A 72,089-nucleotide genomic window follows, 5' to 3' on the forward strand; every position below is an offset into this window, starting at 1 on the left:
TTCAAAATTGGAGTATTTCATTTCTTTTCTTCAGTTCTTAACAATGTCTGGTTTATAATGGATGGTCCATGAAAAAACCTGCTAACTGAATAAATAAATAGATGTTTTCTAGTCTCAGTTCATGTATAAACTGACAAGAATTTTGATTCTCATTATTAATAAGCTGATCATTTTGTAGTGAATAAAATTTTATCATAAACTATGAGAGCATACCATAAGTAACCAGGTTAATTAAAGCATAAAGTGATTGGCTAAATTATCTAAGGATTAACTTATTAATCCTTGATTTTAAATTCTTTTTTCCTGTACCAAAACACAAAATGTTCTCTTAAAACTGCTTGCTGTTTTAGTTTGGAAATTTGTTTTCGAAAATATAAAACAGGTGCAGATCATATGTAGTCATTTATAGCAACTTAAAAATGAATTTTTAAGCATACATTTTAGAAAACATATGCAAAGTTAGCTTAATTTCCAATGCAAATAAAATAAATATTGATATTTATAAGTACCACATGAAAAGTTTCCAAATTAATATCAGGACATGAAAAAGTGAACTCCCATCCTTAGCTTACTAAGAGAAGAACAAATAAATGCAACTTGTTAATTCCCAGATATTTATGGCCACACAGAACTCATTAAGCAATGATGCTATAAATGATTATGCAGAAATATAATCATAATATTCCTTTTGAAATAAGATTTATAAGTGAGTAGCTTTAGCCCGCAAATTAGAAAGCAAATGGTGGGATATTTCAGCCTGTCATTGTTATTCTTTACTGCAGAGGAAACCTCACAAGGAACCACTGCTAACAATTCAAGTTGTATTAATTAATAAAACTTCCATAAGTTGTAACTCTTACAATACTGTCCCCTCTTATTCACAACCTAGTTGTATGCTATTATTAAAGAAGACTTTGTCGCATTTCCAAAGTCATTTGAGAGAAATATAGAAGAAACTACCCAAAGAAAAACATTTTTATTCTTTTTTTTGGTAAACTAATAATTTTTAATTGAAAACATTTTTTCATACAATATAGCCTCATCATGGTCCCCCTTTCCTCATCTCCTCCCAGATCTCCCTACCTCTCCACCTGTCTGATTTCATGCCTATTTTCTCTCTCTTTAGAAAAATAAAAATAAATTAAAATAAAAGGAAACAAAAACAGGAGAAACCAAACAGACAAAAACAAAGAAAAAGCACAATGATATGTACACAGGCTGAGACACACACATAAAAGCCATAAAAACCCAACATCGGAAACCGTAATATGTCAGCAAAAGACCAATAAGGTAAAGAATGCCCAAAGCATATGTGTTGGCCATCTACCTCTTGGGTGTGGGTCTGCTCTGAAGAGTGGTTTGTTTACCCCATGAGATGCCATTGGACAAAACTATTTTTTCCTTTCTGAGCAGTTGATACTTGGAGGGTAGCTTCTGGGTTAGGGTTGGGGAAGCTCTCCCCCTCCCCTTCTCAATGTTGGGGTCCTACCTGGCTTCGACCTGTGCAGGCCCTGTTCATGCTTCCACAGTTTCCATGAGTTCATGTGTACATCAGTCCTGCTGTGTCTGTAAGGCCTTATTTTCCTGATGTCATCTTGGAAGTGGGTTAGTCCTGTTTCCTGATAAATGTTCTGTAATAATTTCCACCATGGTTTAATTAATTAACTCAATTATGTTCACTTCACTGAGATATAATTTAATTTACAACTCAATTTAAAGAACAGAAAAATAGTTCAATAATTCTTTGTTAAATTTAAATTAAAATTACGAACTTAATTAATTTAATAAATATTAATAGGATTAACAATTATGTTCTTTAAAAGATTAAATTAAGGGTTGATATTAATGAATGATCAGAAATTTCAAAACACAATCTATACATATGTATAGAACCATATTCTAAAAGAAAAATAGAAAAAAAAACTCCAAAAATGTAGGGTAAAAATATGAATCGTAGGATCTATCCTTATAATATTTTGAAGTTACTATCAGACAACATATACAATGATAAATATTGTTTTTTGCAAGAGATATATAGGAAACCTTTAATACATTATTTGGGGACATTTTATGCCCTTATAAAAATGAAACATTTTACTGCTTGTAAAACTCTCATAAAATTGTCACAAAACAATACTTAAATCTTGAGAGTTAGAAGTATTTTTTCTTAGATCAAACACATCATTTTCCCAAAATTCTCCACTGTCAAGGGTATGGATGTTTAAAATCTGTTGTCACACTTGTAGGAGACATTCTAGAGTCCTGCAGTGGCAACTCACAGTTTAACAAATTTGTCTAGCCTTTGACACTGCAACATGATATTGTCATTTACAAAGGACTTGAGAATGGTGCAATTAAGTTACAAAAAAAAAAAAGTGACAAACATCTCAGAAGCTCTGGGCTTCTTCTTCTGGCTTTCTGAACCATTGTGGTTAGACTATAAAATGTTTCCAAATATTCCCTTTAAATAATGCTGCTGTTGAGGCTAGAAAGATGACTCAGCACTTAAGAGTACTTGTTGTTCTTGTGGAAGATGACAGTTCAGTTTCCTATACACATATGGTGGCTCACTACTCTCTGTAATTACAACTCCAGGGGATCCAGTGTCTTCTGCTGGTCACCAGTGACACCAGGGTCACATATGTTACACATACACACCTGCAAGCAAATACTCATACACACAAAATAAAACTAAATAAGTCAAAAAAGAAAAAGAAAAAAATCAAGGCAATTATTTCATGATATTTTCCCTGCATTGCATGATGATCTCTTTATTTTGTTCCTTTGGACCTGGTAGTAAGGATGACACTCCGCTGCTGTCAGTCCTAGTGTGTTGTTTTAACAAAGACTCCGATTAATATGAAACAATGGAGAAGTGATAAAGCTGCTCACCGTAATCTGTAGCTAGAAGCTTTTCTGTGTCCCGCCCAGTCTGCAGCTGCTCAGATCCAAGTAAACACATTGAGACTTATATTAATTTATGAACTGTATGGCTATTAGCTCAAGCTTATTACTGACTAGCTCTTACACTTAAATTAACCCATAATTCTTATCTATGTTTAGTCATGTGGCTTGGTATCTTTTCTCAGTTCTGCCTTCACATATTGATTCCTCTGTGTCTGGCTGGCAACTCCTGACTCAGCCTTCCTCTTCCCAGAATTCTCCTTGTCTGCTTATTCCGCTGTACTTCCTGCTTGGCTACTAACCAATTGGCATTTTATTTATCAACAAATCACAGCAACACATTCACAGCATAAAGAATGACACACTAGGAGGTGTTAAATGTATAAGTTTGAAAGACATGGTAAGATGGTTTTCTGTTGGTAATATAAGTTAGGATAGAAAGTGAATGAGGTACATTTTGGACTCACCAAAATAGGATAAATAATGAAATATTTTCTCTGAATTTGTGAAGTGCAAATGGACTAGACATTGTTGAGGTATTTATTGCTTGTATACATTGTATATAGTTATTGTACTTATTGTATATAGTTTTTCTTATATTAATTATAACTTTTTTATTTTTATTAGACAAGAGAGGAGAAATGTGGTGATAAAGCTTGCCTGGAGATCAGGGGGAAAAGGCCAGCCATTTTAAATAAACAAAGAAGTCAGGCAGCACATGCCGTTAATCCCTTAGCCGGCAGGATCTCTGTGTGTTCAAGGCCACACTAGAGAACAGGGCCAAGCATGATGACACATGCCTTTAATCCCAATACCAACCATAGAGACCTGAAGGTCTGTACAGACAGACAGTGGCAGATCTGTGTAGGAAGAGGAAGTGAGGTAGCTGGGCTAAGAGCCAATGAGAGGGCAGAAAAGCAAAGCATATAAGCCTGGGTAGACAAGAAGTTGCTCTCTTTGGAAGCTGTGGAGTTGATGAGGTAAGGTTAGCTGGTGGCTTTCCATATTTCCCTGACCTCTCTAAGGCTTTAACCCAAATTTCTGGCTCTGTGTTTTTTATTTAATAAGACCTTTTAAGACTCATGCTACAATAATCTTACTGGATAGTCTTAAATATAGAAAATTCCAAAAATTCATTAACTTATAATTAAACTAATAAATGAATTCAGCAAAGCTACAGAATGTACAATGAGCAACAGCTATACACCAATAACAACATACCTAAAATAGAAATTGAAGAAGCAATTAAATGTACATTAGCTACCAAAAATACCTAGGAATAAATGAGTGAAAAAAGTGAAAGATTCTGACAATGAAAAGTTTAAATTATTGATGAAAAAGTTGAAGAGGACTCTCTCTCTCTCTCTCTCTCTCTCTCTCTCTCTCACACACACACACACACACACACACACACACACACACATACACACAAATGGAATGAATACTGATGTTCATGAATTTGAAGATTTCATGCCTTTTTATTATGAAGAAATTTTTTATTCATTTTACATATCAACCACAGATCCCCCCTCTTCCCTCCTCCCATTCCCCAGTCTTTGCCCCCATTCTACTCCCCATTCACTCCTACAAGAAGGAAAGGCCTCCCATGGGGAGTCAGCAGAGCCTGGTACATTCATTTGAAGCAGGTCCAAGACCCTCCCCCTGCATCAAGACTGTGCAAGGTGTCCCACCAAAGCCAGTGGTGTCCAAAATCCAGCTCATGTGCCAGGAGTGGATCTTGATCCTAGTGCCATGCAACCACTTAAACAGACCAAGCTACACAACAATCTTGCTTATGCAGAGGGCCTAGTCCAGTCCCATAGAGGCTCCACAGCTGTTGGTTTAAAGTTCATGAGTTCCCACTAGTTTTAGTTGATTATCTCCATAGGTTTTCTCATCATGATCTTGATGTCCCTTGCTCATAGAATCCCTCTTCTCTCTCTTCCGCTGGACTCCTGGAGCTCAGCCGGGTACTTGGCTGTGGATCTCTGCATCTGCTTCCATCTGTTACTGGAGAAAAGCTCTATGATGACAATTAGGGTATTTACCAATATGATTACTGGGGTAAGCCAGTTAAGGCACCCTTGCCACTATTTCTAGAAGTCTAAGTTGGGGGTCGTCCTTGTGGATTCTTGGGAACCTCCCTAGCACCCAGTTTCCATTCACAAAGATTTGTAGATATAATCCAATCTCTATGAAAATGACAATGATATTCCTTTTCAAAAAGATTTATTTTTATTTTATGTGTGAGTGCTTACATGTACATATGTGTACTAGGTACATGCCTGAGGCTTGTAGAAGCCAGAAGAGGACACAGGATCCTCTCCAATTGGAGTTACAGATGATTGTGTGCTGCCATGTGAGACCTGAGCCCTGGCCCTCTGCAAAAGCAGCAAATTCTCTTAACCACTGAGCCATCTCTCCAGGCCCAGCGATGACACTCTTTACCGAAAAAAGAAATATTTTTTGTTAAAACCACAGTGACCACCTTGAATACCCAAAACTGTCTTGAGCAAAATGGACAGAGTAGGAAACACAATGCTACTTGAGTTCAGAATATGTACAAAACCATAAACTATAAACAACAGTTTTGTCAGAAAAACAGACAATTGGCCAATGGGACAGAATAGAAAGTTTCAGAGGAAACTAACGTATCTATAGCTAACTAATTTTTGACAGAGATGCTAAGAACATGTTTGTACATTGAAGAAAAAGACGTTTTTTTCAATAAATGATGATGCGAAAATTAGATTGCCTTGTTAGATATTTATATGAAACCAGATCTCCCTCTCACAAATTACAAGAATCAATTCAAAATGAAGTAAAGACTTAAACAGAAGACCTAAATCTAGAGAAAAAGAAAAAGAAAACTGAAGGAAGTATTTCAGATAACTGCAATAAATAAGATTTGGTTTTCTTTTGTCAAAGAGCCCCAAAGCTCAAAAAATGAAAGTAACAATTGACAAATGATATTACATAAAATTTTAAAGCCTCTGCAAAGCAAAGGAAATAATCATCAAGCTTTAGAGACAAACTACAGAGTGGGAAAAATATTTGCACATTATACATCTGGCAAAGGGTTAATACTCTGCATACATGAGACACTCTAATAAGTAACATGTAAATAAGAGCCAAATCAGTAATTGGCATTAGTCTCTTAACAGAAATTTCTCAGAAGAAGAGCTACACATGGCCAACCATCATATGAAAGACTGTTAAACATCATTAATCATTAGAGAAGCGTGTTTTAAAGCCACAATGAAATATCACCCCACTCCAATAAGAATGTCTCTTATCAAATAGAGAAAAAAAAGTGTTGGCAACATGGTAGAGAGAGTCCCTGGGCACTTGCTGGGTATGTAAATTAATATAGTCATTGTGGAAAAGAGTATAGCTTGTCTTCAAAAAATTAAAAATAGAGTAACCATATGATCTGCTGGTCTCACTGCTGGTATATATCCAAGGGAAATGAAATCATTATGTTAGAAAGACATCTTCACTTTTGTGGTCATTGCAACACTACGCACACTAGCCAAGAAATGAAGGCAGCCTACATGTCCTTCGGCTCAAGTGGATAAAGGAAATACAGAGTACACATGCAAACTTAAAAAGGGGGGACTGGATTTTGAAGGTTTTCACCTCAAAGAAATGATAACTGTTTAAGAGATAGATATATTTATGCTGATTTATATGTTTTATAATGAACACACATGTTAAAACATTGCATGGTATTCCGATGATGTGGACAATTTTTTTTTTTTTTTTTTTTTTTTTTTGGTTTTTTGAGACAGGGTTTCTCTATGTAGCTTTGCGCCTTTCCTGGATCTTACTTTGTAGACCAGGCTGACCTCGAACTCACAGAGATCCACCTGCCTCTGCCTCTCAAGTGCTGGGATTAAAGGCATGTGCCACCACCGCCCAGCAACAATTCTTGTATTTAAATAAAATCACATTATTTCAAAAAATTAAAATTTATTGGACAGAAAGTATAAAAAAATACAAAAGAGATACTGACAATGAACAGTGCTCAGAAAGATTTTCTGGGAAAAAAATAAAGGAATGAAATGTGCAGCCTAAAGATAAAGAAGTGCCTGTCCAAGACAAGGAGCAGAGCGCCATAACTATTTCATACAATGGCAACCTTTGAAGAGGCTTGGGACTCAAAAGAAATTAAATTTAAAAAGTAAATGGTGTGAAAATCATACTGTACCAAACCTTTTATGAGGGAATTACTATTTAATGGCAACTATTGCAGCCGGAGTAGGGGGGCACTTGGACTTGCCTCTACTGAATGTACCAGGCTCTGCTGACTCCCCATTGGAGACCTTACCTTCTTGTAAGAGGGAATGGGGGGTAGGTTGTGGGGGGAAGGCTGGAGGGGCAGGAGGAGGAAAGAGGGGGTACTATGATTGGTATGTAAAATGAATAAAAAAAAAATTCTTAATAAAAAAAGGAACTCTTTTGCTCTGATCTATGCCAATCTTTTGTATACAAACTTTAGAAAGAAATGCTAAGTATAAAAGACAGGAATCCTATATTTAATGCACTTATTAGATATTTGGAACTGCACAAAGTACTGTTCTCACATCAGGTTTATCCAGTTTTTATTTCAGTACAGTACTGGTCATTATTTTATGAGCACATTTTTTAGTTTTGAATAATTTCTATAACAATGTTATAGAAATCTTAAAGTATAAGATATTTCTATCATAAGAAAAATTTCCTCTGTGGCCATTTGTAATTCATTCTCTCCAGGAAACTATAGTAAAAGTGGTTGGAGAGATTTCTCAGTGGTTAAGAACACTGGCTGCTCTTCCAGAAGACCTGTGTTCAATTCTCAACACCCACATGGCAGTTTACTTCTGTCTATAACTCCAGTTCCAGGGCTTCTGACACTCTCACACAGACAAATGTGCAGGCAAAACACCAATGAACATAAAATAAAAATAAATTTTAGAAAACAAAGAAACTCTATTACAAGATCCAGCAACTTTGACCTCAATTCTATCCACACACTTTTGAGTTTTTGTTGAATTTAACATAAATGAAAACCTCTATTGTTCAACTATTTGCATATAATTAGCTTCTTTAAGCATAATAGTCTTGAGAGTCATTCATATTTTTGCATTTATCAATTAGTTGTTGCTGGCCCTTGAGAGCTGACAGTCATGTGGTCCTCTGTCATTCTCCACAGTATATTTATTTTTTATCCTTATCATAGTTTTGCTTTGAACAAAGTTTCCTTGCTACTTTGCAAAACAAGAAAGACCTTGTTGCTAATTTGTGGGAATCACTATATAGATGTGCCACAATTGGTTTATTTTTTTCCCGAGGTTGCAGATAAGTTGTTTCAGGTTTGACTGAGTATAAGTAGAGCATTTATAAATATTAAGGTCTTTGTCATTGCAAACTTTGCTTTCTTTGTGAGAATGATTAAGAACAAAATTGATGAGTCATTAGAATGAGTGTATGTTTGGAAATCAGCACGTAGTTTTTCTCATACTGAATGTTTATGTGTGTTATCTTGTTTAACCTCAGAATAATTTTAGGAAGCAAAGTTTTAATCTTTGCTGCACTTTGAAGACAAGAAAAGTGAGATCTAGAGAGATGAAATGTCCCACTCAGGATGGCATGTCCTGCAAATTGTAAAGTCATGATTTGATCCATCTTTAGCCTTTGCTTAAAAATGGGCATCATTTAAGCATGTTATGCCCTAGTCTCCAGTTTCAGCAAAAATGACATAAAAATTCTCTGTCCCCAGTGATATTGGAGTTTTTAGACCCAGGAGAGACTCATGAGAAAGAGCTTGAATAAAACTGTCATCTTAGGAGTGCAGAGAAATCTCTTAAGCTGTAGTTTCTAACCATTTATGAAATGGAGATAGCAATGTTTGTGCGTTTCATGATGCGGCATTTAGAACAATGTCTGGCATCTAAGCAAGAACTCAATAAAGGCTAGCCATTAACATTATCAGGGACATATTGTCAATTCCTGTCCAAATCCCAAATTGGCCTCTTGTCTAAAATTCTTTTAAGTTCAATGGGATTTGTGTCTGTGGATGCGTTTATTTATTTTACTCTCTGTTCCAGCAGAATGTGAGGAGGCGTCTGTCAATGTTTAGGAGATGATGCTTACCTGAAGACAATGAATGATGACATTTGTGAATTTATCATTTGCTGACATTTATGATTGAGCTTCATATTAACAGAAAAATTAGCAGACCCTAGTACCTTTAATGCAACCTTTTAAATACTGTGTATACCTCTACAACTGAGTGAAAGTCCCTGTGTTCCTAATAACAACTCACTTCATCTTTAGGCTTTTTTCATAAACTCTAAAATGCATGAGCAACCAGAACATGTCTATAGGAAATTCACAGTTTTGGTGGATTCTGAATTAAATATTGCTAAAATGTTTGTCACATTTCTATACACCAAACCATACTGGAATTCTGTGTGCATATGCACATGTATTTTAAAAGCATGTGGATTAACAAAAAGCCCTTATTTTTTTGAATAATCTTATCTTTGAGCCTTAGAATTCTAGACTTCTTATGTCACAAAAAAGTCTTATGTCTAGACTTAAATATGTCACAAAAACATTTAAATTATTCCTTGCTACTCTTTCTCATTTAATATTTGGGTTATATAGTCCATTTTTTAAAAGGAGGAAACAGAAATTCTCTAAATTTAATGAACAAAGATTCAAAACTAACTACTTCTTACAAGTTATAAATTTGATGTTCTTCATAATACTTTGCACTGTATTTTTTAGAAGATAGTTTTTCCTCATTTGAAACAATTTTGAATGATTTCTCCAGAGTTTATATAGTGTAAGATAAGACATACACTAGTACATATATATGTGCAAACCTTAATGCATTTTGAGGCTTTTTTTATTTTTAGTGAAGAAATAATTACATCAATTTCTCCTCCCTTTGTTTCCTCTAATCCTTTTTATACCCAACTACAGGTCCATCTTGAATTGACAATCTCTTTTACTTTAACTATTACTGTGATATATATATATATACAATCTACTGATTCTGTTTAGTATGGCTTGTGTATGTTTTTAAAAGAATTCAATAGCTACTTGAATGAAAGTATTTTAAAGACAAGAAAAATAAGGGTCTCAGGAGACAAAATGTCCCACTCATGGTGGCATGTCCTGTAAATTGTGAAGTCAGGATTCAAACCAACTTCAACTCATGCTAAATGTAATCCACATCACAAATGCAGATTATGCCTGAAAAACAGTCTTACATTCCTCTCAGTGAATATTCCATCATTTGGATTCACCTGATATTTGAGCCTATAGGGTCTTGAAGAAAATCTCTCTCAACAGGAAATGGAAGAGAGCATAACACATCAGGCAAGACCTGCAATGAAGTCTCTGCCAGGTGTACTCAACTTTGGTCACAATTGGGTACTCATTTGGATGTTTGTCTACAACTGTCACAGCATTTTTGTTTTGTTTTTTTTTTATCACGTCATGGAAAGCTAGTTCAACTCAATATGACACATGTATTTCTAATTTTCAGACAAGAAGGACCCCTGAAACCCAGGACTAAAAGAAACATGACGATTGGTCTTTGGGGGGCCAGTGATACAAAGTCAATCAGTTGTGCTACAAAAGCAATGTTTGGTGAATTGCCTTCCCCCAGGCAGGCAGTGTGAAAACCATAATATATGATGGCCCCTGAAGATAATCTCAATGGTTGTTTAAGCTTAAATTTGGAAGAACCAGGTGAGTTATATAAATCATAGTATTAGTTCACTGCATTTTAAATTGTTCTATAACATATCCAGTGTAACTTCCCTCTACAAATTCATTAACACTGAGTTATATTTAAAATCCTTTCTTCATTCTTCAGAGATAAATTAAAGGCAGCTGATGTTCAGGAAAAAACAATTGAACATTACTTTGGGTATATATACAATCTTATTTAGAATGGAGAAAACTGAAATTATTCATCCATGAACACCATAAATGCTAGCTTTTCTCTGTTCTTGTTAAGTCTCTTCCATTACCTGTGTTTTCCCATTATAAATCTGGAAATTTACAACCCAGAAGTCTAGAGAGATGGAAATAATAGTATCTTAAGCAATGAATTGACTATATTAACCTTTATACTAGGAAATGGATTAATATTTATTGCTAGATATCATATACTCTTGTCTTGGAAGGCCTGCGAGTGTTCGTAGCTCGAGTTTTCCTGCTTTGTCCACAGTCAGGACAAATCTTTGTCACCCACCAGTCCCACAGCCACTCAGACCCAACCAAGTAAACACAGAGACTTATATCACTGCTTACAAACTGTATGGTCTGTGGCAGGCTTCTTTGCTAAACTTGTTCTTATAATATCTTAAAATTAATTCCATTTTCCATAAATCGTCTATACCTTGCCACGTGGCTTGTGGCTTACCAGAGTCTTCATATGTTGCTTGTCATGGTGGCGGCTGGCAATAGTTGTCTCTCTGCCTCAGCCTTCCACTTCCCAGAATTCTCATCTCTCTCTGTTGTTCTCCACCATACTATCCTGCACTGGCTCCACTGGCCAATTGCAGTGTTTTTATTTATATTGACCAATCAGAGCAATTTGACATACAGACCATCCCACAGCACTGGAGAGCTACCATAAATTACTAATCTTTCCTTGGGCCTGGAATCCACCTGGGAAATCTCTGCAATGACTCCATCTCCCAGATTCTCCAGAATTCCTTAGAACTTCATGTTCAAATCTTCCAGAGAGCAAATGGGGAGATGTGAGAGGCAGTCTTTCTTTATCTACTCCTGGATTTCCTCACATTTCATGACCTTGGGATTCTCTGAATGAACGTCTGACTTCATTTTATATTTTAACACACAAAATTTGTATTCATTTTCAACTATTGCAAATAATTCCCAGTTTTATCTCCACCTACTTGGCATTTTTCTGTCTATAAAAGAATCTGTCTATTGCTGATTCTTTGTTAAAATATAGACCTGCTTAATGACTATGTGACTAAGAGCACTCTATCCTTTTGTGGGGTTAGTTCCCAGAACCCACATGGGGGCTCACAACTTCTGGTAACTCTATTTCTAGAAGATCTGATGCTCTTTTCTGGCCTCTGCTGGCACCAGGCACAAACAAGGTACATATACATACCAGTGGGCACTTGCACATACATATAAAATAAGAATAAGTATTTAATAGCTATAGTTACTTTCCCTGATTGGAGATAACTGTCAAGATGTTTCCTGAAACCTCCCAACAAAAACTGAACTTCTTCTGCTTCTTCCTTTTAAGGGTATACTTTTCTTATTTGTGTGTGGGGGGGTAGGGGTGTAGATATATGCACCTGAGTACAGGTGTCTATGGAGGCCAGAGGTGTCAGATTCTGCTGGAACTGAAGTTAGAGGTAGTTGTGAACTGTCCAAATACAGGTAGTGTGGATACAGACCACAACCCCAGGCCCCCTGTAAGAGGGGTGCTCACTCTTAAGCCCTGAACCATGCTGACTTCTGCTCTTTAATAAGCATATTAGAAATCCTTTTGTCCCAGAAGGTTTTCTACCAGTGCAAAGTATTGGAGAAAAGCCTGAGCAGAGGCATACACGAGACCTGCCCAGGGGACCTCAAGAAATAGTATCCAACTGCGAATATACTTGCAGCTTTGTTTTCTCTGTTGTCAGTAGCAGGCAGCCAGGAAAATCTCCAGGAAACAGCAGAAGGCATGCTTCTCCTCAAGAAGGCGAAGTGCAGGTCGGCAATGTCAAGCACTTTGTGACAGAGGAAAAGCCATGTGGATAATTAGAAGAAGAGAGCACAGGGTCGGGGCTGTGTGGGACTGAGAACTCATGAGCACACGCTTCTGGGTATGCTACAAGTATTCTTGAGCGACAACAGGACAACGATAGAAATTCAATCTTTTTAATCAAATACTTCTGTAACCTAGTTTTGATCAGTCCTTAAAAACACTAGATTTTCTCTTTTTTAGTCATTGGTTGAAATATTTATCTAAAATACATTCAATCAAATTTAGTATTACCAATTTCACGTGAAAAAAAAAAAGCTGCTCTACCAGATTTCACTGCTTTATATTACCTTTATCCTTTCCAGTAACCTTTTTGCAAACCTCAGAATTATTTTCTCTCATTTTTCAAAATGTCCACAATTAATTTAAATGTATTGGATTTCTTTTCTATTTACCTCCCTTTTATTGAAAATAGATCCCTTTCTCATATAATACATCCTGATTGCAGTCTCCCTTCCATTCACTCCTCCCAGTTCCTCCCCACCTCCCCTCCCAGCCAGATCTACTCCATTTCCACATCTCCTTAGAAAAGAACAGGCTTCCAAGAGACAGCAACAAAGCGGACCAAAAAAAAATATAATAAGATAAAACAAAAACCAACATATTGATGTTGGACAAGGAAAGCAACAGGAGAAAGGAACCCAAAAGAAAGCACAAGAATCAGTCCTGCAAAAACAGCAAAATGAAAGCCATATGTATGCGGAGGATCTAGCGCAGACCTGCATATGCCCAAGGCTTGCTGATTTAGTTTCTATTATTTATTATTTAGTTTTGCTCAGTTGATCCCTTCTTTCCTGGTGTAAAAAGCATATCTTTCCTACAATTTTGGTCATGAAGTTTGACCAATCAAAGATACATCAAATTAGTAGCATTTAAATACAGTTGAAGAGGGTGTAGAGAAGTATTACTTTGCTTTTTTATCTTTCAGGTCAAATTCCTACAAAATGAAGGGGCATACCTAAGATGACAGTCATATTCCAGTAAACAAAAAACAGAAAAAAATATTCTGGAATATAGAGATATGATAGGAGGATAACAAGAGATATGAAACAAATGTCTTCCTTAGCAAACACCATACAGCGAGTTGAATGTATTTTTTTTTTCTGCTAAGAAAAATGTTCCCATTAGTAGAGCTTTGTATAGAGTAACATATGATGTGCACTCCAAAGTAGACCTTTATAGTAAGTATAAGATTCATTATAAGGTTATAACATAATGTGCTAATGATGTGATGAATCATGAAGAGAACATCCAAATGATGTGAAACAAATGTCTTTCATAGAAAATGTCAGACAATGAGCTGAATCTATTACACTGTATACTTTGTCCCCACCCCACTCCATGGAATTTTGATAACAAGCAACAGAACTCAAAGAACACCACTTGCAGTATTTCAAATATTCATACTTATTGCTACATGCACACATATTTGAACATAGAATTATACTGTGGACAAATCTGGTGACTATTTTTAATGTCAAGCATACTAAAGAATAGTCACTGCTTATTAGCTGTAGTTTTGTATAGAACTACTTCATTTAAACACAAATGAGATCTTGTAAAACAACATAATTGTATACCAATGATAAGTTCTTTGATGACTTTAGCAGACAGTTAAGTCAAGTCCTGTCTATAATTATAAACATCAAACAACTGTGGGTTTGGTTGTGAATTCTAAGCCTTGCTTCACAAAGTTTTAAAATACTGTTGTTGCATAGACACATAGCTCAGACTTTACTCTGGTTGAAAAGTGCTCCCCACTCTCCTTTTCTACTGGATCTGTGTATGAGCCTGCAGAGGACTGAGACTGTATTTATTGTGCACCCAGTCACAACACTAATAGGACCTTGTAGTTCTGTAGTTGCTGTTTCTTGCTTTTGAGCTCCCACCATGCTTTTGGTCTCTCTGATTGTAGGTGCTTTTCCTTACACTGTGTGTGCTCCTCCAGTCTTAGTACTTTTGCACTACTCAGTGGCTTACTGCCCCCATCAACCTGTATCCAGAGGTCCATCTCCATGGAGGGAGCTAAATACTTTCCCATAGCATCATGCTTCTCAGCGCAGACCTGCCTTATGCTTTCATCTTGCAGGAGGTTCTAATCCCAAGAAACTCAGTGGAGTTCCACAGAGAAAAGCTTCTGAATTCTTGGTGAGAGCTTTCAATTGCTTTCTACCAGGAAATCAAACAGCTTCCTACACATAACACCTCCCTTTTTCATTCATTTGAAGTACTCATTCACAGCTATAAGATAAAATTAAAGTAGCCCTCTGTCTCCAGGGTTGCACAGACATCAGAAAGGCTTTGATATTTGACATCAACTAGAAGTATGTTGCATAAGCACCTTTTCAGTTTCAATAGACAAATGCTCAAAAACTCACCAGGGAAGAAACACACTGGATGGAAACTTCTTAAGGCATCAGACGCTTGCTGCCATCTGCAATGGAACAGTCAGGAAAAGAAATCACACTTCTGAGATCATATTTTAGTTCCCCAGATGGATGTGATAACAGATTTCACCACCTCAGAAAAATCTATCCCTCCCAGTTTCGGTATACAGTTCTGTTTTCAGGAGACAGTCCTTGAAGGTATTCAATCCATCAAATATGAATAAGGATGAATGAGAATGATCATCTCTCACATACACAGAGAAACATTGTTCAATTTTTACTAATCATATTAATCATTTTAATGGCCACATCACTAATGTTATATGCCACCAGAATCAAGAAAGAAATGAATTGCTCCCTTTGTAGTACATCACTCTGAGAAAAGTTCCCATAATGAATGCTACTCTTTGAGAGCCGGACATATTTGGGCAGTACCTTCCCGTCTTCAGGTCACATAGTTATTCATTAGATTACTAAAAGCAGACTAACTCTGTGGATAGGGCTCTCTTTACTCAGATAATTAACCAAAGTTCCCCTAAGTGTCTAACACCCCATTGAGTATCTCATATCCCCACTGAAAGCACTACCAAGGATAATAAGTGTCTATAACAATTCGAAGAGATGCACTAACATGGTCACATCAAAAAAGCAGCTGGGCGGTGGTGTTGGTGCACGCCTTTAATCCCAGCACTCAGGAGGCAGAGGCAGGTGGATCTCTGTGAGTTCGAGGCCAGCCTGGACTACCAAGTGAGTCCCAGGAAAGGCGCAAAGCTACACAGAGAAACCCTGTCTCCAAAAACCAAAAAAAAAAAAAAAAAAAAAAAAAAGCAGAATTATTGTTTCCTTTTACAAACATTAGGAGATAGGATACAAATTAGGAGATAGGATACAAAGCAGAGGCAAAGGATAGACTGTGATTAAATGGGGAATTCAGATCAGCATCTATCATAGGCAGTGCTTTTTCTTGTAATTGCTTTTCAAACTCTAATTTGATCCTTGAGAATTTCCCATGGGGGTGTTGCAGGGGAAGAATTCCCCTTAGACCAAGCAATCATTATCCCCCATTTTACAAATGAGGAAAATGAGGCAGAGGAAGTTAAGCAAATTGTTTACTAAATCATTCAAGGGTTTATCACTAGTGAATGGCAAAGTGAGTCAATGGGAAAGTAGCTTCGGGGTAGAACTTTTTTTCTGGTGCTCAGATGCCCAGTCCCAGAATGTCTTTCTTTCTTTCTTTCTTTCTTTCTTCCTTTCTTTCTTTCTTTCTTTCTTTCTTTCTTTCTTTCTTTCTTTCTTTCTTTCTTTCTTTCTTCCTTCCTTCCTTCCTTCCTTCCTTCCTTCCTTCCTTTCTTTCTTTCCCTCTTTCTTTCTTTCCTCTTTCTTTCTTCTTTCTCTCTCTCTCTCTTTCTTTCTTTCTTTCTTTCCTTCTGTTAGGTTTGGGGTGAGACATTGTGCCCATTTCCCCATTTCAATGCTGGGATTTTGTCTGGTTTGAACTTGAGCTGGTCTTGTGTGTGTTTTCACAGTCTCTGTGAGTTCATATGTGTATCAGTCCTGCTGTGTCTAGAAGATGTTGTTTCCTTGTCATTCACCGTCTCTGGCTCTTTCAATCTTTCTGTCTCCTCTTTCTCACGTATCTAACAAAGAAGCTGTCTAAAATTGATACCTGCTGGGAATGGGAAAATTGTTTTGCCCCAGGGGAGTGTGACTAGCTATATCAATCTTACTCCAGCGCATGCCCAGTTCACAGAAGTAGTTGGCCAATACAAAACAGACCCCACCCCACAATTTGATTATTTTACTTTTGGTGGGCTTTCTGTTTCATTTTGAGTGGTTTTGTTGGTTTTTTTTTGTTTTGTTTTGTTTTGTTTTTTACTTTTTTCTTCTAGAAAGAGAAAAAGAACCTGAAGATGTTTTGATAGAAAGTGGGGAGGAACTGGAAGGAGTTGGGGAAAGGAAAGATCTGATCAAATATATTGTAGGAAAAGAAATTTTTCATTTAAGAAGTAATTTAAGTAATTTTAAAAAGTTACGTTTGAATGTAGCTGCATCCAGAGTCTGTCTTCTTGACTGCTGTATTAAAATTCTGTGTTAAAAAAAGAAAATCAGCATTAATGTAGATATGAGTGGCAGAGAATGTTTCTCATTAGCTTCAATTTCACAGTTAAGGAGTAAATGAGGTACTGTGGTGAGAGTTAAATTTATTGAGCACTAACTATAAGTTGAATATTTTTTAATTAATCGTATATAATACTAATAATAGCTCTCACAGTAGTTATAAGATCCACATACATACAAATACACAACTTCAGGGACAGTGTGTCATTTGTTGAGGATTTTGCTGTCAGCAAGCAACAATGTTTATATTTAAAATTCAGGTCTCTTTAAGTTCAGATTCCATACTACGATCCCTCTAATGTAAGACTATTCTATTAACATAATTGAGGCCCACAGTCCACATCTTAGTAGACAGCCTCTAATGCATGTTTATCAAAGGTGCCAAAATAAACAAGCTGTCACAAGATGGGCGGGGATTAAAAACAAGGGGAGTCTACCTTACATTGCATTAGCCTTCAGTCAGCCTGGACCAATGATGGGTAAACAGAAATTGACCCACTACTCTAATTTTAGCAAATGCCATATTTCTATAAGAATAACTTCCAGATGCCGGCCTGGGTGTCCATTTTGTTATTTCTGGCAAAGAAAACTCTTTTACATTTTGCCAGCCAGAGAGAGCAGAATCTACTAATCAGTGCCAGCCATGATTTGTTCCCCCAACATAAAAGCACAGGCCTTTCCCTTGGAATGCTTTGTTATAAGCATCTTTTTCCCCCCGCTGTTCTGTCTGCAACAGCACATATTCATATTTATATCACGATCTGAAAGTGAGTTTAGAGCCAGTCTCTTAACTTAGTAAATCTATTATTATTATCAGCAAATGGCATATTCCTTGGGCTACACCACCCTTCTTAAGAGGGTATTTCTCAAAATTTGTTTGGTATTTGAGTACCTGAAACAATATGAGGAACACAGAAACAAGGTTATCGACATAAAATAAGTCCCGAGGCTTTCTATTTTTAGTGATTCTGAAAACAAGCAGTTTTTAAGATAATTGTTGTGGTTCACTTCAGTTTCTTCTTTCCTGTTGGCTCTGGTTTAGAAGTGTCCCCCAACAAGGCAATGCTAAGAAGTTCTAGGAACCTTTGAAAGATGCATCTATGGAGGGATAATTAGCCTATTGTAAACATTACCCTTAAGCGGGATTAATGTAGCTTTTGAGGTCCCATAATTAGCTCTTAAAACTAGCGGTGCTATAAAAAGAGCTAACCTGGCCTCTGGATGCTCTGACTTCCTACCTTTATTTTTTTTTTTCCTGCATCAGGCAGGGAAGGTATTTTATGCTTTTTAGGGCATAGTTTGCTGGGTGAAATTGCTAATTATGTCTCACTTGGCTTTTTCCAATTCAGTTAGCTTGATTATGGCTGAGCTGTCAACTTCCCCACTCTGGGTTCCACAACTACAGACTGTTCTGAGGCTGTTCTTTTTAAATGTAAATGACTTATTTTTATTTTTATTTAAGAGATGACAACAAAGCATAGCAAAATAAAACATGAGAAGATATGACAAAAATCACCGTATTGAAGTTAGACATGAAAAGCCAATGAAAAAATAAAAGAGCCCCAAGAGAGAAGGCACAAGAATCAGAGACCCACTCGTTTATACATTCAGGGGTCCCATAAAAGCACTAAACTGAAAACTACAGTCTGTATGCGGGGGACTTGGTGCAGACCCGTGTAGGTCCTGTGCTTACTGCTTTGGTTTCTGTGAGCTCGAGGGAGCTTTGCTCAGTTATTTTAGAGTGCCTTGCTCTCCTTGTGTCCTCCAGCCCATTTCTCCTCTTCGTTCTGCCTCCTCTTCCACAGGGTTCGCCGAGTTCCGAGGGAAGGGATTTGATGGGGACATCCGGTTCCACACACGACCTTTCTGTGCTTTCATTTCTGCTTCTCTCTCATGTAGTGATATATTTAAGGTAGGGTGTCTCACAGGAGACAATCCTTGTTGCTTAGATTCTCCAGCCACCAGAATGAAGCCAAATGAGCCGTTCTATTTTTATAAAATATCCAGACCAAAGCGTTTTACAGTAACAGAAAACAGACTAAAACATGAGGTTTGGGTCTATTGTACTCCTAAACCAGAACAGAGAACTTTAGGAGCTCTCACAGATCTGATTACCCTCTGTGGTAGCTCCTGGGTTACTACATCTCCTCTTGTCTTTAGTCCAGGACCTGAACTGACATTCTTATTTCCTTGGGGCTCCTGAAAGTCAGCTGCATGTGTAGGTTGTTTGTGACCATGCCAGTGCTGTGACTCCATTTGTACTTTTTGATTGTCTAGATCCCCATTCAAACCCCAAATACCCTCCTACATTTTTCCCACATGCGTACCTCCTAAGCCATCAATGCCACTCCCTTGATATTTGAATGTCATTTATCTACTACTGTTTTCTCATGTTTGGGTCAACAGTGTGTCTGGATCTCCGATGCACTCAGCAATGCTTCTAGAGTTCACAATCATGCATGATCCCTTCATAATTAGCTTGAGATGCACTGGCTGGTTTGGTTCTAGCGAGTAGAAAATGGCAGAAGTTATAGAATGTCATTTGGAGACTAAGCTGTGAACCAGCCATAGGCTTCCATCTTAGTAACCATTCTTTTCCACATTCTCGTGGATTGTTCACCTTTGAGACATGCAGTGGCCATGTCATGACTCAGGCTTATGTAAACATCCTCTTGGTGAGGAACCAACTCCTGAAAAGCATGTTGTTAGGAAAAAAATACATTTTACCTGAGCATAAAATTTGGTCAAGCATTGTGATTAAGAGGCACGGTGATAAGCTCTCTCCTCACCTTCTCCTTTTATGAAAAGAGATGCCCGGTGGAACCAGCCATCCAAACTTTATGGCAGCTACCCACAGAACAAATTCTTGGAAGAAACAAAACCTCTGTGTGCATAAAATCTGTTGCATGCAGTTACTTTCACCTTTTCTTTTTCTTTTCTTTCTTTCTTTTTTTTTTTTTTTGGCTTTCTCTAAAGTATATATAGTGCTGTCTTCCTTATTTAAATGAAAGTATTCTTATTTAAAGGAAGGGGCAGAGGATAATAATGGAGAAACACTGTCTTCTAAGACAATATTGTGGTATCTTTGTAACTCGTGTGTCTTGAAACAAGGTAACAGTGTTCAAACCATGACTATATAAAAAGGGCTATGGAATAAAATTAAGTAGATCACGTTGGTCATAGTAATGTGGAAAACACATTTATCAGAGCAGGAAAAGCAGTCCCAGCATGGTGATGCTAGTACACAGGAACAATATAATTAGAAAAGCAATCCTAGCATTTTTCTCTCTATAACACATATATGCGCCGGGCGGTGGTGGCGCACGCCTTTAATCCCAGCACTCGGGAGGCAGAGTCAGGTGGATCTCTGTGAGTTCGAGGCCAGCCTGGTCTACCAAGTGAGTCCCAGGAAAGGTGCAAAGCTACACAGAGAAACCCTGTCTCGAAAAACAAAAAAAAAAAAAAAAAGACATATATGTTGCATCTTTCTGTGTTGTGTCCTAGATTTGTTTATTTAGCCTGTTTACTAATGACAAACATTAGCTATTTGCAACTTTTTCCACGTGACACATTCTGATAAACATTCTCAGGGATACATTTTCATGTATATCCAATATTATTCCTTTAACATAAGATCCTAGAAGTCGAATTGGTAAGTAAACACGAAGAAAATGACAAAAACAGTGACTTTTGATGACAAGTGACCTTCCAAGACATTTGTGAACACTTTTGTTCCCTACCAGCAGTATAAAAGAATGTCCATTTACATGCACGCCGCACGCGCGCGCGCGCGCACACACACACACACACACACACACGTCATGGTGCTGCTAGTGAGGCTGTTTGTTTTCTCCTATGTTTGCTAGTGAAGTAGTATAAGATGTGACATAATTGCTACTTGTTAGCGACTATTGAATTATCTGTGATGCGAATCCTCCACTCATTTCTCCTACCTTCATGACATTCCATTCCGTGTAAATACCAATATACCAACATTATAACAGTCATTCCCGTTTCTTACTTCAAACTCCTCCCAAATAATGCCCTCAATAATTAAGAATGTTCGCATTTAAATAAACTTTTCCTTTTATATATCCCCAGAGTAAATTTCTTTACAATAAATTTGTGGGGAGAAAGAGTATAGTCGAGTTGTTTTCAGAACAGATTTATTGACTTGCCAACAATAGATACTATCCATTGTGTATGAATTTGTGTCCTTTAAAAAGATATATGGAAGTGCTATCCCCTGGGATCTGTGGATGCAACCTCATTTGGAAAAGGAATATTTATGATACCATGAAATTAAAGTCCTATCCCATGTAACCTGTGTTCCTGTGAGAAGACAAACACAAATGGAAGATAGTATCAAAGATGGAAGTTATGAAGGGCAATTTAGGACAAAAGAAGTTTCTCCTTATCATAGACATCTAATCTTCCATTTTGTCTATACATATACAGGACATGCATTACTTTCAGTTGAGAAATATGGAAACAAGCTTCCATTCCAGCAAAATAAGAAGTTCTTTAAATGAAAATAAGGTCACAGGGGTAGAGAAGGTAAGAGCTGAGGTAATCAGAATTCACTAAATACATGTATGAATGTTCAAAGAACAAATTCAGGAGAACTTATATAAAAATGGAAAAACTAACAATTTGTTTCAGTGTGATAAAAGAGTAAAGGAGAAGAAGAAGCAAGCCAAGGATGGAAAGAAGAAAGGAAAAATACAAATAAAATTCTGGGAAATTGTGAAGAGACCAAAGTTAACTGGATATTTTTACATCACTCAATAATGCTATCTAGTGATGAAGAGAGACCACTAAAGGACAAGAACACAGACCAGTAGAAATTACAGCACTGTCAAAATCCCCTGTCAATGATTAAAGCAAGAGGCCATGATGATAATCACTGTGGGAACCCCTGAGATAAGGATTTATCTTCAAGAATAACTATAAAAAGCTGACAACTCCAATTTAATTATGATGGAGTAGGTCTTGAATGACCATAAATCTACTGCCATGGTCTATATGAAAATTAAGATGCAGGGGTACATGTTTTAATTTATAGGGTTCTTCTTTGGACTGCTTATAAATCAACAGAATAGCAGGGATTTCAAGGACAAAACCCATGTGCTGCTTATTTTCTGAGGCCTTCCTGGGTAGGTCAGGACTTAGTCTTGCTTATATAAAGTCATCACTAGCGTGCCAGTACTGGTCCATGTCTAATCCTTCTTCTGTCCACTTCCACAAATCTAGTTAAAAACACCGTGAGAAATAAAATCATTTCAAACTCTGTGAAAATGAAGTCAAAGGACACCTCAAAATTTTACTTATTGGATCTGAATACAGAAACTAATGTAACTACCATGTGAGACAGTTCATTTTGTTGCTGATAACATACTGACATTTATTTTGATACAACATTTATTCACTTAACCTTCAAATTATTAGTATTACTAAGACCTTACTTAACAAATAAAAATTATTTTCTTTGACATATGAAAAGTAAGTGAGTATTTTGTTTTCCTGTCTATCAGAAAAAAATGTAAATCCAATTATGACAAATTATTTTTTCTGACATTACACTGAGATTTATTCCTTGATATGCATATTATTATATTTAGATGTGGACAACTATAAGAGTGGTTGGTGCCCATTCCAAATTCTTATTCTTCATTATCCAAATCTTGGAAATACTTTTCATAATACAATGAAATAGCTGCAGGACAATAAGGACATAAAACTGGTTCATGCTTACAGCAGAGATTCTCAACCTGTGGTTCAAGAGCCCTTCCTGGATCCAAGGATCCTTTCACGGGGGTCACCTAAGACCATCAGAAAACAGATATTTACACTGCAATTCATAATAGTAGCAGAATTACAGTTATGAAGTAGCAATGAAATAATTTTATACTTGGGGGTTGCCATAACATGAGGAACTGTATTAAAGGTTGCAGTCTTAGGAAGTTTGAGAACTATAGGCTTACAGAGAGTCTACATAAACAAAAGCATCTAGATGCTCTGAGGTCTGCAGTAGACACAGTGGGGTGGTTCTTGAGCTCACAACCTGCATATTTATTGTTTTCTTCCACACTATGGTCTGACAGACAATGATCCTGAACTTGTGACCACAGTAGCAAGTCTACTGCAATGGGTCACAATTGATGGAACACAATTTCAGATTGCAGATCTGTGTGATGGTTTTCTAAAACCTATTTGTGTGCAGCCTACAGTGGCTATTACAAGTGGCATTTACTGGGCAAAGGCCAGGGAGGCTGTCTAATATCCTCTATGCCCAGGACCTGATCGCTTATAACACAAACTATCTGGCCCTGAATGTCAGCAGTGCTGAGGTGAGAATACATGTACACTAAGGACAAATCAAGCAAAGGCAACAAATACTTCCCCTTAAGACTGTTGGGGATTCACTGGCTTTGCTGTGGCTTTTATTTAAGGATTGTGGTTGTTGTTTCTCTCTTTCTCTCTTCTCTCTCACTCCAAGTGTGTGGGGGGAGGTATGTGCATGTGCATGCATGCATGTATGTGTGTGCACTTATTTTAAGGAAGGGAAGACAAAGCTCATGTGGTCCTGTTGCCAGGGCCTTGAAAATGGTTCTGTTTCAATAGCCTCATGGAGACAGCATGCGGGGGACATGAAATTACCACATAAAATAAGCAAATAAGCAAAACCGGATGAAGTACCAGAGCCCTTGGTAATTTTAAGTTTAATCCCAGACTGCATTGTGCTCCAGTTCCAAACAAGTTAGGCATCAGAACTGGTTATGGATCCATTACTCAGTCATGGATGTAATGTTCAGACAAATAGAGTGTGGATTTTGTCTAAATAAAAATTGTATAAATTTGATAGTCAAAGTACTGTGCTTTTCCTTAGTCAAGCTCCTGCTCTAATTGGCAAGGATTTTTTTTCTTTTTTCTTTTCTCTCTCTCTCTCTCTTTTTTTTTTAATTCCAGCAGCCTAGAGCTGCAATGGCTGGATGGGAGCACCAAGACGTAAGCTAATGGGTGAGGTTTGTGCTCTGCCATGCTGGCTCCAGATTCTCAGAAGAAAAACCACATTTTGAAACTCCTGATAATGAACACTCTTGGTGCGAGCTCCTGACACTTCAGAGGAACAAGCTGACTCCAGAATAGTTATGATTGGATGGACACCTCCCCCCACACCCCCACCTCACCCCCCACACAGACCACTGCATTTCTCTTTTCCTAGACTTGACGATAAGCCAGACATGTGCCATCCCCTCTCAGCGAAGGAGAAGCAGCACTAAACAATGTTTTCCCTTCAGCCCCAGTGGATGGACCCCAGGTTCATTGTGTGGATTTAAATGCCTCATCCTTGGGGTTTCAAATACTTCAGTTTCACATAGTTTTGCAGAGGCAAGAAAAAAAATCAGGGTATGCATTTTTCTTTGGACAAATTTGCCCAACGAGATGTGCATAATAAGAAAGACGTAACAATCTGCTCAGGTGAAGCGAGTGAGCTCAGGAAGAGAGCACTAGAACTTCCGTTTGGTGTTCTAATGCTCTCTCCATAAACTTCCCTATTAGTCCAGTATCACTTCCTGCACATGGAAGCAAAACATCAAACAACTCTCAGCTATGCCTTTTTGCAAAGCCCTTAAAAAAAACTTTTTGAGATTATACTTTAATTATAACATTTCTCCCTTACCATTCCTTGTTGCTAGAGTTTTCCACCTTGCCCACAGTCAGGACAAATCTTTGTCACCCGCCAGTCCACAGCGTTCAGACCAACCAAGTAAACACAGAATTATATTGCTTACAACTGTATGGCTGCAGCTTCTTGTAACTGTGCTTATAGCTTAAATTAGTCCATTTCATAAATCTATACTTGCCACGTGGCTGGTGCTTACCGCATCTTCACATGCTGCTGGTCATGGCGGCTGCAGTGTCTCTTGCCTTCCTGTTCTTTTATTTCTCCTCTTGTTAGTCCGCCTTACATCCTGCTAGCACGACAATCAGTTTTATTTATTGACCAATCAGAGCAACTTGACATACAGACCATCCCAGCACAGCAAGTGCAGACCATCTCAGACACCTGCACTCAGCCCATGTCCTAATCATCCTCTATGCGACCTGCTGGGTAACGCACAAAGAACAAGAAGGCTCCCACAGGACATACAGAACATCCCACAGCAATTCCTCCTTGCAAATTCTCCCATATAACCCCTTCCTACTCTCCTTCACATTCATGATATTTCTTACACTAACTGTTATTGCATGTATATATGTATTCATATATACATCCATGTTCCTAACTATAACCTGTTCAGTCAGTATAATGCTATCCCTGTGTATGTCCCTAAGGCTGACTGTCACTAGGCAACCAATTGGCTTGCACTTCTTTAGAGAAGGCCATTGGCCACCTTTCTAATTCATGGTTTTCCCCTGTGCTTATGGTTCTTTTTGTAGGGTTGAGGACTTGTGAGCCCTTCTCTGTTCAGTCTGGCATGCCCACTGACGTCTGGCATGTTCACTGGTGTCATACTTGTACATCAGCACATGTTTAGGCAGCCATGTTGCTGAGACTTTAAAGGTATAGCTTCAGATATTACTAGGAGGCACAATCTCAGAGCAAACTCCTTGATCCTCTCTGGCTCTTATTATCTTTCAACCTCCTCTTCTGCAATGTTCCCAAAACCTTAGATTCGGGAATGTTTTCTAGCTGCATCCATTGGAACTGGGCTGCATAAGTCTGCATTTTGACTGGTTGTGGCTTTCTGGAGTGGTCTTTGTGTGTTGCAAAAAGTTTCCTTGGTAAGGACTGAGGACTACACTTATTTATGGTTCTAAAAAGAGAAGTGTGTAATACTCCATATTATAGAATGGATTTTGTTAACTTTGCAGTACAGTCTTTTCCAATAATGTGTTGAAACACTGTATCATTGCACCATCTTTCCCGGCATTAATACCTGACAGTGGAAAACACACCTGTCCCTCAACCTCTTCTCTCCCATGTGTGCCTCTTCAGCCCCTCTGTCCTCTCTCTTCTCTCCCTTCCTCTCAAAGATAACACTAAAGAATTATATTCTACAGAGATATCTGCTCTTCTCAAATTGCTTAGTTTTTAGATTTCTCCTAACAAATTAAAAGAAAATCCTCTTAATACTTCCAGGTTAATTAGACTTGAGTGCAATTAGAATAAAAGCACCGATTAGTTGCCAATGAATAATATGTTATAATTTTTTCTCTACTTTCTAGCACTTTCTCTGTCTCAAAAGAAAAAAATAGAAAGTGACAGGAGAAGATAAGTAATTTTACCTTAGCCTAATCACTTCTCTGTTGCCATCTCTTTTTCTTATAATTATCCTCAATTTTATTTTCTCTAATTTCCATTATAGCTGTTAAGTTGGCATCATGGTGAAATTCTCACAACTTCAATGAAGTGCACATGAAAATTTTTTAGTGAAGCAAGAACCTTCAACTCCTATTTCATTAATAGCAAAAAGCTTGCATATTCCATAAGCACAATTGAAAAAAATAATTTGGGTGCTTCCTCATTAAGTTAATAAGCCTCGTATTTTATCTGGTAGATGTAAGAGGGAGGCTACTACAGAGATAAGTGCCCTTGAGTGAGTTTCTAAGACTAGACAAACTTGAAACACACAAAGAAAGCTAGGTCCATCTTTCACAAATGCAAAGTTTATATGGAAACTTATCTTCTGTATTTTCTTTTGCTGTCCTTCAACCTACTCTTACCATGGAAATTAACAAAGCATCAAATATGCTTGAGAGCAGAAACCCTCAGTGGTCCAAGAAGCATCCTTTTTGAGTTGGTATAAACAATAAACATGTAGATGAAAGGTTCTAGTTTCAGTTCCCATTTGCACAAAAACACAGACTGTGCAATTAAACACCCCAACATTCCTTATGTGGATCATGCATGCACACAAAAACTTTAGGTCTAGGTACAGATGTATCATATTCAGATTATTGTTTCCAACGTTATACAACATGCAATCTTAAATGTACCTTACAATATTCTCTTCCATAAATATTCTGATCTGGACTGATTTTGCACAAACATTTTTATCTTTCTCTAGTCACAAACTATCTCACACCCCAATGCTTGATCCTAATATTAAATATAAGTAAAAAAAAAAAAAAAGAAGGTAGATCACAATGAATTATAACAGTATGAGATAAACAGGGTCAACATTTTGTCAGCTAGTTAGTTTGCCCTTACCCATCCAAAGAAGCCTTTAATTCTGTCTCCTGGTCACCACTGCTTGTTTGAAGACACACCTTTATCTCTAGATTTTAGATGCTTCTAAATCTCCTTTTAGATCAGAGGAGCTTCAAAATTTTTGGCCACTGTTGTCTCCCTGACCGAAAGAAGTAAATGCTGAGACTTGCCTATCCCACTGCTCTAAAAATAATGTAAAATATTAAGACGAACTTATTTTTAAAAATATGTTTGTAAGATATTAATTATTCATAAAACCCCATTGTTTTCATGTATCTGTGTATTAATCTCTCAGAGAATGACAGATAATATTAGGTTCTGTAATTTTATAATACTTTTAGTATCAAGTAGAGTGATTTCTTTCACTGTGTATTTTCCATTTTATGATGTTTTAACTATTTTATTGAGGCCCCATGCCTTTCCACAAACTTTTAAAGAGGCAAAAAAAACAAAGATTATTGTAGGAAGCATATTAAGTCCATAAATCAGTTAGGAGATGATAGACATACTTATCCTGCTGCCATGTCTCTACACACAAGTATGCCTTTCTGCTTAGGCACCCTTGACATGTTTCACCACATCTTGTCATTTCCATACAACTTTTCATATCTAAATCACATTTTGTAATTTTCCTGAACAGAGAAAATATTTTTTGCTTTCTTTGGGGAAATTATAACCAACACTTTTCAATTTCAGTTGCCAGACAGAGATGGGATAGAGAAATGTATAATGATTATTTCCTCTTTGGCTGTGTTTACTTCATTGGAAAGCTCTGAGGGTATCTCTCTGGCTCTCTGAGTTGTGCTTTGTAGGCAGTCTGTCTCATGACTGTGACATCACCGCATCTTTATCAGGAACCTAGTATTATGGCCTCTGTACCAACGAGGCAAAGAAGGAAGGGGACAATTTTCTTTTTTATAGAAGAAAACAAATATAAAAGTGCATTTCTTCTTCTCTCATGTATATGTCTTTTGTCTCCCCTTCTCCTGTTGCCATCACCAGACCCCTGAGTACAAAACTGAGTGGTAAGAATGGACATCTTGGCCTCATCCATACTCTTAGGATAGAGCATCCTGTTTTCATGTTAATCTATTTCTAAATTCCACATGATACAAGTGTAAGAATTCCCATAGTATTTGCATTCCTGAATTCAGTGTCTAAATATAAAAGTGGATCCTAAAAAGCAAGTTAGTTAAGCCAAACGGGGGGGGGGGGGGCAGTTGGCAAAGAACTCCAGCTCTAAGTTTACAAGAATTAGAGTAGAAATCAAGAAAGAATCAAAGTGAGTTACAGCGATATGTTTCATTACTTATAAAGAGGTGAAAATGCACATTAGTTCACTAATGTCATTCAGAGTTTAAATTTAAGGTTTCCAGTAAACATGATTCTTACAGATTTGGTAGTTAAATGAAAGCTATTAAATTGAAAACAATGTAATGAGTAAATGTTATAACTCTTTGGTGATATGTATGTGTATATGTACAATGTGTTTTAACAGTTTAAAATTATACACATTTAATTGAAATTTTTATTATCTTAATTCATTTTTCTTTTATTTTTGGAAAGGATAAAAATAAAAAAGTGTTTGAAACACTAAATTAGTAAAGCAAGTTTTATATATATATATCCCAAAGAAGCTTATGAATTATAAATGTTTCTATTTGTAATGTGCTGCCTCTTGTAGAACGCTGACAATGAGAAGAACGCTTTCTGCACTCTTTTATTTGAAACTATACGACGGCACATCCAAATACATCTCTGACAAGTATTGCACGGACGATGGGGAGAAAAGGGACTCAGCACACTTCGGTTCTTGTCTAACAGGTCAAAACATACAAGTAGCAACAAGTACTCTCTGAGCATTCCCGGAAGCAGCACGGCTTTGACATGCACCAGTGCCCAGGTCTGTAAATTGGAACTTGATGGACACAAGTGAAACCATGACTCTGGCAAACATACGCAATGCTAAAAGTGTGAGTTCCCCTTAATGGCTTTTAGGAAATGTAATTTTTAATGTGGTCAAAAATATCCAGACGTATGATTTTTTTTTTAATTACGCAAATCGAAATGAGACAATCACAGTCTCCTAGCTTCCCATTTGAATTAAGCAAATGTGGATTTGTAGGAAGCATGTCTCCTGAAAATATGGTTACATTTTATTAGTGAATGAGTGTCCCTGGGCTCCAAGGGTGAGATAATGCTTCAAAATCAACTAAGAACTCAGAGTATCTAGAAAAAGGTGATGAGCGCTCCTGGAGGCTCTTACAGGCCATTTAGTTTCAATTTTCTGATAACAGGATAAAAAGAGACCGCTACTGCCATCTGTTGGTCAAATAAAGCACCACCACCTCGGGTCATCAAACTGTCTTGACAACCACAACTGAGCCAGCTCTGAGAGCATCTTGTTTCCTGTTAGGAAACAAACAAAGGGCCATTGTTCAAGTAATATTTTTATCTGGTGTATCACATCTATAGAGGTTTGTCTCTTAGAAAATTGTGATGTTGTCTCCTGACAGGAACGGAGAGGGAGAGAGCGAAATAGACAGGGGACGGGAAGGAGTATCAAGTGAAACGCGGTTTTGTTTATCATTCTGATGCGAGAGTCCTGTTCAGAAAAGGACCATCAGCTTAGAAGACAAGGCTCCCTGTGCCTGTTCCCTCCACCTGGGGACTTCAGACCAGCCCCACCAGCATCAGCGGGTGCTTATTACACATGCAGCGTCTCGGGTCGTAATCTAATTGAAAAGAGGGCTTTTCTGAAACATCGCCTACATTTTAAAAAGGCTCTCAGGTGACTCTTAATACACAGCGAAGTTTTTTTAAAAACGGGACTCTAGTTGGTCTCCATTAATGCATTAAAATAAATTGTTACGTTATTGCTCCATGTGTTGATGCTGGGCATGTGTACTTTTCATTTAAAATCTGAAATTAAAATATGTGCTCTACCCTGTTTTGTCTTGTATAGCTCAAGATTGCATTTTTCATTATAATGATATAGAACATAAAGATACAACATGAAACTAATGGAATTGTTTTTGTGATATACAGTAAGCAATATTTTGTTTAGCAGGAAATAAATCTAGGGTGATTAAAAAAAAACAATAAGAAAATAAAAATACCCAGTGTGGCCTGAGTGTTCACTGCATTCTGCTCATTAAAAATAGGTGAGTACCAGCAGTAAAAAACGATGACATCATGAAATTTGAAGACAAATGGATGGAACTAGAAAATATCATCCTGAGTGAGGTAACCCAGACTCAGAAAGACAAAGATGGCATGTACTCACTCTTCAGTGGATACTAGATGTAAAGCAAAGGATAACCAGACTACAACCTACAGCTCCAGAGAAGCTAACTAACAAGAAGGACCTTAATAGGGACACATGGATCGCCCTGGGAAGGTGAAATAGATGAGATTTCCTGAGTAAACTGAGGGTCAGGGGGGAAATAGAGGTGAAGGGGTGGGAGATAAGAACATAAGGAAATGGGATGGTCGAGTTGGAATAGGGACAGAGTGGGAGAGCAACAAAAGAGACATCTTGATGGAGGGATAGGGAGAAACCAGGTGCTAGGGAAGTTCCCAGGAATCCATAAGAATGACCTCAGCTTAGACTACTAGCAATAGTGACGAGGGTGCCTGAGATGGCCTACCCCAGTAATCAGATTTGTGAGTACCTTAATTGTCATAGAGTCTTCATCCAGTAACGGATGGAAGCAGATGCAGAGATCCGCAGCCAAGTACCAGGCTGAGCTCCAGGAGTCCAGCTGAAGAGAGGGAGGAGGGATTCTATGAGCAAGGGGCATCAACATCATGATGGGGAAACCTACAGAGACAACCAAACCAAGTTGGTGGGAACTCATGAACTCTAGACCAACAGCTGTGGAGCTTGCATGGGACTGGACTAGGCCCTCTGCATAAGTGAGACAGTGGTGTAGCTTGGTCTGCTTGAGTAGCCTCTGGCTTTGGAATCAGGATCTATCCCTGGTGCATGAGCTGCCTTTTTTGGAGCCCATTACCCATGGTGGGACACCTTGATCAGTCTTGATGCAGGGGGTGGAGCTTGAACCTGCCTCAACTCAAAGTACCAGGCTTTGCTGACTCCCCATGGGAGGCCTTACCTTTTAGGAGAAGGGAATGGGGAGTGAGTTGGGAAAGGAAGGCTGCGGGGGGTGGGGGGGTGGGGGGAGCAGAAGGAGGGAAGAGGGAGGAATCTGTGGTTGGTATGTAAAATGAATAAAAAATTTCTTAATAAAAAAAACACTAGAGTATAGCATTATATTTAACTGAAAGAGGCTTCAGTCATATATGCATATATATATTGTATGTATATATATGTGTGTGTGTGTGTATGTGTGCATGTGTGTGTGTGTGTGTGTGTGTGTGTGTGTGTGTGCTAACTTTAGTTAAATAGACCATGTTATCATAGGGTTATAAGACTCGGATATAACATTCGGGCTCAGATTTCCTGATTCCAGAGGTCAAGTTGTTAATTTAAAAAACATTGTTTCTCATAACTGTTTTATAAGTGCAGAAAGAATAGCAGAAAATGCTAGAAGTGGGGAATCGTGAAGCCAAAGGTCCTCGGGACCAGGACAGTGATGTGCACAGGTGCACTCCTTAAGAGCTGGTGATTCCCCAAGCTAGAGAGAGAAGAGAGCTTGGTCCAAAGGGAAGGTGCAAGGCTGCCAACAGTAGAAGCAATTTTGAAAACTCTGTATCTGGGGAACAGAAGGAAAGGGCAGACTGGAAGGTAGGTGTGATCTAACCCCTGGGAAAGTGGAAAGGATGCCCTGGAGTCTGTAGTGAGGAAGATACCAGTGGTGTGCCCACCTTATCTTGCTCCCTACAGGCCCTGGACTTGAGCTTCCACAGTGGGGAAAAGAGGATGGGAATTCCCCAGGATCTTTTGTGCATTTGGAAGGGACTCATACTTTTTACTTACCTTTCTTAATGTTACATAAAGAAACAAATGTTCCCTAAGTAATACAAACAAGGATTGGGCTTCCACCTTTCAGCCAGCGCTGTGGGCTTCTTTTATTAAACTAAAATGCTCAGTGAGATCATCAGAAACTTCAGCTGTAGATACTCGAGGGAACTGTTATAACAATAACGGCGATCATCGACTGAGTTGCCACTATTTCTCACACTGTGATGGGTCCTTTCCAGCAACAACAACCATATTGTTACACCTCCTTTAAAGATGAGGAAAGGGATGCATCGGGGACATGAGAATTTCAACATTGTATAACTACTGAAGGCTGGAGCTGAAAGTCACCAATGAGAATTGGTGTGATCTGGTAAGAAGATGAGTGTGCTTCACAGCTGGACAGGGAAACACAAAAGTGTCTGGTTAGCGTGAAGCAGGCTGCTTTGAGGTTCTTTTAGGATAACTCTGAGAAAGCCTTGCAGTCTAAAAATTGCCCCGGCTTTGGATAACAAAATGCAGGGCCAGGTGTCATATGAAGTACTGATTGATAATTTATCAATACTTACTGAATTGAGACAATTCACACATAGTGAGTTCTGCTCAGTTTCCTTGGATAACACTTATTCCAATATCAAGTCACCGGACACTTAAATCAGAAACATTAGTTGGAAAATATTTGCATGACTTTGCTTAAAACTTGTACAAATGGGTTTGTAATAGATAGTAATATTCTATAGTTAACATCCTTAGGACAGGGACTCTCTTTATTCATACAATTTAGAAATAAGCATATATGTTATACTATATATATCCAATAACAATGGTAATGACTTACATCATGCCTGGAAGTTTACATTCACTGTTACATAAGCCTCCTCCTGCTGATAAGTTGCCAAAGGGTTGAGGAAACGAGACAAATACTACCTTCTTCCACCTGAGAAGAATTAAATAAACACAACTTCAAAAGAACTGTGGCAAAAGATAAGTGTCTTATTAGAGTCAAATGCTTTGAAGGCTTTTATAAGATAGAAAATAAAAAAAATATATACCATAGAGATTGGTTCTTTCATAATACTTATTTTCTTTTACAATTGGAAAATTTATTAAACACACAGTCCATCATCTTAATTGGTTTGAAAGCATGGCTGAGTACTGGAAGGAAGGAATTCCCTCAGGTGGGTGTAGATGATGTGTTCAACCTGAAAGCGTGTTTTCATGCTGGGTAGATAGAAAGATAACTTTGTTCCGGCAGACTTATCTCCAGAACTCTAGGAATGCTTCTGTGTTTTTTTTATACTCCTGCCTGTGTCTCACGAATGTCTAGTGAAAGAACATGGCTCTTCAGTACCACGTTTTGTGCACATGAGTGTAGCACCACTTTCAAAACACAGAGACAGAGAAATGCCACCAGGATTATCACTGAAAAACACGGTGGGTAAAAAGGAATAACCACAAGATAGTTCCCTCCAACATCAAAGAGATATCTGGACATGAAGACTAAAGGGCATTCCATAGCCATGGAGGTGTAATATGTGGCCGACTTATAAATTTTTAGGAAAATGCAGTTTTTGTTTAGAGAGACCACATGTATTACTTAATTTTTTTCTATGAGAATGAAATTACTCCTTAAGCAAAATTTTCTGATAAATACTGAATGATGCACTGACCTTTAACCTGTCAGGAAACCACACTGGATGAGAGCTAAAAGCTCCTCTTTATGTTCTAGTGTGTCCTCCTCCTCCTCCTCCTCCTCCTCCTCCTCCTCCTCCTCCTTCTTCTTCTTCTTCACTTCTTCTTCTTCCTATTCTTCCTCTTCTTCTTCTTCTTCTTCTCCTCCTCCTCTTCCTCCCCCTCCTTCTTTTTCTTCTTCTTTTCTTTTAGAAAAAAATTCCCAATATAAATATTTGAATAGTATTTTATATTTTAGTTCTTATTGTGTCTTTGTAGTTTGTCTAGTTTCAGTTGACATCTGTACATATAGAGAGCGAAAACTAATCTAACATGTACATGGGACAATGATCAGTCTTTCCATTTCCTGCAACACTCAAAATTTAAACCTTTAAAACTTAAATTCTCCATATAAGCATGCATTCCTTCAATTTTTCCTTTGCTTTTGTACACAACCTATAAAAATTCAGAGCTGGGCTGGGTGGTGTTGGCTCAAGCCTTTAATCCCAGCTCTTGGGAGGGAGAGTCAGGCAGATCTCTGTGAATTCGAGGCCAGCCTGGTCTACAGAGTGAGATCCAGGACAGGCATCAAAACTACACAAAGAAACCCTGTCTAGAAAAAAAAATGCAGAGCTAGAGAGATGGCACAGTAGTTAAGAGGGCTCTCTGCTTTTACAAAAAAAAAAATTAAGTGTGGCTTCCATCCTTGACACCAGGTGGATCACAACAACTAGAAGCTCCAGCTCCAGGGCAGCTAAACCCTTTTCTGTCTTCTGTAGGCACCTGGGCGCACCTGGACACACACACACACACACACACACACACACACACACACACACACAGAGAGAGAGAGAGAGAGAGAGAGAGAGAGAGAGAGAGAGAGAGAGAGAGACTTAAAGATACAGTCTTTAGAAAAGAAGAAATTCAAGCAATATATATGTAGTATGAAAAGAAAGAGTTCAGAGTTTGGTATACAAAACACCTCTTGGTATAGATACAGGGAGAAAAGCTGCTTTCCTACAATGAGTTAACTCAATTGGCTGCTTTAATCAATTAAAAGCACCATGTATAATTGCTCATCTTTCTTCTTTGCCCTTTAGCAAATGAGAGAAGGGAGAAGAAAGTTAATTTCACTGGTAAATATTTGTGCTTTGCCTAATTTCGAATTGGGCAAAATTCAATAGTTTTAACACATGGTAGAAATCCTGTTTATTTTTGTCCCAAGACCCTGTGATATTTTTTCTAGCATATGGTGGACAGAGACCTTTGTTTATGCATTTAGGTCATGTTGTTTTTATTTATGTGTTAGTAATTTTAAAAATACCAGGTCAAATTGTAAGCCAATTCATAATGCCTTTTTGCATAGCTGTGTGGGAGTCAAACCACAAATATTATCTATATTTATGTTGGGCAGACCCACCCTTTGGCTGTCTCCAGAGCCCTTTTACAAGGGCTGACACTCCTGGTAACAGTGGCGCCACGTCCATTTGGCATAGCTGTCTACACGGGATCTTTCCTTCTGTTGGCTTTCTTTGGCACAAATTGCTAAATGAAGTCATGCAAAAATGTGTGTTTAGTCATTAGGATGCCTGGAGCTTCTGTGATGAAGCCTTTGTATTTGACAGTATGTCCTAAGATTTCTAAAGGATCTAATCTCAATACATGATGTCTGGTTAGTATAGTAAACATGCCCCAAGCTTCATATACTTAAGAGTAATATACACAGCAATAGAGTTTATGAAGGCATCTCAGTTCCCCATCTGGCTGGCAAATTATCGTGCTCTTCAAACATCCCTTTAATTTGAATTTTGTACAGATTTAATGTCTTGAGGTAGTACTTGATACTCTTTGGATATATATATATTCTTGTTACTTTGCAAATATCTGTGCCCCTCTTGTATTACAGCAAGGAACTGATTTACCTACAGATTTGAGAAGTGAAAAAAGATCCAACATGCACACACACACACACACACACACACACACACACACACACACCATAAATATAATAAATTTATAAGGAAAAAGATTCAGGTATTTTTAAAATAGTTAAAATTCAGCCATGAAGACAATATAAGCATTACCCTTATTCTCAGATTTGCAAAGAAAATGAGGGAGAAATAAGATTATAATTTAATTGTAATAAAAATAAAATGAAATTGGCTTAATGTATAAGAAGAATTCCATAAAATCCAAAAGTTACTTAGCTTTCATAGTTAGGCAAAATTTGGTACAGTGGGTTGAAACATGACTAATAATTGCACTAGTGGAAATTTTAAAATATTTAAAGAATAGTTAATATTAACAATATTTATTGGATATTAGTATACCGCAGACAGTAAAATGTAATTATTCAAAATGATAGAAAACAAAATGATGTGAAATCATCATTTTAATTAGGATCATACTATCTCATTAAAAGCACAAGTAAGTAGAAAACCAAATAGCAATTCATGTGAACCAATTATGATAATAAATAAGCAGTTTTGACATTGTACACCGTGTGAAAACTGTGGTGACGGGTAACAGAAATAAGTGTAAGAATGAAGTGGAACTAAAAATGGACTTTGGTAGATTTCTGAATATGTACAAAGCACATCTCAAATGTTTTAAGATAGTTGTATAGATTAAGTGAACACAAAGGCATTTGTGTTGTGACATATTGGAAATTCAACAAATGGTTGTAAATCATAAACTTGTAAATTTGGGAGGAATTTAAATATTATTTAGCTCAAATGGAATGACATCTTTCCAAACTATGAATTTTTACAAGAGCACTTCTCAGTGACAGAGAGGCACATTAGATAAACTGTGTCTGAATTGTATAACACAATGTCAAGTTTAAAAATCACTGAGAAGCAACAATCACAATCAATTTGATTGTGCAAAGTATGCATTAAAATACTTCAGAAATTAATATTTTGAAACTCTATTGGTACATTAGTTTTATAATCTCACTAGACAATAATATAGCTCTGTGAAGCCATAAATTGTGTGAATGCAGAGTTTGAAGTCAGCAGAAACTGAAAGGGGTGGATATGGGAAGAGGAGTGGAGAGAGAGAATGAAAATAATCAAAATACACCATATATAAAATTAAAAATTAAAAGAAAGGCTTGAGGAGATTTGAAAAATGTTTTTCTTAGTCAGCGTTCTATTCCTGTGAAAAGACGCTATGACCAAGGCAACTCGTATAAAGTATTGAATCTGGGTCTTGCTTACAGCTTTAGAGGGTTAGTCCATAATCATTATGGTGAGAAGCACACAGGGATAGAGCTGGAACAGTAGCAGGCAGAGAGTGAGAGAGGGCCTGGTGTGGGCTTTTGAAACCTCAACACCCACTCCCAGTGACACACCTCCTCCAAAAGACCACATCTCCTAGTCCTTCTCAAACAGTTCCACAATGTGGGAACCAAACATTCAAATATATGAGCCCAAGGGACCATTCTCATTCAAACCACAGTATTTCTAATATATATTTCTAAAACAGTGATTTTCATACTCACATCTGTAGCTGGAGAATTTCTCTCCAGCTCCCACCAAGTCCCACCAGTCCCGGAGCCCACTTATAAAATAGACACATATACTCTTACATTATTTAAACTGCTTGGCCATTATCTCAGGCCTATCATTGTCTAGCTATTGCTCTTATATTTAGCCCATTTCTATTAATCTATACTTTGCCATGTGGCTCGTGGCTTATCGGTACCTTACATCTTCCTTGTCCTGGCAGTGGCTCCAGCCGTCTCCCCCTCTGCCTTCCTGTTCCCTCAATTCTCCTCTCTGTTAGTCCAACCTATACTTCCTGTCTGGCTACTGGCCAATCAGTGTTTATTTATACAGAGTGATATCTACAGCATACATCCTGAAATTTTCAACAAGTCTCTTGGACATTGTGGCTCTAAGTTTATTTGGGGAAGTCACATTGTAAAATTCAGCTTCAGTCAGTACAGATAATTTAAGATGCACCATTCTTGGTCAATTTTGCTTGATTGAACTTCTGTCCACATCAGGACCTGCAGCTCTACTCCCTCTAAAGTGTCTTTGTCCTGTTGTTGTTTGATTTGTTTGTTCCAGAGATTGAAATAGGGGAAAGAATATCAGAAGATCAGAACCTCTAAGGAGTGAAAACACAGACACATAATCTTCTTGGAAGCTTGGATTTACAATACAAAATGCATCCACTCCGTCTCTAAAGTAAAGCTAAAATATTGTACCTTTTTGGAGTATAATCACTGAGCAGGTTCAGGAGTCAGGTCCTTTTCATCCAGAATCATGATGTAAGTTCAGACTGGTGGTGTAAAAGATAAAGATAAATCAGAGTTCTCATAAAATTGAAAGAATCCTAGATGCTTTCATTTATGAAACTGACCAGCTGAGCTTGAGATGTATTATATTTATCTTCCCATGAATTAATCTTCAGATTCATTCAAGTGCATTTGGTTGACAAAAAGGCAGTGGCAAGGTGAAGCTAACTCCTTCTAATAACATATTATTTGCTGTTAGATCTCAAGACACTCACAGCAGTGCCGTTCTTTGTTAAGTGTAGGGGCAGAGTAGAACCATTTACACATATACTGTTCCTGGTTGAGAAATTAAAGTGGCCTTAAATTCTGTTTCTACCCATTCCCCCCACACACACATTGCTTTCCAAATATTAGGTGGGAAAGCAAAAAATAATAAAGGTTCTTTCAACATCTGATATCTATGTATGAATACATACTGAAAAACTTGATGTGATAGTTGGCAAAGATGAACATAAAGCCAATAACTGGAGAGATCAATAAATAATATGGTTGCAACCATTCCACAGAATACGTTTATTGTACCATATTGAATTAATAGGAATGGCTGTGGTATAAATGCAAAATTATTTATGAAACAATAGAAAATCTGCTCTTAAGTGGAGAAAAAGCATTGTGTGTGATTTCAGTGCAAAAAAGAACCAGATGTTAGGCATACTTAAAACACACACACACACACACACACACACACACACACACACACACACACACACGCCCATATGCAATTATCCATGAAATATTCAGTACTCACAAAAGCTTAGCGCTTACTAGCTGGGGCTTCTCCTCCCTATCACCTTCATGCTAATCTTCCATATGTCGACATTTTTTTGGAATCAGTGTATTTTACTAAAGTCGAGTGCAGAGAGCCAACTGAAGATTGGTTCCAGTTGAAATTTGCACAGAGTACTCAGATATGTCCTCAGACATAAATGACAGAGTGTGCTATCACTGCATATCAGAAATGCAGAGGCAAAAGTGATCTATCACTTGCTATCTGTTGAATCAGAAGCAGTCTGCCACTTCTAACAAAATTAATAATTGAGAAAGAATTGAGTAAGAAAGAAAATTTAAATAGTCCAGATTTTAACACTGAAGATGATAAATGATAGACATGAGATATTACAATGTAATTACCACTGATAAAATGATGTACCTTCATTGTATTTGTTATAAACTCAAACTCCTTATTTTTGATTCTGATATTCTATCCAGAATTATGTTTATATGTTAAGCTTAAAAAAAAAAAAACACTGACCAAGATCTAGGCAGCTCTACCAATCATTTATTCACTTCCTTTTTTATCTTTGCAATTGTCACAAGAGACCCCAGGTAGCAATCATTTTTAATATTTATTAGCTTTTTTCCCCTAGACTTTTGATACTGATTCTCTTTTCAAAATATTAGATCTGAAATATACTGAGTTTTACTAAGAAATACATAGACATTCTGTTATTCATTCAACAGTACTAACATTCTTTTGGTGTAGTGGTTTGTTTCTTTATAAATATTACATTCTTATGGACACCACCATGTGGCAGAGAGCTTATTTTTTTTTACTTGCAATAAAACAGAAATAATTTCTGTACTTAAACAGAAAGTTCAGTCATGAGATTTCAGTCTCCCTTTGCTTTATATTAAACTTGATATCAAGTATGCCCCATATCACTTATAGTCTATCTGGCAATAGGCAACAATCCAGATGCTCTTAGTTCCTTAGGTCATTTAGTTTCAAAACACAATGGAGGCCTTCTGCCTTGAACCTATCTAGAGGACCCTGTGGACACTAGGGCTGGACAGGGAAGAATAGAAATACTAATACTGCTGTTAATCAAGGGCATGAATACATAGGTCAGTCTCCGTGTTTATATTACAATATGATATATATATATATATATATATATATATATATATATATATATATATAAAAGAATAGTAATATAATATGTAATAATATATTATTATATATAATATAACTGATAGACAAGCTTTCCAAACATTTTATAATAAATAACATTGTCTCGTTATTCATGGCACATGTGTCAGCCATTTTTGTATCTGTGAGCCAATATTTAACAATAGAAAGACTGCTTGGCATCCATCATGTTTTTACATTAAAGATAAATTAGAAAAAGAATTGTACATGGATATACACACATACAAAAATAAACACTTACATAAATAGGCCTAACCATAGAAACTATATGCACATATGTATATATGTAACCTTAACATTAATTTACATATAGGGATATGCACAGCTGTAATAGTGGAGTTTAAACAGTTTCCATATAGATTTTCACCTGAAAATGGCTTATGAAAAATAATAATGACTTGTTAGAGCATGGCCTTTCCAATTCATTTTTTTATAATAAATAAAGCATTCTCATGACACATGTAGGAAGGAGTTATACCTAAAAGCTTCATGTAAGTCTTATACCATCCAAAAGCTAGTTTTAAATGGTCTGAAGAAACATATTCCTCATAAGATGATCTAAAAATGTCGTGGAAGAAGTGTACAGAGCATATAAATCAATGCACAGACGCCATGACTGCTGGTGACACACAGAGTGCTCCATAATCAGGACTGAGCGAAAAATCTCCTGCAGATAGCATTCTACCAGGATATGTGCCAAGTCATCAAAGATTGATTACTGGTCATGTCACAGAGGTGCTTTCCCTAATCAGTATAAAATTCTCACATGGGAACTTTTTCTTTAAGAAATGATTTCCCCCTCAAAACTCCATAAAGAATGTTTGTTTTCATTTTTGCTTATGGGAAGTTGGAAACAGAATTTCTCTATGTAGCCATGGTTGTCCTGGAACTTACTCTGTAGACTAGGCTGGCTTTGAACTCACAAAAACACACCTGCCTTTGCCTCCCAAATGCTGGGATTAAAGGCATGTGCCACCATCACCAGGCAGGAATGTTTTTAATAAAATAAATAAGTAAAAATTGTCTTGAGTTGGAATATATATATATATATATATATATATATATATATATATAATATATATACATATAAATTACTAACATTAAGGCTAAAAGTTTTAAATAAACACTTTACCCCTTCTCTCTTCTGTATCCCTTCCACTATGTCTTTCTTCCATACTTAGCCACATATTTCCTCTTTAAAACAATGCACAAGAAGGGATTTCTGTAGCTCTTTAAATCTGTGCACATTTGAAAGGACACTGGATAGTTCCAAGCTTGCACTGTTAGGGTTAAAACAAGTGACTGTCTGTGAAACAGAGACAGAAGCTGAAATTGGCATTTGAAATGACACAGAGAAGACTGCATGCTATGAGTGACTTTGGCTGATGGTGACAATTATGTGAGTGCAACGAAGTATGGAAAATTTTGGTCAGTAATTAAATTGGTGGCTGAAAGCTTTGAAAATGAGATACCAGCATGGTAGACATATGAAAGGATGGGAAGTCTAGGTAGATACAACTTACATGTCTGTTAGGCCTGAAGACACACTGGCTTTTCATGAGAGTTGGTTGCTAGATACAGGAGCCCAATTGACTAGCTTTATTTTATTTTATTTTTTATTTATTTATTTATTTATTTATTTATTTATTTATTTATTTATTTATTTATTTATGGTTTTTTGAGACAAGGTTTCTCTGTGTAGCTTTGATGCCTGTCCTGGATCTTGCTCTGTAGACCAGATCCTCCTGGCTCTGCCTTCCGAGTACTAGGATTAAAGGCATGTGCCATCACTGCCCAGCTCCAATTTTATTTTGAGAGAGCATGGAAGTCCTTCTGTGAGAGAAGATGAGAGCAGAACAAAGTTGTCACTCCAGGGGAGCCGAGGAAGTTATTGGAAGATGAGAATGTAACTGAAAATGCAAACCAGATCTGAAACCAGAACCCATCACAAGTACATCTACAACTTTGGCTATAGACATTTGAACAGTAGAAACATCTCTAATACAAGGAAACTGCAGGATTCAGGGTCTCAGATAATATTTTCCATGAATATGACTAGTGGCCCAGGCTTGAATCTGAGAAGATATTATTGTCCTGATTAATTCAGTATAGAAAGGAACATTACCACTTAATGGGATCTTTCAAGAGATCTGCATGGTATTAAGTATTTCATATATACTTTTTCTAATGCTCCCAAATTATCCTTGGATAATCATTATTAAATTCATTGTGCTGATAAAGGAGATAAATATCAAATAAAGGCTGGCTTAACTTTTTACATCCTGGAGGATCTAAGAATCAAGGCAGCATTGACACATCCATACAGTTCTGATAGGACTGAGGGTTTCCCACAGGAAGATAGTTAACAGTCTTGCAGCTGAACTCCTGGAAACAACATCATTTGTAAGTCTCATAAATATCTACCACAATTATGAAGATATGAAAAGATTTTTAACATTCAGTTACTGATAAACTATTACAATCCAGGAAGTATCTAGGCATTTGAAATATACTCATAAACTAGATAGATAAGGTCCACTCTAAATACCTTGTATGCTAATAATTAAATAGGAGTCTGTGGTAGCTTGAATGAGAACGACTCCCCCATAGACTGATTTATTTGAATGCCTGGTCCCCTGTTGGTGGAACTGCCTTGGGAAGGATTAGGAAACTGGCCGTGTTGGAGTGGGAGTGTCCTTTTAGGTGGATGGTGACAATTGTGGCTTTGAGGTTTCAAAAGCCCACACAAGACCCAGCCTTGCTCTCCATCTGCCTTCCACTTGGGGGGTCAGGATTTAAGCTCTCAGCTACTAATCAAGCACCATACCTGCCTGCCTAATGCCATGCTCCCTGCCATAATGGTCATGGACTCACCTTCTGAACTGTAAGCAAGCAAGCCCCCAAATCAAATCTTCTCTTCTGCAAGTCACCTTGGTCATGGTTTAGGTTGGCCCTTAAGCATGGTGTTTTCATGACAAGTGAACCCATGCTCAAGGGCCAACCTAAACTATGAGCCATGAGAATTTGGCTAAGAATATTAGAGAAAGTTCTTTTTCAAAGGGTTAAAACCATTCTCTCTGCTATGTGAACACAAAAGAAATTTATCTCTGTGTGATATGGACACTGGGGATGACAAAATGAAAGACTTGATGGTGAGGCTGAGCATCTGATACTGCTGTGTTAATGCCCCACCACACACACACACACACACACACACACACACACACACACACACACACACACACATATATGTATGAACTTGGAGCATATGAAATAATTGTGTGTTTCAAGCCGGGCGGTGGTGGCGCACGCCTTTAATCCCAGCACTTGGGAGGCAGAGGCAGGCGGATCTCTGTGAGTTCGAGGCCAGCCTGGTCTCCAAAGTGAGTTCCAGGAAAGGCGCAAAGCTACACAGAGAAACCCTGTCTCGAAAAACCAAAAAAAAAAAAAAAAGTATGTACCAATGCACAATGGAATACTACTCAGCAGAGAAAAACAATGACATCATACGGTTTGCAGACAAATGGATGGATCTAGAAAAAATCATCCTGAGTGAGGTGACCCAGACTCAGAAAGACAAATATGGTATGTACCCACTCATAGGAAGATACTAGATGTGGAACAAGGATGACTGAACTGCTACCCACATCACCAGTGAGGCTACCTGGAAAACGGGACCCCAAAAAAAGACATGGAGAAATGGATGAGATCTACATGAACAGCCTGGTCATGAGTGGGAACAATGAAGAGCGACGGTCGAGGGAAAGAGAGTGGGAGATCCTAGCTGGATCAAGAAAAGAGAGGGAGAACAACGAATAGGAGACCATGGTAAAGGAAGTCCACATGAGAAGGGGAGGAAGCAGAGAGCTAGGGAGGCCCACGGAGATCCACAAAGATACCGCCAGAAAAGACTGCTGGCAATGGACGAGAGACGGCAGGAACTGACCTACTCCGGTGATGGGATGGCCAGACACCCTGTTAGTTGTGCCATAAACCCCATCCAAGGAAAGTCTGAGGAATCTGGATGCAGACATCCACGGCTGGGCCCCTGGTGGAGCACTGGGAGTCTAATTAGTGAGAAAGAAGAGGGTTTATATGAGCGAGAATTGTTGAAGCCAGGGTTGGATAAAGCACAGGGACAAATAGCCAAACGAATGGAAGCACAGGATCTATGAACCAAAGGCTGAGGGGCCCCAACTGCATCAGGCCCCTGAACGGGTGAGACAGTCATTTGGCTTGATCTGTTTGGGAGGCAGCCGTGTGTTGGTGCCGGGTCCTGGGCTTGTTGCATGAGTTGGCTGTTTGAATCCTGGGACATATGCAGGGACACTTGGCTCGGTCCGGGAGGGGGGGACTGGTCCTGGCTGGACTGAGTCTACCAGGTCTATCCCGGTCCTCGGGGGAGACCTTGATCTGGAGGAGGTGGGAATGGGGGTGGGATGGGGGAGGGGGAGGGGGCGAGAGTGGGAGAACAGGGGAATCTGTGGCTATTATGTTGAACTAAATGATGTTGTAAAATAAATTTACTTAATAAAAAAAAAAAAGGAAAAAAAAAAAAATAAAAAAATAATTGTGTGTTTCTTTCAAGTATAAAATGGCGTAAGTTGGTGTTTTCTGCAAATTATGATTCAAGGTTGCCAAACTGAAATGTGGTCCAAGAACTGAACTAAAACATTTATCTATAGGCAAACTTTGGGAAATAAGATTGATCTTTGGGCTGGGCAGTGGTGGCACATGCCTTTAATCCCAGCACTTGGGAGGCAGAGCCAGGCAGATCTCCATGAGTTTGAGGCCAGCCTGGTCTACAGAGTAAGATCCAGGATAGGCACCAAAGCTACACAGAGAAACTCTGCTTGGAAAAAAAAAAAAACGAAAAAAAAAAAAAAAAATTATCTTTGGGGAGACAGTGGCAAAAGCCAATGTATGGGTAGGCACAGGCAAGGAAAACTGGAGAATGAGTCTATTTTGTAACAGGTAAAGATGAGAAGATAGAAGAATAAGGATCAATGACAAAACCTAACAGGGACATGGAGACTGTCTACTCAAAGCCAAACAAAGCCATGATGTTGATAAACACCTGCAGTCCCTATACTAGGGATGTGGAGCAGGAAGATCACTAGTAGGGGGCCAGCCTGAACTACAAAACAAGTGTTGTTACAAGATAAAGAAAGGAAGGAAGGGAGGAAGGGAGGGAGGGAGGGAGGAGGAGGAAGGAAGGAAGGAGGAAGGAAGGAAGGAAGGAAGGAAGGGAGAGACAGAGAGAGAAAGAAAAAAAGAAAGACAGAAAGAGAGAGAAAGAAAGAAAGAAAGAAAGAAAGAAAGAAAGAAAGAAAGGAAGGAAGGAAGGAAGGAAGGAAGGAAGGAAGGAAGGAAGGAAGAAAGAAAGGAAAGAAAGAAGGAAGAAAGAAGGAAGAAAGAAGGAAGGAAGAAGAAGAAAGAAAGAAAGGAAGAAAGAAAGAAAATGGAAAGGAAGAAAATTTGTGAAAGGGAGACAATTCTGGAAGCAGATATAGTACTCAATATTGAATGTGTCACTGTTAGTGTTAAAGATCAGGCTATGGAGCATCCTGCCACAGTTAAGTTACTGGCTTCCATGATTATATTACAATGGGTTCACCTTTCAGTTATTATGGTATTTATATCCTTTGGTCCAGTTTTGGACTCCAGAGAAGTAAACACTAAGTAGCAGCGAATGATGGGATAAAACTGATCTATTGTGGGATATTGAACAGTTTAAAGCCCAGTTACAAAAGAGAACATTTTAGGACCACTCTCTATCATTGTTAACTATTAATCAAAATAGTACTATTTTTTTCTTCTCACTGTTAATTTTTAAAAATATTAAGTTTTAAAAATATAGGAGAGCAAATTCTTTCTTTAAATAATTTTTTTAAAAAAATCAGGCAATGGTGATGCACCATTTTTTTTTTTTAACATTCAAAACTTTTTTTTAATAACAGTAAGATCCAAGGTTAGTTTCTGTAGCCACGGCTAGCCCTTCTGCCTCTGGCACGTTCGAACTTCCGGCCCTTGGAGCAGACATAGGGTTTGGTATGGGTGTGTGGGGTTCCTGGGGCCTTGCCAAAATGCCGGTATACCTCTCGGCCCTTCTGAGGACCAGACAGGAGCACAGTGCCACGGCCCTTGGGAGACTCCAGGGCCAGCTGGTCGAAGATGAGGATCTTACCCCCAGCCTTGAGGATGCGACTTCGGGCGTGGCTGCTCACCCGCAGTGCACACACCTTCAGTTTAGGCACTTCGAGAATCCGCACATCATCTGTGACCGTCCCCACAACCATGGCTGTCTTGTTCTCTCGGCCATTGGGAGACAGAAGCAGGTGGATCTCTGTGAGTTCAAGGCCAGCTTAGTCTACATAGCTAATCCCAGGACAAGCCAGGGCTACTCAAATAAACCTTGTCTTGAAAAAAAAAGAAAGATAAAGAAAATAACAATACTGTAATTAGTGTGCACATTTAAAAATTAAAGCATATTTTTAATTGAGAAAGCTTAAAAATGAAGACTGTGAGAATGATGGTTAACATCAACAGTCATCACAATTAAACATATTTTATATTTTTAAAACATTAAATACTTCTATTTAACAAGCATCACAGTTTTATGTAGAAAGAATATAAAATTAAAACGATAGCTCATTGTTAAGTTTCAGTGTAAGGATGCCAGACGTAATTGAATAACATTAACTCACACGAAATAGGACCCAGTGGTGACATCCTGATTACCATTCTCAATTAACACAGCTACGTTTTTTAATGTCTATGTTTAATGTCAAAGCATTACGAGGCTTCCAAGATAAGAAATCTATTAGTGTTTCAAAAAAATATGTCCCAAACCAGAGAGACTAGAAACAGAACGAAACCATATGTCATTTACACTCAGGTGATAATTCCAACAGTATGAATTAATCAGGTTCCTCAAGGGAGGGCTATAATTTTAAAACTAGTGTAGGAACTCGGAACTGAACAGGAGGCTGAATCAGCTTAAGACAAAACAAGAAATCTGAAAGGATTACACACAAGGGGGAGAACATTCCCCTAATCCTCACTGCCAAGTGCTCTATTCAAATTAAAGGCTGACCTATGTGCATTTCTTGCTGAGCACGGGTGACCTTCACAAGGCCTGGAAGAAATATATTCTTAACACACCATTCGTGATGAACAAGCAAGAGTGTTCAGAGTAAAGCAAAACTCAAAATTCAAGCATGACATTGGGAAAAACACTCAAACAACACAGTATGAATCTGGGATCTAGTCCTGCCAATGATGCAAGCCCTTTGTGTGATTATGAGCAAATTATCTGATACTCAATTATTAGTTCTATAACTTCCTATTATTGAATTTACAAACCCGTCCCAACACTTCGTTCTGTCACTAAAACTCAGGCTTAGCTTAAAAATAAAAATGAGTGCATAAAATATCCTACAAGTTAAGACAAAGAAAAAGAAATATGGAAAATGGCCAAAAATTAGTAACGGTAGATGACTTGAAAGATTGTGTTTGTTTTTAAGATTGGAACCATCTGAATAAAATTAGGTGGAAATAATCCCTTAGGGTTTGAATGTATTTAAATAGAAACAACCCATCTAAAATACAAAGAAGACATCTTTGAAGAAAATAAAAGCAAAATGTTCAAATGGAAGAGATTAATATTTAGAAGTAGTTTCTTCGTGCACAAGTCAAGAATCGTGGGCTGCTGCACATTTTCTCCAGGCAGCCACCTGGCTAAGTGGGTTTAATGATAAATAAAGAAACTGTTTCTTGTGACAGGGAAATAGGCTCAGAATTTCGTCTACAAATGTGATTCTGAATATTTAATAAAAGTGCAAAAAAAGATATTCAAGTAATAAGTGAATAATAGGTTGATTTTTTTTCTTGAATTTTAACCCCCATAAAATAAAAATAGTTGTATTTTTGTGCCAGATTTATTTGCAAAATTAGCTAAAGCAGTTGAATATTAATTTGAAATAACAAGAAATTATAGCCATAAAATAAACATAGCAGACTTCCTCACGTCATTTGACAAATCTATAAGTTACACACTGTCTAAAGTAAATATACAAGCACCTTGAGTTCAGATGCTCAATACATCTCTAAAGACTTTTTTTGTTTTGTTCTGATTTTTTTCCTTTTTTTTCTTTTCCAGCAGGGGATTTGTGAAAGCAGAATATTGGGTGAAGAGATCAGGCGTTATTTTTGTACTAATTTTAAGCACAAAATTAAGTTGCTTTTCCAAAGGAATATAAAATTGTAAAAACCTGTTAGTTAAAGTCACTACATCTTATCAGTCATCAGCATATTGATGACTATAGACTCTGTCATCTTAAGAAAAGGTCACCTTAAAATATGTTTTACTTATCATCACCAGCAAGAGTCAAATTATTTCCATATGTTTACTAATTAATTTTCTTTTATGTGAAGCATTTATGATGGCATTTTACCACATCTTAGGTGATTATTGCCTTGTAGTTTTAGAAATATTACCCTATTTAAAATTGTGTAGACTTGCCTCTGAGTTGACATTATAGTTAAATTTTAATATATAAGCAATAGTTAATAAATAGTGTATTTTTTTACTTCAGATCAGTTTATAAGATACAATATTTAATTATAAAGCATGTTTTGCTATTAATTTTACCTATACTAGTTTAAGAAGTATAGTATGATATGCCAGTATACGTTAACATTGGTCCATGATCAAGTTGGGGTACTTAGCATATTTATCACCAACATTTTATAATGTTTATAATGTCTATAATGTCATTACCATGTAATAATTTACATATTTATGAAGTAGAGTATAATATTTCAATTCACGTATGCCTTACATACTGATGAAATCAACACAATTAGCAATTCAGCCTTCTTATCTTTTTATTTTTTGGAGCTTTTGAGTTCTATTTTTCTATTCATGAATTTATAATTGAACATTGTAAACTATGGAATATTAGCTCTGTGCTGTATTATTCCAGGCTTCTCTAAACGATCCCCATCATGCACTCTAACTCACATTTTAATATATTTGCATATGGGAACTAATGTAATATTTTTCTTTCTATGTCCCACTTACTTCACATTCAATAATGTTCTCCAATTTCATTCATTTTGTTGCAAGTGACAGGATATCATTCTTTTATGACTGAATAATGTGACTGAATTTTGGTTGTTCATTCTTTGAGGGACATCTATTCTGATTTTGTATCTTTTTTTTTTTTTTTTTTTTTTTTTTTTTTTTCGAAATTTCTTGTGTAGCTTTGGTTTCTGGAGCTCATTGTAGCCAGGCTGCTCGAACTCACAGAGATCGCCTCTGCTATCTGATTAAACGTGATTTTGTATCTTAAGTGATCTGAATGGTACTACAATGAATGCAGATATTCCTTCAATAGGCTTTTATCGTATAATATGCTTTGGATATAGACCCAGAAAAATGATAACTGAATGACATAGCATAGCTTTGAGGAGACCTTATACAGTTCTCCATATTTTCTGCACTAATTTACATTCCGACCTATGGTGTATAATAGTTCCCTTTTCTCTTAAAAGGGTATAATAATAGTGGAATAAGATACAGTGATAAAGTGGGAAATAGTGAAGTAATGAAATGCAAGAAATTTTTTAAAAGTCAGAGGGGACCACCTGCAGGAAGACTGGGGTTGAGGGCAAGAGGCATGGAAGAAGATAGTGTGTTTGGGGAACTTTAACATGTACATGAAAATGCGATCATGAAACTCACTACTTCGTTTGCTAATCCAAAATTTTAATAAAAATGAAAAAAAAGTTTCTTTTTCTGAATATACATTAACAGTGTCTGCTGTCTTTCTGTTCTTTTGATATTAGCCATTCTACCAAACAGGATGGTAATTTCTAATGATTTTAACTAGCATTTCTAAGAGCCTGTTAACTTGAACATTTCTTCATAAATGACTTACTTGGTCATCTGAATTTCTTCTTTGGAGAAGTCTATCTGTATCCTTTGCTTATGTTTACATGGTGGATATAAGTCCTTTTGAAGACGTGCGTTTATACTTGTTCTGTCTTTGGTTGTTATTGGTGGTTGGCCTCTCTGGATAGAAGCTTCTCTGTTTGATGAACTCACATTTGGTTTCTATGCTTAGGGGGATCTGTGGCCTCCACCAATGCTTTGAAGTGTTTCTTCTAGTAGTTACACAGTCCCAAGTTGTAAGTTTAAGTCTACAACCCACTTGAGATTATTTTTATAGCTAAAAGGAAAAAAAAAAGTCAACTTTCCACCTTCTATACATGAATATCCAATTTTCCGGAACCATTTATTTGAAGAGCCTACCTTTTCTCCGGTGTATGTGTCGGGTGCCTTTCCAAGGAGTCGTTTGACTTACAGAGACGTAAGGCAGCACGTCTCTTCTGTTTCCTTGGTCTCTGTGTTGTTCATGTGTGTCCCATGACATTTAGATTATTATAGCTTTGTGGTATGTTTTGCATCGCCTCCCACCTTCTTTTTTTACTTAAGATTAAGGTATCATTTTGCTTCCGTGTGAACACTCAGGCTTTTTCCTAGTTCTCTGAGGAATACCACTGGTAGTTTGATGAGATTTAACTGAATCTGTAAATCACTTGGGTCATGTAGTCATTTTAAGAATATTAGCTATTCCAATCCATGACTATGACAGATATTTTCATTTTTGTCTATTTTAAGTTCTTTTTTTCACAAGTTTATAATTTTTATTAAGGAATTTGTTTATTAATTTTACATACCAATCACAGATTCCCCTTCTCCTACCTCCTCCTGACCCTCCTGCCTCCCTGCCCCCAGCCCCCTCCCCAACCTACCCTCCATTCCCTCCAACACAGGCAAGGAGTCCACAGAGCCTGGTACATTCAGTAGAGGCAGTTCCAATCCCCTGCCGCTGCATTAAGGCTGTGCAAGGTAGTAGGCTCCAAAAAGCCAGTTCATGCATCACAGATAAATCCTGATCCTACTGCCGGAGGGGGCTTAAGCAGATCAAGTTTCACAACTGTCTCACTTATGCAGAGGGCCTAGTCCAGTCGCATGGAAGCTCCACAGCTGTTGGTCATAATTTTTATCATAGAGATCTTTCATATGTGTGTGTGTGTGTGTGTGTGTGTGTGTGTGTGTGTGTGTGTTTACCTTTTCAAATAAGGTATGGAATGAGATTAATTTCATAATTTCTTTTCAGTAATCTCTTATTGATATAAAAATATCACTGTTTTTTTAGTTTATTTTCTACAATAAATTTATCATTTTCAATCTAGGTTACAACCACCCTTTAGTAGGCTGTCTAAATTCTCCCATAGTGATTATTTTACTTCCTCCCTTGCTGTTTGTGCATTTTTTCATTTCGTTTTTAGCCTAATTTCTCTTGCTAATAAATTCAGTACTGCTCTAAGAGGAATGAGTGGACATCCTTCTCTGGTTTCAGATCCTTCAATAAAAAGTTCCAAAAGCTCACTGTGTAATAGATAAATGTAATTCAATAGTCAATTTAGTCATGTTCTGGTACTGCAAGATAAACACTATGAATTTATAACAGGTAGAATGTGTTATCTAAATATTATGGTCAAAAATGTCTTGATGATAGTTAAATCAGTATCAAAAACAAAATGGCACTGGTGGAACTATCTAGAGTATTCACATTAAGATGTAGTGGTAATTCTCACAACAATAATAGATAAGGTCTCCAAGTACTTCCTTATGGTACTAAGTAATTTTATAACAAAAAAACCCAAGTCCTCACTCTCAAGAATCATTTGGTAATGAGTTTCCCCATGGGCATCTTGGAAATGTATAAATCATGATGTATGTTTGTGGCATAAGGTAACATCCATTATACCTTAGAATGCTAATTCTTGAAATATTCTTATGTACTACATTTGTATTATTTTGTATTTTTAGAAGGAGAATCCATAAAAAAAAATTTCCTGAGTTAAAACTCTAATTCAGTATTTGTTTCCTAAAGGACTTCTCAACACATTTTACAAACATGTATTGTCGTTCTCCAAGAAGACAATGTTCCATTAGTGTTCCCTGTGCATATTTGTCTGCACATATTTGTTTTCTATGAGACCAAGGATTGGTGGAGTTTACATGAGTGTCCTATATGGAAAGAGCAACGAGGAAATCAGATTCCTAAAGCAAGCTACAAAAACCACACTCTTCTTGGTGCCTTTGGTCCCTCCGCCATGGAGAACCCACTACCTCCCCTCTCCAAAGTCCTATGCATCTTAGTGGAACTTCTTTACATCAGTCATATATGAAAGCCTCTTGGTATATTCTGAGAAAGATATCTTCTGAATCTCAAATGGCTGAGAAACACTTAAGGAAATGTTGAACATCCTTAACCATCAGGGAATTGCAAATCAAAATGACTCTGAGATTCCATCTAACACCCATCAGAATGGCTAAGATCAAAAGCAGTCATGGCAGCTAATGCTGGAGAGGATGTGGAGCAAAGGGAACACTCCTTCACTGCTGGAGGGAGTGCAAACTTGCAGCCACTTGGGAAAGCAAAATGGCAGTTGCTCAGAAAATTGGGAATCAATCTTCCTCAAGAACCAGATGTGGCACTCTTGGGCATATACCCAAAGGATGCTCAATCATACCACAAGGCCACTTGCTCAACTATGTTCATAGCACCTTTATTCATAATAGCCAGAACCTGGAAACAACCTAGATGCCACTCAACTGAGGAAATGGATAAAGAAAATGTGGTACATTTACACAGTGGAGTATTACTTGGCTATTAAAAACAATGACATGATGAAATTCATGGGCAAATAGATGGAACTAGAAAAAATTATTCTGAGTGTGGTGTGATGGTATTGTGTTCCCCGAAATATTGTGCACGCTAATAAACTTATCTGGGGTCACAGAACAGAGCAGCCACAATATTAAACATGGAGAATAGGCAGTGGTAGCACACGCCTTTAATCCTAGCATTCCAGAGGCAGAAATCCTCTGGATCTCTGTGAGTTCAAGGCCACTTTGGAAACTGCCAGGCATGGTGACACATGCCCTTAATCCCAAGAAGTGAGCCTTTAATCCCAGGGAGTGATGGCAGAAAACAGAAAGATACATAAGGCATGAAGACCAGAAACTAGCAGCTTTTGGCTGGTTAAGCATTCAGGCTTTGAGCAGCACAGTTCAGCTGAGATCCATTTTGGATAAGGACTCAGAGGCTTCTAGTCTGAGGAAACAGGATCAGCTGAGGAATTGGAAAGGTAAGGTGGCTGTGGCTTGTTCTGCTTTTCTGATCTTCCAGCATTCACCCCACTACCTGGCTTCAGATTTGTTTTAATTAATAAGACTTTTAAGATTGTGCTACAGTGTGGTAACCCAGACCTGGAAAGACATACACAGTATGTACTCATGTATAAGTGGATATTAGCTGTAAAATAAAGGATAACCATGCTGCATTCCACAGACCCAGACTAGGCTAGGTAACAAGGAAAACTCAAGGAGGACGCTTGGATCTCCCTGGGAAGGGGAAATAGAAGAGATTTTGTTAGTGGACAGGAGGCAGGTGGGGATGTGAGCATGAGGAGTTAAGTGGGCGTGGGTGTAGGGGGAGATTACTGAAAGAAACAACTGTAAAGTGAATGTATTTCAGGGCCAGGTAGAAACCCGGTGCGAGAGAAATTCCCAGGAATCTACAAAGATGATCCCAGTTAAGTCTTCTAGCATTAGGGGATACAGAGTCTGAATTGGCTGTCTCCTACGACCAGGCAAGACTTCCAGTGGAGGGACTGGGACACCAACCCAGCCACATAACCTTCGACCTGCCTGTCTGTCCTGCCAAAGGGAGGTGTTGGGATTGGTGCCTAACTCAATTGTCATCAGAGAGGCTTCATCCAGCAACTGACGGAAACAGATGCAGAGACCCACAGCCAAATATTAGGCCGAGCTCAAGGAATCGTACTGGAGAGAGGGAGGAAGGATTTATAGGAGCCAGAGAAGTCAAGAACATCATAAGATAACCCATGTAATCAACTAACTTGGGCTGATAGGAGCTCACAGCGACTAAACCCGCAGCCAGGGAGCCGGCATGGGACTGACATTAGCCTCTGCATTTTTTGACAGTTGCGTAGCTTGGTCTTCTTGTGGGACTTCCTAACAGTGGGAACAGAGCCTGTCTCTGACTCTGTGACTCCTTTACTGGCTTTTGGGACCCTATTCCTCATTCTGGTTTGCCTTGCCCAACCTTAATACAAGGGAAGGTGCTTAGTCTTATTGCAAGTCAATATGGCATGTTTTGTTGATGTGCATGGGAGGCCTGCCCTTTTCTGAATAGAAACAGAGGAGAAGTGGACTGGGGAGAGGGGGACAGTGGGGAAGTGGGGGAAGAGATTGGGAGGAGAGGAGGGAGGGGAAACTGCTGTTGAGATTTAAAATAAAGAAAGAAATACTAATAATAAAAAGATACCTTCTCCTAGAAGAAAAAAGCCAGAAGTGAAATTGTGTTGAGGAAAGGGAAATAAAGATAATGTTTTGGAAGACAATACCGCCCCCCCCCCTTGTTTTTGTTGGTATGGTTGGTGGTGTTTGTTTGTTTGTTTGTTTGCTTGTTTGTTTTAGCAAGGTCTCACTTTTCAGTGGGTCTGGCCTAACCCTTCCAAAATATCCTAGAGGATCTTCCAATTCATAACAATGTTTCTGCCTCCACCTCCTCATAGCTGAGATCTAAGCATGAGCCTTCAGGCCCAGCTAGGACTATACTTTATTTGTTAATTGAAATAGATTTTTTTTTCACACAATGTATTCTGATTACAGTTTCCCCTCGCCCAACTCCTCCCAGATCCTACCCACCTCCCCTCCTATCAAAAGCCACACACTTGTTTCTATCTTTCACTAGAAAACAAGCATTTAGGAGGAATCTTTTTTTTTTTTTTTTTAAAGGAAAACATCTTCAAAGTACCGGATTTTTCCTGGTTCTATGGATAAAGAGATTAAATGTGCCGTGGAGGAGAATGCTGAGTAAGTCATCATAGCACCACAGGGGGAATTCTAAATTATTATGTGTGTTGCTCCCCGAGCTTCAAGAAAGAGCTCCTAAGAGGTATCAGACGGGTACTAATGGCACAGGGGTTTTTAGCTGAATCTTGAAAATTGAAACGCTATTAATAAAATTCAGTAGGCATTGGCGTACATTCTAAGATGGGTAGAGAACAGGATAAAGTGGAAGAGAAACTGGCATGAAGAATGATCCCAAAGGGGAGTTTTACCTGATTTAAACACATTCAGTGTCAACAAGTATCAAAACAGGAAATTAAAGGGGCTGAGAAAGCATGTGGCCTCTTCAGCAAAGCAAATGACTGAGTAGGTTGGTAGCCAGGTGGGACCTAAAGCAAGGAAGAAAGCAGGTGTCAGCACAAACCACTGCTTACGCCAAGGCCGACACCCAGACACTGGGCCTTCCATAGCTTCACTCCGCATTACTGGGCAGCTAAACCACAAACCATTTTCCTGATGCATAATTATTCTAAGATGGCCTTTATTGTTATAAACCATCCCCGGAATGAATATTGAATTTCCTGTTTTGATACTTGTTGACATTGAATGTGTTTAAATCAGATAAAACTCCCTTTGTGGGATCATTATTCATGACAGTTTCTCTTCCACTTTTCCTCATTTTTTTTTAATTTGAAATCTTTGCGGTTTTCCTTTGAAATGTAAAGGATAATGCGGCTTACTTTTCTATTCAGTATATTGCAGCAAATCTACATCACTTGTGTTTTATTCTTCTAGCAAACCCTAAGCTCATAAGACTTTGGAGACTAAGTCATCCGATTACATACATGTTTGCCACACCTCCTCCATAGGTACCCCAGAGATGTTTCCAGAAAAAGATCATCGTTGCCTGAGACACTGATAATGTTTGGCTTCTAAGCATTTGGGATGTGTTGTGTTGTTAAGGTAGGCAAACTCCTTTCTACTCTTGCACTCTCCATTCCCACACTCCTCATAAGGAGAGACATCGGAGAAAAGGACACAAGGCATGTGAGGTTGTTGAGGTCATCCAGCAGAACAAGTGCGTGTACTCTCTCCCCACTGCCTTTGTGCCACTCAAAGTCACTCTCACAACTTACTTTCCCCAGGTTGAGCTCTTCAGAGATGCATTGCCAATGTGTCTGCTGCTCCATCTCACTACCTTTTTTTTTTTTTTTTTTTTTGCTATTTAATTTAATCCCCTTGGCTTGCAAAATCATCAGCTCTAAATAATTCCTGCATTTACATGTCTAGCCATCATCTGTCTATATTTTCCACCTAAATACACAAAATTCTTAATGGACTACTGCAGGAACCATGTAACAACTGAAATGGCACATTTTTTTGTTTTCAAGATATTAGCCGTATTTACTGCAAACGTGTGTAACTCCCTGTGTTTAAAAGAACCAATTTGATTTTTCCACAATAAAATTGAGTTTAAAAAAATCCCTTGAAGCATTAGGCTTACAGAAATTATGTTCTGTCAAAATATTTTATAATGACAGCATGAAATATTGCCCCGAGGAAAAGTATAGCTAAAAGTTGACTGAGAAATAATAACTTGGTGCAACACCACATTAGAATAATGTTTTATTTCCTGCAGATAATATTTTATGGTGAGACTTTTGAAAGAGAACCCGTATTCTCCCACAAAGTAGAATATTTAAATGAGAAAGTTAAGGATTCATGATGCATTACTAAATTACGAATTTGACTGCCACCTCCATACATTGCTACTCATAAAAGCCCTCTCTCCACTTTGGACTAAATGAAGTGGTTAATAATTTGGGCAAGTTCCTAGCTTCTGAAAATAGCCTGCAGTCAAAGGATGACATTAGTGATAAATATAATCTACAACTGACAATTTACATACAGTGCTGGTGCATACGGGAGCACAGGATAATTAGCAAGCACCCCTGGCGACTCTCTGTGTCCTCCCCTCCATCTGTTGATTCATTTTGGGTTTCAGACAGCTACAAGAGTGTTCTTCTTTTCAGAATGCTTTAAGTACCATGAAATTTAATCTTAAATATGTATATTCATATACATTATACATTATAGGAATCTATAAAACTAATAGCTTATAGCTGAAGAATTCTTCTGCATCTACCATTGGTTAAGCAAAAATATGTAGATATTTGAAGGACATTTCCAGGCTTCATATCTTTCTATCTTTAAATCAGGTACAAACAAACCTGAACTTTGTAAGTGCAATGCCACATAAAAGCTGGCATGGAGTAGATAAAATTTACCCCTTCTAGGGAAAGAAATTCATGGGCTGTCTCTTTCTGGAATATGAAGACAATTATTAATAATATCTGCAGTATTATGATCTTAGAAAGCAGACATGCTTTAGAGATTGGCTGGAAATAGAGTTCTGTTGGTAGAGTACTTGTCTGCCATACACAAAGCAGCATTACATGAACAGACTGTGCTGGAATATGTCTATAATCCCAGTGTTCAGAAGTGAAGATAGAAGGATCAGAAGTCCAAGACGATCCTCAGCTCCATAGAAAATTCAGCTTGGCTAGATACTCCATCTCAAAAAAGCCAATAAGCAAATGAGGAAGAATATATGATCAACACACTTTATAATAGCCATTAAATGTGGACATTATAAATAAGCAATCTAGATTAAAGTCCATGGTCTGGTGTTTATTATCCATATAACATAGGGATGTTTCCTTGCTTCTCTTTGTCTTTTTTCTGTTTATCTCACTTTCTGCATTGGCACATGAGCATCTCTAGGCTTGACATCAGGATTAAATGAACTCATATTCTAAACACGGTCACAGTGTCTATCACAGAGTGAATTGTATTTGTTTGTTAAATAAATAACAGGTAATACATATGCAAGGCTTATCTCATCTTAACTCAGTTCAGACATTATGGTGAAAGATTGCCAAGCTATGTTTGTGCTAATTAATAATAAAATCTTAATTGCTCTCATTTTATTTATTCAAAATAGTCTTATTAAATATTAATATTAGGACATAATTCAATGAGCATCTACCCACAATTTTATTACAAATAAACATTCAGTTTTCATTGAAAAGAAAAATATGCATTTCAACACTGACCACTGGTTTGAGGAGCATTACAAATGAGTCATGGCAATTAATATAATAATGAGCTGTGTTTATTAGTCAATGCACCAGAAATATTTTTGAAAAGCTACAAATGCTATGAAACTATATGTGAATACTTCTAATTGGACAAGAGACCAGGAGTGAAACCCTGGAGATATAGATTAGGTAATTAGTCACAGTGTGCTCTTTGCTAGTCCCAAAAGAAATCAGCTAGATGTAAAGCAACAGTGAGCAGACAGAAGAAAAAACACGAAAGCAAATGGAGAGCTACTTATTTCAACATTTACCATTGCCTTTAAAACATGGTTTCAGTACATATATATTTTATCTATTTCTATGTCTACCTGTCACTAATTTGAGAGGAGAGAGAATGAGAGAGAGACAGACAGACAGACAGACAGAGAAAATGTATCTCCTGCATCTTGATCTGATTTTATTGAATTTTAGGTTGAAATATTTTGTCCCATAGCTATAATTAGTGGCACAATGTAAAGAGATGTGGACAAAATGTTACTTAATTTTCCTCTATTTTAAAAATAAATTTTAAAATTTTCTAAAAATTTACGTAGCTAAAACTTGTTTTCTGTTTTAAAGATATTAATGACACTAATATTTTCTAATATTCCAATCATTTTAATATTCTAAAATTAGAAAATCTAATTAAACTGGTGCTATACAGATATACTTTAAATAAATGTAAATAAAACACAAATGAAAAGTTGTAACCGTGGCTAAGACCTAGATGTTCTGTTTATGTGATACATGTACTTCACAGTAATTCGGATAATTGAGTATTATGATTTGAATGTTCTTCTGCAAAACAATGTGTTGGGAATTTAATCATCAAGGTAATAGCTTGAGGAGGTGAGATAGCACAAGACACTTGAGGCTATGGGAACAGAGGGACCAGACTAATGCTACTAAGAGTGGGTTTGTTACTAAAGGAGCATCTATCCCTTTCTTTTCTTTCTGCGTGTGTGTCTCTATCTCTTTCTCTCTTGTTGTCTCTCTGTCACTCTGTCTCTTTTTCTCTCTTTGTTTCTGTCCCTGTCTCTCTCTTTCTCACTGTCTCTCTGTACACACACACATACACACACACACACACACACACACACACACACACACACACAACTTTCGTATACTTTCCACCATATGATGCAGCAATCAGACTACTGCCAGATGTTCCTTGATCTTGAAATCCTTAACCTCCATAGCCATGAAAATTAAATTTCCACTGTATATAATTGAACATCTATAGCATTCTGTACTACCAGAAAAAAAGAAACCTCAACTAAAATACTGACTTATATAAGTATTATTTAAATATCTACTGTCAGACCTAAGTAAGTGCCACCAGAAGTAGATTTGAGCAAACACACTTGGCAACTGTTCTTTGAAGGTACTTCTTGTGCCACTTACTTTTGCCAGATTACAAACAAATCTAAAATGTAGTGGATTTAAATAACATAACAGCTTTCTGTTATATGAATAACTCCTCATGGACCTATAGCTTAGCCAAAGGATCACATGACTTTACTCTAGTCTTTGTGGATTATAGCTGCCTTCGCACACGCATCTCCATTTGGCTGGTGAGTTGTCCTGGTCCTCTTGGATACTCTAGCACACATCTAGTTATTATATCCAGCTGACATCTGAGGGAAGGAAGTGCAAGTGGGCCATTCTGTCATAATGAAGCAGATTTACTTAAACTTATTCACATGGCAGTCAAGTGTTGGAAAGGGGAAAGCACACAAGACTGCTTTGTGCGTAAGCTATGAAACTACAACATTTTTGCAAAATTCTACTGGCTAATGTATATTTCAAAGCCAGCTCTGATTCTTTTTATGTTGCTTCATTAGTTAGTTAGTTAGTTAGTTAGTTAGTTAGTTTGTTTATATGTGTGAGACAGGGTCTCACTTGGCTGGTTTGGAGTTAGATATGTATACCAAGATGGCCTTAAATTCATAGAGATCTACCAGACTTTTCTCAAATGCTGGGGTTAGAGGTGTAGGCCACCACACATGACATTCAGATTAAATAGAGGAAGACATCTTGCCTCTTGATGGGAATTTCAGCAAAGAATTATGACCATTATAGAAATTACCACAGCCACTTCAGCCAATTTAGAATCATGTCCCATTTTTTAAATTGAACTGAGGCTTGATCTAAGTACTGTGCATACATGTACCTTCTAATTTACAGCATAACACTAACTGAAAAGGTTAAATCTTGTCAATTGATTGGTTTGAAAGATGACCAGATCAATAAATCACACTTCTGGGTGTATCTGTGAGAGCCTTTCCAAACATGGTTGAATCCTGAAGACTCTAACCTAAGGAACAGTTTAATCCATTTATGGATCCTTTATTTAAATAGACTATCTGAATGTGGAAAGCTGGAGGGTTCTTTGGAGCAACTACTGAGGATTGTCTTTAAAAATTATGTTTTCTCCAGGCTTCTTGTTTTTTCCCTACATCCTATTTGGCATGTGTAGTATAGGGTCTTCCGCACACTGCCACCTTGATATTCCATCCATCACAGTTCCAGAATATGTGTAGCCATGAACTAATGACTGAAATCTTGGGAAAAAGTGAACTATAATAGATCTTAAACAATTTAGAGGAGCAACCCCCAAAAAGATGGATCCTCAATGTTTATTTTTTTAATCAGCATGTGGACACAGTGACAATAACACTGACATTGTTTTATTCACTTTTGCCTCTGAGATCTTCTCTATATAATATTAACAAGTACATGGAAGCACAGTTTCAAGGGTCAAATTATTATATCTGCGGCTCAATACAAGTATTCAATTGTTGATTCATAACATTTCTAAGACAATAGCTGAGGAGCCCCCAACTGGATAAGGCCCTCTGGATAAGTGAGACAGTTGATTAGCTTGAACTGTTTTGAAGGTCCCCAGGCAGTGGCACCTGGACCTGTCCTTAGTGTATGAGCTAGCTGTTTGGAACCTGGGGCCTATGCAGGGACACTTTGCTCAGCCTGGGTGAAGGGAGGAGGGGACTGGACTGAATCTGCCAGGCTGAGCTGAATCCCCAGGGGATTCCTTGCCCTGGAGGAGATGGGAATGGGGAGTGGGCTGGGGGGAGGGCGGGGAGGGGGGCAGGAGGAGGGAGGACAGGGGAATCCGTGGCTGATATGTAAAAATAAATTAAATTATAAAATTAAAAAAAAAAACAATGTAATGCTCAACCCACGGGGGAAAAAAAAGACAAAGCTTGTTAATTCCACATTGGCAAGGCAAATTCCTTTCTTTATTTGCCTTAAATTGTAGGAGTGTTCATAGCAGCAGAGAACAAATGTACATTCATTTTAAAGTTTTCTACAGGAGACCAGTTTAGTTATCCCACCCCAAACTTCAGCATACTCATGTATATTAAAGTCATTCCAGCCACGCATCCATAATGTATAGTCAAAGTGTATATTTAATAGTATAGAGAGTTTTGTCCCCTTCCTGGAAATAGGAAGATGTTTATTAATTGCTTTCCTGTTCTTGACACTAGAACCTTGCTTGGACTTATAGTGAAAGCCACTTCATTACCCTGGTTTTTTGCAACACAGATGTTTATTAAAGTGGCAGAAAAAGTTAGCAATGAACTTCTGTACTATCTGGTTAATGTGCATGTAGACGATAGGTCCATATGTATGCAATCACATAGCCATCATCACATAACCAATAATAATTTTTACAACTATCTGTCATCCAATGTTTTCTCTCTTTTATATCCTATATTTTCACTAATAGTGTTTCCTGTAGAAATTTTCATGGCATCTCTTCACAGTTACTCCACATATATACTAAGAAACCAAATAATACAAACACTAACTGCCTGATGTCCCTACAACTGAGCCACCTCATCTTTCCTCGCAGTCACTAGCAAATACACAGATGACCACAGCTATATCGTGGTATACAACCCTAAAGTCTGGCTCACTTTTTTTTTTCTATCTACATCCTTCACCAAGGAACTTCCTGAAACACAATACTGTTCATTTCATTTATCTTCCTAAAATTAGACAGTGACTCTTTGTGGTCTTCAATATCAAATCCAAAGCCATATAAACATCCAAAGGAGTTTATGAGTCTTTCTGTATTCAGTTCATCAACTTTTTATCATGGGTCTAGAACACAATGATAGAGCAATCTAGGACCACATTCCAAAGCCGCATAGAAAGTGAGAGTAACGAGAGTTGGCTTGAGTGCTCATGAGGAGACTCTTAGTCTACTTTAGGCAGAGTACACTACACTGAAATAGAGAAGGTTTGCCCTTCCCTCTTGGTAGAAACTGAGAATCAGTATCGTCAACGGAACGACTTTCCCCCCACTATGTGTTAGGTACGGAAACTGGTTCCAGCATTACACTTTTATATTTCGTGAGGAATGAACTGAAGGACAGCTAAAAAGCTATCTCCAAGAACAGTTCCATCAGAATCAGATGGAAATATGTTTTGTCTTTTGACCTGTGAATAATATGAGTACCAGATTCTGCATGAAGCCTTTTTAAAATGTTAAAAAGGGGAGCTCCTTGTAGTTTTGATTTACCCCAAAAGAACAGCAGAACTCTGAATCCCCTCCCACAGGTCCTGGAACAGAAATTCTAAGTGGATTGATTGGACTGCTTGAATACAATGTTGCTCACCTCAGAGACACTGCAATCAGAGGAGGCCAGCAAGGCCTATTCCCTAGAGGAGCACTAAGCAGTGAGTGTACTGGAAAATAATTACGTTCAGACAGTGCCTCCCCTGGTTTACATCAGTGCCTGGCAATTAGCTTGGTCCTACTTCTCAGAACAGCGTTGTTCCAGTTATTGATCCCGAAGGGGCCTGGAGCAGGGGAGGGGACACAGAATGGGAGTGAATGAGGAGCAGAGGGGTGACTTAGTGCTAGATAAACTCTTTATCCTTGGCAAAGAGATGGAACTTAGAATGAAAGACAGTAAGAAGGGGGACTGGGGATCTGAGATAGATGCTACTAGAACTGTTTTAAATAAAGCAAAACATGCTCCAAGAAAGAAAACATTTTCCGAGGACGGGAGTAGTTTATGTTCAACATTCTGAGATTTGCAAAACAAAACAACCCCCACTCCATCCCCAAACCAAAGACAAGCAAAAAAAAATGGCATGCATTTGTAGTGTTTCTTTCTTTCTTTTAAAAACTAGAAGTAGCACTTAGCCATAGACCCTCTGTGTATTGAACAGATAACATAAAACCCCGGATTCTGAAGAGGAACAAAACCATCAAACCCGGAAAGTCTCATCAGTGAAAACAATGCAGGTTTGTAAAATAAGGTGAACTTTATGGCTTAGGGAACTTGAGAACTTGGGAAAATAGTCTGTGCTAACCCTGATGGCAACATTTTAATTGTAATGTGGCCTCCCCTCCCAGGGAATGACTCCAGTCTGTGATATTATGAGCAACAATCTATTTACTACAATACATTAAGAAGTCCAAATATCTGGAACAGGTCATATCTCATTTGCTATTGCTGATTAAAATAAAATAATAGAAGACGATGGCTTTCTGTCTTTTTTGTTGTTGAGTTTTTTTTTTTTTAATTTTCATTATTCTTAAGTTCAAAATTGTTTATGGACGGAAGCTAGTGTGTTAATTCTGACACACAATTTTCTAAATTGCATTAATTATGTGAAACTGAGTCTGGGTGCTGTTCCTTTAAGCATTTTTGTAACAGTTACTCGGATGCTAAAACTGGACGTCTTAAGTAAGAGTCTATTTGCCATCTTAGATCATTTTTAATAATTGATATGAATGATCCCAGCACCTTCTTTCTTTGTAGATTATAGAGATATACAGGACAGTATCGAGCATGCAACTGGATAGAAACGGGTACAAGTGAGCCTAAGGTTTCTGTGTGTGTCCATAGCCAGAGAGACCGGACAAACTCTCCGCTTCAATTTCACCTCACACCATGCTTGTCAGCTCCTTTTTGTGTGTTTCAAGACAATTTCTCATACTCCCTTTTGCTACCGCATTAGTTCTACTCTTCACAGGAAGCAAAATCTTGAAAAGACAAATTATGTATGCAGAGAGGCAATGATTTCCCCTGAAGGGCATTTTCTCTATTCTTTATCCAGTATATTTTTAAACGTCTCAAGAGATGAGGCTGGCTGTTCAACCAAGTTCAGGAACACACTTTTCTCAGCCCATTATCTGTCATTGTGAGTACAAACCTGCTGTGTTCCTGTGCTGATAATATATCATCTCACAAGAGTGGGGATGGCTTCAATCCACAGGAGCAAGGAGCAAAGAGATTTATTCATTGAACTCCATACATAACAATAGACCCAATCCAATATCTCCTTGCTTGACTTATATGTAGTGCTCACCTCACACTTTTTAGATACACAGCAACAATGGAAAAGCAAACCGATATTTCAAAAGAATAATGTATGCACGAATATAAACTGTGCATCCAATCTTGTGAAATTAATTTCTAGAATATGGCTTATAATGGGAAACAAATTATTTTCTGTACCTTAATAGAAACTAGACAGGGTGTCTGTCCTGCTGAAGGACTCTCTCCCCTAAATGTCCTTATTCTTCTTTCATTATGCTATCTGTTTTCCCAGGATAGCAACATTAATTTGACATGGCTGAATTATGCTACCTACTGTTTCCTGTACTCTCAGTGCCTCAGGCTGGGTTCCCTGCCTTGGGGACAGGGACTCAAAAAGCATTTCTAACTCCACTGTCATAGGTAAGAGAAGCAATTAAGCTACAAGTTTCTTGGCTGTGAGCAGTTAAAAAAAAATCACAAACCTAATAAATTACTTGATTATAGAGAAAAATTAGAACTTTGACATATTTTAATAAATACACATAAAATTACACAATTGATGTTATTTTCTTTTTTGCTGTTGTTTGGTTGGTTTTGTTTTTCCATATGATTTACATGACTCCTCTTATTCCTTGCTTTGTGACCCATAGACAGCAAGCTGGAAAAATGCATATAATCCCTAAGTGTCAAATCATGGTTCCATTGTCTCCTTCTCCACTGTTACCATGTCTCGGTTGGAGATTTTGCCACTTTATCTCTGCATTTTAAAAAAAAGCAGCATTTTCTTATTTTTTGTCCTGTCTACTCAATTAAAAACAAAGAGACATAAAATCCATCGCAGACACTAATGAACCCAAAATAGTCTGTAATTAATTTTCAATCCACGACTAGTTTCAAAAATTAGCTAACACTGCAAATTGCAATGACCATGATCAGGCCCTTAATAACAAGGCCTATTGTGAGAAATGTGCATGTCAGCAGAATCTCAAGTGAAACCTTTCTGCTTTCAACACTTCCACCAGCAGCAAAACCAACAAAGCAAAAGCCAGTCCGAGTCTTTAAAAGGCGTCTAGCAATGATGTCTCACATGGTCACCATTAATAAGTCACTTCAAAATACATCTCTTTTTGGAGGTCAACCCATCAAAGGTACCAGAGAGCAAACATCTGCTTTTTTTCTCTTTGAACATCAAAAATAATGTACCAAACAGTCTTGATATATCATCTAATGCATTCCTAATGGCAAGCATAAAATAGGTTTTATATTTATTGTGAAAATTAATTTGCAAATACAGAAGGTAGAGAAGTTTATATTTAATCTAGCATATAAAGAGAGGGAATGGTGCATTTTTATTTAGTAGTAGTACAGTTCCCTAATCCTGTTTCCCTCTGAGGATTCCTTAGGAGGGTCAGCTTTTAAAGAAATGCTCTGCCACCTAAATCACAACTTTTTATTCTCCTTCTGATGCATTATATCCACCTAATGTGACACAGACTCAGGTGAGAAGCATCCATTGTTTGCTGTTGTTGTTTGTTCTTAAAACAATTCAACTTTGAATTCCAACAGGTGAAATAGTACAAATAGCAATGGGATTTGAGTCCATCCCAAGCATTATAGTGTCTGGTTTCAAGTTCAAGTCTTGCCATTTGTCAACTAGGAGAAATCACTAAGTCTATTCAGAATTAACTTCCTAGATACTTAGTGGGACTAACTATTTGGAAGGATGAAAACAGCAGGGGGGAGTCAAAGAATATGGGAATGATCTTGCACTTCTTCCATAGTTATTCTGTTGATGTTTGTTTTCTCAGAATCCAGCCCACTTTTCTCTAGATTCACAGGCAGCTCTGTCACTCATGGCCACTCTTTGGCTTTTCATCATTTTTCATTAGTGTTCGCTGCAATCAGTCTTTCATGAGAAAATAGCTTTTCTTTCTTGAAACTCTTCATCCTGAATGCCTTTCTCAAGGAAAAATGTATGCAACCCATGCTTTTTCCTTTGACAAATATACTTTCAAATTCTTAATGACTTCCCCAACAGAGGAAAAACAGATGTGCCTCCCCAACTCCAGATGCTTTACAATGCTTGATACCATGCACAGATAATCTTATGTAAGCTAAGTATTTTCTTTTCCTTTATTTTTTCTACAACACATTGTTCTGCTTATGAGTGCTATGCATATAGTCAATTATCCACACTAATGGAGGTGAGCTATGGGAGAGATAATTAAGAACAGTAGATAATCTACCATGCTATTAATGCAGGTGTCAGCACAGAGTCTGTCCTGAGACATCCATGTAGAGGGTGTGTGGTGTAGAGAAGGGAGGCTTGTGCTCCCAAAATAGTTAGCATGTCAGAGAAATGACACCGAATAGGATGGAGTAAGCAGCCCTAGTGAAAAAGACAACATTAAGACAGACAATCATTCATTACAATGAATGCTGAGATAATCTGGAATTGACTTTTATGTGCAAATGCCTGCTTAGATGGTGATAGTAATTATCTTAAAGCCATGTGCTTGATTTATACACCATGAGCCATTTGTCCTACGCCATTGAAAGTGGTAGACTCTGCCATCATCCACAGACATCAGTCTTACAATTGTGTGCTTGTGGTCAGTCAGAAAGTAGTATTACCCATGTTGGACTAAGTATAAAATAAACACAGTCAAACAATGTGGTGAATAGGTGTGTCATCCCTTACACATTTTGCCTTGTTTGCAGTAAGTGTTGTTCACTTTCTACATTGAAGTACATCCTAAAAGTATGACCAACTGGTTTTTAAAGCACTTTATTTTCCAGAATTGTTTCAATCAAGTAGTCAGCTTAATACATGAATATTGCCTTCATAGTTTAATACCTTTAAGCAAAAGGCTATGACATCATTCCCTGCCCTAATAAAGTGTGTGTGTGTGCATACACACATATGCATTCTTTGTGTATGCACATGAAGACACCACACTCTGTGTTGTAAATCATAGTGATCATTTCAGTTTTCCACACATAGAAAAGGATAAAAATTACCAATCAAAGAAAAATTAATATTACCATATGAATGGAGGAATAACAAGGGTAGTCATTTTATAGTGATTTTAAAATGATAATGATGGAATTTCCCTGCATATCTAAAATAGTCCATCATTTTTTAATCAGTATTAGCTTTAAACCAGAAAAAGAGAATCAGATAGGACCTCTCAGTTTATGACCATCTTCCCAGTAGCTTTGTGCTATAACATCCTTTGGGCAATAAGACTCTAGGGTCTCAACGAGTGTATTTTTCAATCGCTGATACAGTCCTGTTCTGATAGATAGGGAGTGATAAAGTAGCAGGTAAGAAGTCATTTCTCATAAATCTATAGAGTCCAATCTGGCCTCAAACTTGTTTTTCTTGCAGCCTGGTCAGGCCACAAAACTGACTTTGTGTGAATTCTATTGCTTGGAATGGAGTCACTTCACATATTTTCATGGTGTATTAGTCTCTGGAGTATTTATGTTTTACTCATAAAGCCTACTAGAACAGAATATAGCCTATAAGCTTTGTCACTGAGGAGACATAAATATCAAACAATGTAATACAAAATCAAGCTTGACTTTCAGTATTTCAAACAGTATTGGCTTCTTTTAATTAAACATTCTAGTATTTTTTTCTCAGTAGGTTGAAAAATCTAAAATATTTCATTAGATAGTATATAAAATTCAAGTTGATTAGTACACCAAAAATTGTGAATAGCATAAAATGCCTTTGCAAAAAAAAAGACTAGCAAATGTCAAAGACACAAGTATCAAATTGTCACACAATAGTGTTCTCTTTCAAAGAAGATCAATATTATGCCTAACTATTAGAAATTAATGTAACCAGTCATTTTAATCTGCTTCATTTTTGAGGTCAATAGGCATTATGTTTCATTTTTATAAAGTACTCCCATGTTAATGACTCCAAGATCTATTGTCTCAGGGATTGTCCTTAGGCATAAGAAGCTAAGGTTGAAAGCAGTTAGGGGTACTTAAATGCCTTTACAAGCCTATTATAAGCCAATATTCAATCAAAACGATTATTGCTAGCCATTAAAAAAATCCACTAAGTATCAAGGGTAATAACTCTTGCATGTTATTACTTGGAATTCCTGCAAAAGCAAAAAGGCTTTTGTGTCACTGTTTGCAAAGACTGCTTAATTTATTTGACATCCTTGGGAGAAAAAAAAATGCTGTTCAGCCAGAAAAGAGAGAGAGAGTAGTTTTTGTCCCCATTATCTCTGAACAAAAAGTGTCAGGGAGCTTCAGGCTAGAATTAGCATGAGCTAGGCTATTACAGTTGTAAGAGCATTTAGGCAGCCTTCCCTCCTGACTTCAGGGTGATAATATATACAGCCCTGGTGTAATCTGTCTCCTTAGCTGCTTTCTTTGCCTCAACTCTCCCCTCCTCCCCTTCTTTACTAATATCCAAGCCTTCCTGTAAATCATTATACATAAACAGCAGTATTTTTCTACTAAAGTGACATCATCGGTTGGAGTTTTACCTTCGGCAAAGTCATAGAAACAATCACTGTTCATGTGGAATCATTTTTAAGAAATCCAAAGACAACATCATTCAAGCATAAAATGCTCCATGATTTCTGCCCCCCCCAAAAAAAAAGAAAAAGTGAGCTGACATCCTTTACACTGACAAAGGTGTTTTCACATGTTGTCAATCTGCATAAATAAGAAATGCAAGTACAATTTAGACCTTGGTTCATCTGTGAAGTCATATTAAGCAGTGTTGGTCAGAGGTGAAAAGTCTATCTGATGATTCAGAAGTTCAGTTAACGCTGCAAATAGTAACGTCTACCAGGGATTAAATATACTCTAAAGTACATTCTTTTATTTTTAACAATATTTTATTCTTGGAAAGTTCCAAACATTTACACAATGTATATTGATCGTATCTATCCATGAATTTCTTCCTTTGAATCCCCCAGTGGCTTCTAACCCACTATTCCCATCCTTACGCCCTCTTTTAGTTTTTACTTTTTGTTAATACTAACCCATAAATCCAATTAATACTGTCCATATGCACATGAGTGGATAGTTATCTTCTATGACAAGGGCAACCTACCAGTGGCCACATCCTCAAAGGAAAGAGACTCCCTCCCTTAGTAACATCAACTGCCATTAGTTCCTCAGATGGGGAGGCACCTCAAGGGTCCGTCCTAATCCATGCTAGAATTTTGATGGGTTTTATACAGGAAACCACAGCTGCTGTGAGTTGATGTGCACAACAGACATGTTGTGTCCTGAAGTCGCCATCTCATAGCTCTGTTCCCCATCCACTAGCTCTCCTCTTCTTTCTCCATACTGTTCTTCAGAGTTCTCTGGACTTTTGATGGTGGCAATTTCATATAAATGTACAGCTGTGCACTCGGTGTTTTTTATACTCAGCACCTAACTGGTTATGGATCTCTGTATTAACCACTACCTCCTGTAAAAAGAAGTTTCTCTCACCAAAGTTAAAAGCAACACAACACTATAGACATAAACATTTATAGTTCTATTTGACAGCAGTACCATTTAGCAAAATAATAACAATGATGTCTCCATCTTGGGCTGGTTATCTCCCTAGTAATGGACTTTTGACAAGGTTTACACTATGAAGTATGAAATTCTTTCTGTGGAGCAGACTTCATAGCCAATCAGAAAGAAGTAGGTTAACCTGATTATTGCCATGTTGCTATTGTACCAATGGGCACATCTTGTCAGCAAGTCAGTATTGGGTCCAGTACTGGGTGAGACCATTGATGGATTTTGTTCCCTAGCAGCCTCCATAGCACCTACCGGTAGGATGTAAAGTAGTCAGCATGAAGTGAGTTTCCTGGTCAGTTTGAGTTTGATTTCTCTGTGTTTTTTCATCCAAAGTTAGTGGTGTCTTCAGCAATCGGGTCTCACCCACCCATTATGATGAACAAGCAAGAGAAGTGTCAAAAGCCAGTGTTGCTTGGGTGCTAAGACACATTTAAACCTTAAAACCTAAAAGACAGAGTTCGTCTGAAGTGATGTTTGAGGGTGTTTTGTTCTTAAGTTTTCCTAGATTTTCAAATTCAATTTTTCTCAAATTGATATGTATCCCCTTGAGATTAAAAATGCAAAGCAATGCAAAATGCGATGCACTCATGTTACTCAATGTTTTTTCAAATGTAGACATCACAAAATCAAAAACAATCTTAAAGTATGAAAAAGTGTACTTAAAGCTTTTTGATGACAGCTCCTTTAAGTTAGGAGTTTTCAACATCGGGTCTGGTAGATTTTAGGGTGATGTAGTTCTGTCTCGAGAGGGCATGGACTCATGCATTGGAAGATGTTTGGTAGCATCCTTGACTTCTATCACTAGATTTCACTAGTCTCCCCACTCTACACAGCACTACACTATACTACACTACACACACACACACACACACACACACACACACACACACACACACACACACTGAAGAGTGGTGACAACCAAAAAGGAGCATGGAAATGAGCAAAGATCACCTCCATTCAGTAAACAATGAATTTACATTTAATGAAATTGTAACTGTATCTTTAACACTTGAAAAAGAAAATCTCACTGAACTCTCGGTAGTAAATTTTGCTTTATGTCATGGAAATAGCACTGATACTAGTTGTGATAAGATCCTCCAAGGCTTTTCCTAAATTTCCCTGTGCATTCTGGGAAACTACAATGCTACAGCAAATCCATGAAAACCTAGAGTCCAGACATAACACAAACCTCTAAGTACTGCTGTCATTGTTTGCTTTCTCTGCTGTATCAAAATACCCGGCCATGTGGCTTCACTTGAGAAATTTACTTATCGTAGATCTGGAGGTTCAAAATGGGCCATTGGCAAGACTGGACAGGAGAGAGGGCACTTCCTCCAGTCTTGGTGTCCCCTCATGTGACCACTTCTGTTAACAGAAAGAGTGGGTTCTCTATTGTCTCCTCTAACAGTATTTATGGCATAATTTGGGCTACACCCTGGTCACTCTATCTGTCTGTCTATCTGCCTGTCATCTATCTATCTATGTATCTATCTATCTATCTATCTATCTATCTATCTATCTATCATCTATCTATCTACCTATCTCAGAAAAGGTCCTGCACACTGTAGATATAGTCAGAACATACAAAGTTGGTGAAGACAATGTCAGCATGGATGAAAGAGAGGCTGTGCCTTTCTATCCCAGTCACTGCTGATAGTGCTGAGGAGTTCATTTATGAACCAAGCTAGATACACTTGGTGATTCATCAGGTGGCACACAGAATTTGTATATCTAAACACACATTGTAATTATTGTTGTTTGTTAATTTTATGTATATGGGTATTTTGCATGCATGTATGTCTGTGCATGAATTGGTGCCTTCAGAGGTCAAAAGACGATAGTGGATCCCCTGGGACAAGAATTAAAATTGATTGTGAGCT

At 37.7% G+C, this 72,089-nt stretch overlaps 1 protein-coding gene across 1 annotated transcript; it reads right to left on the reverse strand.

Annotated features, from left to right (window-relative positions):
- Positions 1 to 46,179: 46,179 nt before the first annotated feature.
- Positions 46,180 to 56,404, reverse strand: LOC114709043 (60S ribosomal protein L18-like). Its single transcript, XM_028892668.2, has 2 exons — positions 56,351 to 56,404; positions 46,180 to 46,599 (listed from the first exon to the last, which is right to left on the reverse strand). Exons 1-2 carry the CDS (start codon positions 56,402 to 56,404, stop codon positions 46,228 to 46,230), a joined length of 426 nt encoding a protein of 141 aa, XP_028748501.1. The 3' UTR covers positions 46,180 to 46,227.
- Between the last annotated feature and the right edge of the window lie 15,685 nt (positions 56,405 to 72,089).

The sequence above is a fragment of the Peromyscus leucopus genome, chromosome 12, assembly GCF_004664715.2.
Source record: "Peromyscus leucopus breed LL Stock chromosome 12, UCI_PerLeu_2.1, whole genome shotgun sequence".
Classification (NCBI taxonomy): domain Eukaryota; kingdom Metazoa; phylum Chordata; class Mammalia; order Rodentia; family Cricetidae; genus Peromyscus; species Peromyscus leucopus.

Coding starts and splice junctions, on each gene's coding strand:
- LOC114709043 (XM_028892668.2), bottom strand. CDS start 56,404: ATGGAGCAGCAGACACATTGGCAATGCATCTCTGAAGAGCTCAACCTG. Junction 46,600..56,350: donor AAGAGCTCAACCTGGGGAAA/GTAAGTTGTGAG, acceptor GAACTCACAGAG/ATCCACCTGCTTCTGTCTCC.